At 37.6% G+C, this 72,089-nt stretch overlaps 1 pseudogene; it reads left to right on the top strand.

The window, feature by feature from the left end:
* The first annotated feature begins 27,172 nt into the window (after positions 1 to 27,172).
* On the top strand, positions 27,173 to 63,020 carry LOC131827821 (cytosolic 5'-nucleotidase 3A-like; annotated as a pseudogene).
* The last annotated feature ends 9,069 nt before the right edge of the window (positions 63,021 to 72,089 follow it).

The following is a 72,089-nucleotide window of genomic DNA, read 5'->3' as shown; positions in this document are numbered from 1 at the left end:
CTGCTGGTGTCATTTCTCTTTAGAGTGACATCTCTCATCATTCTTTCTCTTATTGCAAAGCTAGGTGGTAACTTTTTCTTAGCACTCTCTCACTTCCAAAGTCACCTAGACATCTCCTTTGGTCTTATTCATCCTCGTCCTTTCTCTCTCTTTCTCACACATAGACACAACACATAGCATAATATACACATACCTATATCCACACACCCAAGGTAAGCAAAATTCTACAAAGGAATCTGTTGTCCTATGATACCATACCCCCAAGAGAAAACTCTAGAAGTTGCTTTTCTTCTTTATCTCAGTGTATAAAAATTCTAGACTGTCCTATGAGAACAAGTGACTACTCAGTTGAAAGTTGGGTTACCCTTACCATATGAAAAGTACAAGATTTTTCATGGGAACTGGTTGGCCAGAATATTTGAAATCCAAACTCTTTAGGTCATAAGTTTTCCAAATCTCTCTCCTAAATGAATGAATTGGGATGGTCCAACTCTATTGGCCCTTAAAATTGGTCTTGTCTTTACTGCCTTCCTTAGGAAGAACTCAGTAACATTTCTATATAAAAGAGGCTGTGTACATAAGGCCTGTACTCTTGTCGAACTGGGAAGACCATTTCTAAAACAACAGTAATGGGGTGGGATGATGAGGGACTATGGGCCCACACACTCCTCTGTTTAAGAACTCAAGACGGTAGCCTTCAAGCTTGTGTGTATACCTGGGAGTATATGTTGATGTTCCGAAGGGTATATGTGTGCAGATAGTTTTAAGGAACTCAGTTTTCAACCCTTACAATGCTTACATTTTTTTTTAAAGCTCCTTGAGAACTAACCTGCACTCATATTTATCCCTTAGTAGAATCTTATTGTGCTGGATTATGCCAGGGTGTTAAACTCCTTGTGGCCAAAGTAATATTAGGAAAATTTAATTTTGGAAAAGACTCCTTTAAAGATTAATAGAGGTCTCTCAACTTGGTGGGGCTTTTTGTCTTTCCCCATTTTGTTCATGTTTCTGTTTAGGGTAGAGCTGGATCTGTCCTGGGATGTTCTGAATTCAGAGCACTAAAAATGCTGTAGTTTAGTCATTCTGAATCTTCTAAATGTATATTTAATCTCTTAAATGGAGTATTTTATGGTACTGTTCAGTTTTTCAAGATACATTTGTTAACACCCACAGATAAAAGTTATACATGATTTCTTTTGGATTTAGCATGTTATTGCATAAGGTAGTAAAAGTCTATTTTGTCACATAGTGCAATAAATTATTTACTCTGAGATCAAACATTCAATCTTCACTATATTTTAGCTTATAACATTTTAAAGGGTTTTTTCCTATTTACCATAAATATATTTTGATATGGATGATGAAAATTTTAGATTTCAATTTAAAAGATGTGAGGGGATACATAGTTTTTTGAAGTTACTTTAAGAGATAGGTGAACTAGACAGCTCGAAGACTGCTGACATGAGAGACTGTGCTAGAGAATGACTAGTACTGCCCGACCTCAGGGAGAGGTCTTTGGTGGAAGTGACTCACATGACCATCTGCCATGCATTTGTATATGTACAGGACAATCATCTGATGATATGCTATGCACTTGTATACAGACTGGTCCAAATGCAACAGAAAAAATGTATAGTTTTTATCTGTGTGTGTTATCCAATGTATCTTGAAAAATTGGGTAGTCTCAGAAGACATTCCATTTAAACAAAGATACACTTAAAAGAGTCAGTATCACTAATTAAAAAAATTTTGGATGTTTTGAATTTAGAACATCTCAACAGAGATCTGGCTATGTCCTAAACACAAGTGTGATAATTGGTCACTAGGAATGACTTTAAAACATCCATAAATAATTCTTTCATGTATTTATTTATCTATCTATCTATTTATTTATTTATTTATTAAGGATTTTATTTATTTATTTGACAGAGAGAGATCACAAACAGGCAGAGAGGCAGGCAGAGAGAGAGGAGGAAGCAGGCTCCCTGCTGAGCAGAGAGCCCGATTCGGGGCCCGATCCCAGGACCCTGGGATCATGACCTGAGCCGAAGGCAGCGGCTTAACCCACTGAGCCACCCAGACGCCCCTCATGTATTTATTTTTTAATAAGCTTAATTTATTCTTTATGTTAATGGCAATAAAAAGGTTTGGTATCTTTTTCAAATTTCTTTGGAAGTTTTTGTTATGGTATAACTTGTTTTTATTTCTCATGAGACTATTAATTCTGACATAAAATCTTCAATTGCTATAGTTGAGGAGCCTAATGATAATGTAAATTGAAGTGTTGAACATGGCTTAAAGTCACATAACTCTCTTAGTCCATTCAGGCAGCTATAGCAAAATACTATGTAGATGGGATAGCTTAAGCCACAAACATTTATTTCTCACAGTTCTGGAGGCTGGGAAGTTCAAGATCAGGCACAAATAGATTCACTGATGAGAGCCCACTTCCTAATTCATAAACAGCCATCTTCTTGCTGTCTTCTCACATGGCAGAAGGGGCAAAGGAACTCTCTAGGGTCTCTTTTATAAGAGTACTAATACCATTCATGAGGGTTCCACCTCCATGATCTAATCATCTCCCTAAGGCCTCGTCTCTAAACTCTAACACAGTGGGGGCTAGGTTGTGACAGATGAATTGTGGGAGAGACACAGACATTCAGTATGTACTCTCATAAATGTAATTTTTCTATGAAGTTGCATTTATCCTCAGAGGAAGAAAATTACTAGAAACAGACAATATAGTGACTTAATTTTTAAAAAAGGATAAATATAAGATGGAAAACAGAGGGTACAACAAAAAACGAAAGTGTAAGTGGCCTGTGCTTATAGTAATTTTAGAAAGACTAATGACTGAATAAACTTTGGCATTTAGGATATTCTAGCAACCATGAAAAAGAAGTTCAAGTTTTGGGGAGAGAAGAACAAGCCAGGCAGGCCTTCTCCTTGTAGTAAGTGGCATATATAGACAGATGAATGAGAAAAAAAGGACAGCTTAAGTGTTTGTCTTTTCTGTTTAATGGAATGATCCCTGGATAGAAAAAAATACTAAGAGGAAACTGAAGTCCAAGTAGAGGAAGGTAGGACTTGTATGTTCTAAGTTAGTTCAGGAATTTTGGCCCACATGTCTCAGAATCCTACAAAAACTAGGGAATGATATTGCTGAGAAAATTGCTGTTAGAACTATTTAAAGAGTAGATGTAAGTGAGCAGAATTCTGATTTTTGAAAATCAGATTTTTAGCCTGAGGGAATGGAAGGATGGAATTTTTGTTTCTTGAAGAATGAGTTGTCATGTCTTAATGTAGGAAGGCTGTGGAAAGAGTGAGTTTGTGGTGATGGTGGAGGTAGGGCAGTTATCAGAACCTTTGTATTTGACACATTAAGTCTGGAAATCTTATTACAGATTCAGATGGAGATGTCAAGTAGACAGATATTCAGACCTGATGTTTATGGGAGATTTGGGCTGCAGGCAGTAGCATGCCGAGGCTAGCTAAGCAATGAGTCTAGATGAGACAATCTAGGAGTAGGTGTGGCTAGAAGAAAGAAGAGATCCAAAGATGGAGTTCTAGCATGCTTCAAAATTCAGATGTCAAGGAAATGAAGAGGGGAAAGAAGCAGCCAGAAATGTAAGAGGAAAACCAAGTTGGGTATGGTTTCCTGGAAACCAAATGAAGAAAGTGTTTAAAGAAGAAGTCTCAGAAATCAGAAAGAGGCAATAGACTACCTGGACTTGAGTGAAACGTGGTAAATTCTCTAATGAAATCCCATCAACAAGAAAAAAGTTATAAACTGGAATTTTATTTAGCTGCCCAGTTATATCCAAGGATCCTAATAGAAGATTATTAACTCAGGCAAGATGTCTTAAATTTTCAAAATCTTCGGTCCTAATCAATAAACTTGGAAATTCCTGAAGTTACTGAAGTTTATAATGGGAGGCCCATTATTTTTTCCAACCTAAAATTATGAAATGTAAAATGCTTTTTTAGCCTTATACATTCCCCAACTTCCCATGTGTGGATTCTGATATACCTACTAGGGAGTCCTGCCCTATTCTTGCATTCTAGAATAAACATATAATGTACTATTAGCCCCAGGGGTATAGGTCTTGAATCACCAGTTTTACATACTTCACAGCACTCACCATAGCACATACCCACTCCAGTGTCCATAACACCACCACCCTCTCCCTTGCCCCTTGCTCTCAGCCCCCCTCAGTTTGTTTTGTGACATTAAGAGTCTGTTATGGTTTGCCTCCCTCCCGATCCCATATTGTTTCCTTTATTCTTTTCCTACCTCTCAAACCCCCCACATTGCATCTCCATTTCCTCATACCAGGGAGATCATATGATTGTTATCTTTCTCCAATTGACTTATTTCGCTAAGTGTAATACCCTCTAGTTCTATCCACATCATCACAAATGGCAAGATTTCATTTCTTTTGATGGCTGCATAGTATTCCATTATATATATATATACACCACATCTTCTTTATCCATTCATCTGTTGATGGGCATCTAGGTTCTTTCCATAGTTTGGCTGTTGTGGACATTGCTGCTATAAACATTCGGGTGCATGTGTCCCTTCGGATCACTACGTTTGTATCTTTAGGGTAAATATCCAGTAGTGCAATTGCTGGGTCATAAGATAGCTCTATTTTCAACTTTTTGAGGAACCTCCATGATGTTTTCCAAAGTGGTTGCACCAGCTTGCATTCCCACCAACAGTGTAGGAGGGTTCCCCTTTTTCCGCATCCTTGCCAGCATCTGTCATTTCCTGACTTGTTAATTTTAGCCATTCTGACTGGTGTGAGGTGGTATTTCATTGTGGTTTTGATTTATATTTCCCTGATGCCGAGTGATGTGGAGCACTTTTTCATGTATCTCTTGGCCATCTGGATGTCTTCTTTGCAGAAATGTCTGTTTATGTCCTCTGCCCATTACTTGATTGGATTATTTGTTCTTTGGGTGTTGAGTTTGCTAAACTCTTTATAGATTTTGGATACTAGCCCTTTATCTGATATGTCATTTGCAAATATCTTCTCCCATTCTGTCAGTTGTCTTTTGGTTTGGTTAACTGTTTCCTTTGCTGTGTAAAAGCTTTTGATCTGGATGAAGTCCCAATAGTTCATTTTTGCCCTTGCTTCCCTTGCCTTTAGTGATGTTCCTAGGAAAACGTTGCTGTGGCTGAGGTCGAAGAGGTTGTTGCGTGTGTTCTCCTCAAGGATTTTTTTTTTTTTTTATTTTTTTTTATTTTTTATAAACATATATTTTTTATATACATATATTTTTATCCCCAGGTCTGTGAATCACCAGGTTTACACACTTCACAGCACTCACCAAATCACATACCCTCACCAATGTCCATAATCCCACCCCCTTCTCCCCAACCCCCTCCCCCCGGCAACCCTCAGTTTGTTTTGTGAGATTAAGAGTCACTTATGGTTTGTCTCCCTCCCAATCCCATCTTGTTTCATTTATTCTTCTACCCATTTAAGCCTCCATGTTGCATCACCACTTCCTCATATCAGGGAGATCATATGATAGTTGTCTTTCTCTGCTTGACTTATTTCGCTAAGCATGATACGCTCTAGTTCCATCCACGTTGTTGCAAATGGCAAGATTTCATTTCTTTTGATGGCTGCATAGTATTCCATTGTGTATATATACCACATCTTCTTGATCCATTCATCTGTTGATGGACATCTAGGTTCTTTCCATAGTTTGGCTATTGTGGACATTGCTGCTATAAACATTCGGGTGCATGTGTCCCTTTGGATCACTACATTTGTATCTTTAGGGTAAATACCCAATAGTGCAATTGCTGGGTCATAGGGCAGTTCTATTTTCAACATTTTGAGGAACCTCCATGCTGTTTTCCAGAGTGGCTGCACCAGCTTGCATTCCCACCAACAGTGTAGGAGGGTTCCCCTTTCTCCGCATCCTCGCCAGCATCTGTCATTTCCTGACTTGTTGATTTTAGCCATTCTGACTGGTGTGAGGTGATATCTCATTGTGGTTTTGATTTGTATTTCCCTGATGCCGAGTGATATGGAGCACTTTTTCATGTGTCTGTTCGCCATCTGGATGTCTTCTTTGCAGAAATGTCTGTTCATGTCTTCTGCCCATTTCTTGATCGGATTATTTGTTCTTTGGGTGTTGAGTTTGCTAAGTTCTTTATAGATTCTGGACACTAGTCCTTTATCTGATATGTCGTTTGCAAATATCTTCTCCCATTCTGTCAGTTGTCTTTTGATTTTGTTAACTGTTTCCTTTGCTGTGCAAAAGCTTTTGATCTTGATGAAATCCCAGTAGTTCATTTTTTCCCTTGCTTCCCTTGCCTTTTGCGTTGTTCCTAGGAAGATGTTGCTGCGGCAGAGGTCGAAGAGGTTGCTGCCCGTGTTCTCCTCAAGGATTTTGATGGATTCCTTTCTCACATTGAGGTCCTTCATCCATTTTGAGTCTATTTTCATGTGTGGTGTAAGGAAATGGTCCAATTTTATTTTTCTGCATGTGGTTGTCCAATTTTCCCAACACCATTTGTTATTTCTTTTTTCCATTGGACATTTTTTCCTGCTTTGTTGAAGATTAGTTGACCATAGAGTTGAGGTTCTATTTCTGGGCTCTCTATTCTGTTCCATTGATCTATGTGTCTGTTTTTGTGCCAGTACTGTACTGTCTTGATGATGACAGCTATGTCATAGAGCTTGAAGTCCAGAATTGTGATGCCACCAACGTTGGCTTTCTTTTTCAATATTCCTTTGGCTCTTCGAGGTCTTTTCTGGTTCCATATAAATTTTAGGATTATTTGTTCCATTTCTTTGAAAAAAATGGATGGATTTTGATAGGGATTGCATTAAATATATAGATTGCTTTAGGTAGCATAGACATTTTCACAATATTTGTTCTTCCAATCCATTAGCATGGAACATTTTTCCATTTCTTTGTGTCTTCCTCAATTTCTTTCATGAGTACTTTATGGTTTTCTGAGTATAGATTCTTAGCCTCTTTGGTTAGGTTTATTCCTAGGTATCTTATAGTTTTGGGTGCAATTGTAAATGGGTTTGACTCCTTAATTTCTTTCTTTTTTTTTTTTTTTTAAAGACTTTATTTATTTATTTGACAGAGAGAAATCACAAGTAGGTAGAGAGGCAGGCAGAGAGAGAGGAGGAAGCAGGCTCCCTGCTGAGCAGAGAGCCCGATGCGGGACTCGATCCCAGGACCCTGAGATCATGACCTGAGCCGAAGGCAGCGGCTTAACCACTGAGCCACCCAGGCGCCCAGACTCCTTAATTTCTCTTTCTTCTTTCTTATTGTTGGTGTAAAGAAATGCAACTGATTTCTGTGCATTGATTTTATATCCTGACACTTTACTGAATTCCTGTATGAGTTATAGCAGATTTGGAGTGAAGTCTTTTGGGTTTTCCACATATCATATCATCTACAAAGAGTGATCGTTTGACTTCTTCTTTGCTGATTTGGATGCCTTTAATTTCTTTTTGTTGTCTTATTGCTGAGGCTAAGGACTTCTAGTACTATGTTGAATAGCAATGGTGATAATGGACATCCCTGCAATGTTCCTGACCTTAGCAGAAAAGCTCTCAGTTTTTCTCCATTGAGGATGATGTTTGTGGTGGGTTTTTCATAGATGGCTTTGATAATATTGAGGTATGTGCCCTCTATCCCTATACTTTGAAGAGTTTTGATAAGGAAGGGATGCTGTATTTTGTCGAGTGCTTTTTCAGCATCTATTGAGAGTATCATATGGTTCTTGTTCTTTCTTTTATTGATGTGTTGTATCACATTGATTGATTTGCGGAGTTGAACCAACCTTGCAACCCTGGAATAAATCCCATTTGGTTGTGATGAATAATCCTTTTAATGTACTGTTGGATCCTATTGGCTGGTATTTTGGTGAGAATTTTTGCATCTGTGTTCATCAAAGATATTGGTCTGTAATTCTCTTTTTTTGATGGGATCCTTGTCTGGTTTTGGGATCAAGGTGATGCTGGCCTCATAAAATGAGTTTGGAAGTTTTCCTTCCATTCCTATTTTTTGGAACAGTTTCAGGAGAATAGGAATTAATTCTTCTTTAAATGTTTAGTAGCATTCCCCTGGCAAGCTGTCTGGCCCTGGGCTTTTGTTTGTTGGGAGATTTTTGATGAGTGTTTCAATCCCCTTACTGGTTATAGGTCTGTTCAGGTTTTCTATTTCTTCCTGGTTCAGTTGTGGTAGTTTATATGGCTCTAGGAATGCATCCATTTCTTCCAGATTGTCAAATTTGTTGGCGTAGAGTTGCTCATAATATGTTCTTATAATTGTTTGTATTTCTTTGGTGTCAGTTGTGATCTCTCCTCTTTCATTCATGATTTTATTTATTTGAGTCCTTTCTCTTTTCTTTTTGATAAGTCTGGCCAGGGGATTTATCAATCTTATGAACTCTTTCAAAGAACCACCTCCTAGTTTCATTGATTTGTTCTATTGTTTTTTGGGTTTCTATTTCATTGATTTCTGCTCTGATCTTTATGATTTCTCTTCTCCTGCTGGGTTTAGGCAGATAAAAGCAATTTCTAAAGCATAAAGTACTAATTAAATATCAGTTATTATAGACAGGAAAAATGTTCAAATGATAGTACAGTAGCTCCTCCTTACCCATGATTTTATTTTCTACAATTTCAGTTCCGCATCGTCAACTGTGGTCTAGAAGCAGGTGGTTCTCTTCCTCACAAATTGTTGGAAGGTCCATAGTAGCTTAACACTGCATAACAGTTCCTACATTTTTCATATCACTTCATCTCATCACACAGGCATTTTACCTTTTCACATCATTATAAGAAGAAGGGTAAATACAGTAAAGTAAGATATTTTGAAAAAGAGACCACATCCGTGTATCTTTTATTACTGTACTGTTATAATTGTATTTTGCTATTGCTGTTAATCTCTTATTGTACCTATATATAGATACCTATTATTGTATCTATTTAGGCATCTGCTGGGGGTTCTTGGAATGTGTACCCCATGGATAAAGGGGGACTACTGTGCTACCAATAGTGCCAGTGAGATCTTGGTTGAATTGAAGGAAGAAGAGCATGTAGAACAAGACAGGTGAGAGTCAACTTTGTCTCTGGAATTCTGTATTCATGTCTATATTTTTAGAGGGGCATAGGCAAATTGGCTTACAATTAGAGCGCCTTATCAGAATATTGAGAGTATTGGACAAATATTCCATGAAGAATATTTGAAGGGGTTGAGAAGGCTTGGAGGTGATAATGTTGGAATGAGATAACCATTTTTCAGATAGATGAGGAATATTAGGTTGAAGAAAGATTTTGTTTCTTCTGCTTGGTCTTTAAAGGTAGCAATAGGACAGGATGGATGAAGCTAGACTTCTGCTCATGGAGAGAAAGGACTTTCTGTTAGAGCTATGGCTGACTCCAGTAGGACTGGAGAGGTCCCTGTCAACGGAGATTTTCTAACTCTGGGCTGGAGGATGACCTGGTAGGGAAGAAGACTTCTGAAGCAGAGGGGTAGTCAGGGACAATGATCACATAAGACCTTCTGACCTCACAAGTCCATCATTCTCTGACATAGTCTTACTTATCTGTATATCACTGTACCATATCATGTTCATGGGTATATTGTGTCATAATTTGTTATAACTGCATTCCCACATTATTTAATGCTGGATTGCAAAAAGGTCATTTAAATTGAGATGTGCCTGAATTTTTTCCCCCATTTTGCCTTGGCTCCCTGATACTTGTTCTGACCATTCATGTGCCTTAGAAACGAAAGACCCCAGAGAGATGTCATATTATTTAAAAGGATTTTCCAAGACCAAACTAACTGTATTTAGTCTTTATCCCAAATGAAGGAACAACTTTGATCTGTCAGCTGTGCAAAGGAAACTGGGCATGACCTTCACTCATCACCAATCATCTCACTGAATGACATTTGTTAACTTTATTCTGATATTAGATCATGGTCTTTGTTCTGTCATGGTTGTTTTAATTCAGAGTCTCATTATTTCCATATATATATATGTATATATATGTGTGTGTGTGTGTGTATGAATGTGTGTATATGCATATATATGTATGTGTGTGTGTATATATATATGTATACACACATACATTCATACGCATGTGCGCGCGTACACACACACACACAGTTTGAAAGTCTGATGTGTTGAATGTGAAGTTTATCTCTGTGTGGCTCAAATTTGAAGATACACTCTTGTATTTGCTGATATTTGCCCAACAAACAAGGGGAGAAAATATATTGGCTTTAAAGTCAAATATACTTTAAAGTACTCACTTCATTGCTCTGGAGACCTCAAGCATTTCTTTTGCTGTGTGGATTCTGTCTTCTAGCTTCTTTAGTTCTGTTGTGCCCTGTCACCCAGAAGGCCCCCAAATGACAGTTATTGCTTCTTAGAGGATGTAACTTCAGAGAAGCTGTCACCATGAATCAGGCTGCACCCAACATGAAGAAACCTTTTCTGGGTTCTGACATGTTGCAAGTGTTTTATGTGACTAAAACTCTTATTTGCTGAACAGATATTAGAGCACCACAGCAGTGAATATTTTCACAGCATACAGAAGATAGACTAATCATTTCTCATGAATATTTAAAAATAAGTTACATATAATTAGTGGTATATCACTTTATGATAATTCTCGATATTTCAGTACCTTTAGAACCCTTTCCTTTAATTCTATATTTAAACTTTATAATACAAATTGATTGTTTTAGTATTTAAACATGTTCAAACCACATACAAATAACTTAAATACATCTTGAAAATATTTGTTCAAAATTATTCTAGGGGTGCCTGGTGGCTCAGTTGGTTAAGCAATTGCCTTCGGCTCAGGTCATGATCCCAGAGTCGTGGGATCAAGTCCCTCATTGGGCTCCCTGCTCAGCAGGTAGTCTGCTTCTCCCTCTGACCTTCTCCCCTCTCATGCTCTCTCTCTGTCACTCTGTCAAAAAAATAAATAAAATCTTCAAAATCATTCTAGGTAAGAAAATTGTGTCTATCATAAAACTGGAATTCGCTCTTTACTTAACTGCTAGTTATTGCCCTTGAACTCTGAGCCATGTCAGTTGTCCTCTGTCCCTTCTCACATCAGAACACTAAAATAACCCAGATGGAGAACACATGTAAAATTGCCCTGCCCCCTTTTCTCCCAGGCTTCCATGAAAGGATTTTTTAAAAAGGGAAGGAAAGAAAGACACTATGTGTTAAATTAATTTTTAAAATTTATTTCTAATTTTTTTTTTGCCTCAGGTATCTAAGCAGTAGGTGATTATTTTCATGGCCACATTCCTTTATATTGAATGAATTGACAATAAAAATTAAACCAAGGTTTCTAATTTTATTCCAATAAAGTATAAAATTATAAAGTAATGTTGATCATATTTTTTGTTAGAATGTCCTTGGAAATAAGTCCATTTTATTGAATAAACATGAACTCAGATGAACTGCTAAGATTATTAGTAATATGCTAGAAATAATGATGTTCAAGTTTGGGGTTAATAACCTGTGGAAGTGACTGGTTTGATACCTTAGTTCTTGAATCTTCCCAGCATGTCACCAAGAATGACAACCATTTTAGACATTTTGACTTGAAATTAGGCTTGAAAATAGCTACTCTCTTGGGGTGAGTTAACATTTAATGTTGGGCAAGTAGAAATGACTGCTGATTTTCATTCTTTATATTAATTCCATGGGGAGGGTGAGCTAGTAAAACATTTGTGTGAGCTGGTCATTATTTGAAATTTATTTACCAAAGTGGCTTACGTAATAATCATCCCCGTGCTAAATCAGTCAGTCAACAAGTTTTTACTGAGTCCCCATTGGATTAGAGTAATGTACAGTAATGATGTATTCAGTAGTGTACAGATGTATGCAGCAAAGATTAGACATGAGCTCGACCCCCAAGGCCTTACAAACCATTAGAGGAGACAAACAGACACATATCATCAACTGAAATGTAACCAGATGACTTAACTCCCAGAATGTGGAGGAGGAATGGCTGGGCTGGGATTGTTCTGGTGGGTGATGGGATGGTTAAATGTGGGAAACTTTCATGATGTAGGTGCCTTGGTCTGAGTTAGGTCAAACAAAGCTAGCAGCTTTAAATGAGAATAGCATTTTGGCTTAGTGAATATAGTGTAACCCAGACAAAGATTAAAGAAGAGAATGGAGGGCACGCATTGCATGGAGCACTGGGTGTGGTGCAGAAACAATGAATTCTGTTACACTGAAAGAAATAAAAAAAAAAGAGAGAGAGAATGGAAATCTGTTAAATTTATCTGGAGATGTAGCAAGATGGACAAGCACAGAAGTAAAATAGGTAATGGAAAAAGTTATTTGAAACCAAAGCATGAGCAGGGATGACACTGGAAAGGTATGAGTCACATATCACAAGTTCCATTTTAACTTTATTAAATGCAAGCCATTTTATGAAAAGAAGTTAAATTGAGAGGCTTTTGTTTTAGGATTGCTCATATGGAATTTGTCCTGATACTTCATGTCTGGCTAATTTAAGACAGACTCACACTTGGTGGGATGGGCATCACATACTGAAAAATATGCATGCCATCTGCAGGTTTCTGAACAAATGCTCCCTGCTCAAGCAAACCCCTGGTTCTTGACTGACCACCATCATTGAACATCATGTGAACATCGTTGGTGGACTTTCTCTTTCATTATTAGCCTTTTCCCACACTTAAATACTGTTACCATATTGACATGGTCAGTTAGATTCTGCTTTTCTTGGCTTTCTACCTTCTTCAGTAATTTTAAGGAAATCGTTTTAGTTAAGACTTTCTAACTTGTTTGATTATGGAAGAAATGATGATGGTTGCTGCTTTGAACAGTTGAAATTCTCCATACACTTTATGATAAAGGCACCCAACCAAAAGATCAGGGTCAGCAACAAATACTAGTTGTAGGGAATGGTTATTTTGCACTGGTAATTGAGCCAGCCAACTAGTCTGAGCCTCATGTGCTATAAAGATTCAGTAATTCATAAATCCTTTTCTCCTCATTAGGTACAAAATGGATATCAGTTTGGCCCATGACAATCCTCATAAATCCTTCTCCTATTCATTAATTTTCAATTTAGAGATCCTCCTCTGACTCTTCATTAGCTCTATGATTTATGGGTCACTAAATATTAAAAGCTTTCCTGGGCTTTACTTTTATTATCTCATTTAAAACTACAAAACAGACCTGTGAGGTAGGTACTATGACTTCTTTCTTCAGATGAGAAATTTGAGGCTCACAAGTGATATGTTTATCGGTCACAAGGCTGGCCTTCGAACCAGGTTGGTCTGAATCCAGAGCCTATGATATTCCCATTGTGCCATGGGCAGTGTCCAGATGTTTATAAATGGTAGTCCTCAGCCAACGTCCAATTGACCATTCCAGCCCTGTTCTTTTAATCTAAGTATGAAGATGAGAGAACATCATGATCCTTTTTGCTTATATTTATTCTAGTCAAATAAGCAGTTGTTTATTGGCAGTCCATTATGTATTAAGTTGCATCACGGGAGTGCAAATATTAAGGGAATAAGATCCTTACTTGGTGAAGTTCCTAATTGGAATTGGTATTCTCTAGCCATTTAGGACACATTCTCTTGGATCCTTAGTTGTCCCTTGTGCTTGGAGCATTCTTTCTTCTTTACCTAGTTTCTAAACTTTCTTTAGATACAGCTCACGGAAGGAAAGGTAAACTTCAGCTTCCTGGGAAGTTTTCTCTGATTCCTCAGATTTATTTGGATATCTATCTTTTGCAAACCAGCAATATTCAGTGCATACTTGCATTGTACCAGTTAGGTTGTCAACTTTGATTTACTTCTCTGTGTCCCTCAAGAATGTACCCTGAGGATGATAGACTAGTCTTATTCGTCTTTATATTTCTAGCACTTATCAGAGCACTGAGTGAAAAAGAGAAGGAGCCCAGACAGTGCTGTCATTTAGGGGGGATTGTGAAGTAGGATAGAAAGAAGGAGCCACTAAAGGAAAGGAAGCTTCTCTGAGTTGTTGAAACAGTTCTGGACTTTGAAAGATGCTCTGGATTGGGAGGTATTAAGGAAGCAGGAGGTCAAAACCACTGGAAGAGATGGAAAGTGTCTGTTTTAACTTTGAATCCAAATTTGCCTGGCTATGGCTTCCACTGGTTGTTCCTAGCTCAGTACCTTTTTGATTATGTATAACAAGACTAATCCCTTTTCCTGGATAGCCCTGCAGCATTTGAAAAACAGGTTTCCCTGAGTCATCTTTTCTTATGGCAGGACTTCTCTGATCCTCCCAATTTTACCCACATTCTTTTCTGAGCTTCTTCCCATCCAGGTGCCCATGGCACTGGGCCGCAAAGGAGGTCAGGACTTATACCGCCATGCCTGCTTTAGAGGCTTCTGCAAATACAGGCTGTACTGCCCCACAGTTGTTGGTGGTCACATCAGTTCACTTATTCAGGTTGATCTTACCATCAGTGAGGACCACTGGCTCTTTTTCATATACCTGAAACCAAGTCTGCCCTACCTATTAGTGTCACTTACCACTCATTCACTTTCTCCATCAGTCATTCTAAAAACATTTATTAAGCCTTCACTATGTGTCAGGCACTATATTGAGTGCCGGGAAGATAAGGTCTAGCAGAGTGCCTGACCTCAATGTAGGGGCCTTGCATTCATCTCTGTTGAATATCATCTGTTGCACTAGGTCTGGATCTTCAGTCTTTTTCTCTGTTTTTCTGTTTGCCCCAACTCCCATAGATAAGGGATGTATAATGTGTGTGTGTTTATATATTGTGTATTGATGAAGATTATGGTTTCTTCTTTAAGAAATTTATCATGGATGTAAATTGTGGATTATAATCTTAGATAACAAAAAACTGTAACTGATCCAAGATGCTGAGATAGAGGAAAACCATGTGTGAGATGGGGGAGGGGCCTGGGTAACAAGTATATGGAAAGCATGGGCTTTGAATCAGTTTATCTGAGATCAAATGTGTATTTAGTCATTTACCAACTGTGTGACTGAGGGCAAAATGTTTAATTTCCCCATATTCTACTTACTTCTGAATATATCCCTATATACTCTGGGATAATAATACTTTCTGTACAGAGAGTTATGATAATTAAATAGGATGATGTACATGAAGTAGTCATGTCTGAGGCATATCAGATTCAATAGATGATAAGAAAAATTGCATAAGAAAACAGTCCTTTATAGTGCCTGAAAAAAAACAACTCTCACGGATAGAAAAATGGGACACAATGATGCCAAAGTCCATTATAATCAACTTTAGACATATTTGAAGTCAAATTCTATTGGAATTTTATATTGAATTTTGCTGGGCTTTAGCTAGTACTAAGAAATATTTTTGCCAGAGTGAAATGTTTTTTGTAACAGTGCTTGCTGGTATAGAATTTAACTTGGATTAGTATGTAGTTGTAATAGTGAAAAAATTAAGAATCTCTGCGTCTTATATATGGCTTCTCTACTTAGGATTTTACACCTTCTACTTTCCACAACAATTCAAAATAGAAGGCATGATTTTTCTACATCCAAGTGGCTTACTTCCATCATATTAATTAATTGGCTTTGCATAATTTGTAGTTTAAATAGATTTAGAGATTAGTGTCTATTATTAAAAATGATTTTGTTCTTATGTGCCTACTTGAAGGACTTTTAAAAAAGGCCATGGGAACAACAATTACTGGAAAATAACTGGCCGCCTCATCTTTGGCTTAGGTAGTTTCAGTATTGTCGAATTTTAGTCTGTTTCAGAGCAAACCAAGGAGACTTCCATTGATGCAATATTTGAGGATATTGCCAAACTTGGTTTTGAAGGTACTTGGGATATTACTTATAATTTCTTAATGAATTCCAGCAGCTCTTTTTCAATAATTAGGGAATAAGCAGAGCCCTCAGCAGCATGCCAGTACAGTGGAGTAATGGCCGTTAAAGACATGAGCTTTGGGACTATTTGGAAACAAATGGTCATTTCACCAGAAAAGTAAAACACACTGAGAGGTTTTACTCAACTTTTCTTCTTTGTATCTGTGCCATATTTATAGGTCAACTCCAACTAGTCAGTCCTGGTGACTTTTTTTTTTTTTTTAAATTTTTCAGCTGTATGTATTTTACTGTGGCTGTGCTTAACTGTGTCTCTCTTCTGCTCTGATAGCAGGTACACGTTTTATTTTCTGTAATAAAAAAGAGCTCTATTATTTTTTTTCATATCCAATACCATTATAAAACAATTATTCAGAACCGAACCCAGTAAGCTCCAGTTCATCCTGGATGACAACTGCAAATAAATGCATGCGGATTATATCTTCCTATTTTGCCTTTTATTTTATTTTGCATTTTGATTTAACATGCTCATTTTATATTAGTGGAAGCATTGCAAGTAATTTTAAGTGATGGGTATTAGTTCCTCTACTTCATTCAGGGTATAGCTTTCTATTTTGTAAAATTAGCGGTCTTAGGATTTCTTAAGAAAAAAGGCTCACATTCTACCCCTTATAATGACCTACAGGGCATTAAAATGTGATGAAAGTAAAACAAGAAGGAAAAAAATATCTCCGTAAAAAAGTCCCTTTTTCAGTTGTACAATTGGAGCGGATCATTTTGCCTTTGTTGAAAGTGTGCCGAGTAATGAAATAATAAAGCTCTAACGAAAGAATTGGTGTGTGAGGAGGCAGGGGAAATAGAAAGCAGGCAGGTCATGTCTGTGTTAGGTTTATACACCATGCTTGGTGGATTTAGTTTTCTTTTTTGTGGGCTGTCTTAAATTGTTATTGCAATTTTTGGTTAAGTATTGCTGTTCTCAGTTACATAACTGCTCCCTTTGGCCTCTAAAAGAAGGTACATTCTAAGGTCAAAAAGAAATGGTAAAAAGAACAGAGCATGAATGTAGTTGGGTCAAAAAATTCAGATTCTTGGATGGCAGCAGTACAGGTACTGGTGTTAAGCCTAGGTCAGGAAAAGTCTAGAAAAGGTGGCTAAGAAGAAGTCTAGAACTTGGATTACGCACGGTTTCTTCAGCAAATTTTCGCAGAGACTCAGGCCCATGAAGCAGTCAAGAGTAAGGACATTAGAGGTAATTACCTCTTCATTTTGGAAATGAAGAAATTGAAGCTGCACATGAAAAAGCAGGAAGCCAGAGGGATGACATGAAGGGCCCCTGCAATTCAGGGAGAAAACATATTGCAGTGTAGACCAAGGGGCTTTTTTGCCGTTATGGCATCATAGCTGGTGTTGTAATTCCTACTGCAATAGGAGCAGGAACACCTAGAGTTGTAGATGGTCAAAGAGAAAACGGATCACTGCACTGGGCAACAGAAGACCTATGTCAAAGTTGTTTGCCTGAATCCTTGGTTAAGCAACCAATGCTCTAAGCATCAGTTTTTTCATGTGTAGACTGGGTACCTTTTACCTCCATAGATGCAAATGGAATATTGTTTGCAAAAGTGCTGTGACAACTAAGGGAGTTCATGTGTAAAGCATTACAGAATACCACTGGCTATTCTTTCTCTAAGGACTTCTCCACAGCTATCCAGGGCTACTGGAACATGCCAACTGACTACCACCCAGAGGACAAAAAATTCTCTGGTATCTCAAATGAACCTGCAGCCCACCCAGAGTGAAATCCTCAAGAAGCCTGCTTTTAACTCGGCAAGTTTTGAACATTCATTTCATTTATTTATTCATGAACTCATTCACTGAATAAATGAGGCATAAAAATATTAGACATAGTTTTTGCCCTTCTCTAAAGGGGGTAATAGATAAATAAATGTGATTCAATATGGAAAATGTTGTATATTAAGGACTGGGGAGACTAAAAGAGGAAGTAAAAGGTTGTGAGGAGGTTTTAAGAAGGGGTCTACTAGGTTGACTAATACTGGGACCTGTTGAGAATGCGAGAACATGCTGAGATTTCTGCTGAGGAAAGAACCTCAGTGAAGTCATGAGAATGTGACAGAAGAGGCATGTATGGGAAGTGTTGGGTTGTGCAGTGAGCCATAAGGTAGGGGATATGGGGGAGACTACTGAGAAATGGGTCTAGACATGATTAAAATAGATCATGAAAATCCTTGAATAGCATGCTAAGGAGATTGGTCTTTGTACAAAAGACACGGAAGACACTAACCTACCTGTATTCTATCACTACTTTTTTTCAGTTGAAAATGAGACTAGGTTGTTACTGAAATATTTAAACAACTTACGCCTATTCAAAGAAACTTGGAAAAAAAAAACCTCCATGAATCCAAACCTCTGGAAATAAGTAATTACCACTAGGTGAACATTGTAAACTTTTTTCTGTGCACTCATATAGATGAAAAGAAGTACTTTTTATGAAAATATAACGTGTTCTGGTTCTGGCAACAAAGTCAGCTGAACTGATATGAAATACATAGACCTTTCAATTCTACAGTTATAAAACCATAGACATGCTACATACAATGTGTAAAAATAAAATCAAAATATATAAATTAAATTGAAGAAAGATCATTTTTGGCATGATAACATGCTAGAAATAAAAGCAGCTTTAGTTTGAGCAATAAACTTAGGAGCAGATGCTGTGATGGTTTGGGAAGATATTAGAGTGGATAAGGGGATTAGAGGCTAAGATTTTAATGCCCATATAAATATGGAAAATACAGCATCAAGGCTGAGTGAGGCATGGAGCTGGAACAGACTTTTTTCCTTAAAGTTCCTTTGTATCCTGGAAAGAAAAGCCTGCTCCTGTGGTAAAAGGAGACTAGTAAAAACATACTCACTGATTCAGGTAATAAGACTAGAAAATGTGTTACTTTTGAAACTCTGGGTGGGAAAATATGAGAGGAATTAAAACCTTTGGCTACCAAAAATCGTGTGAAATTGGAATTTACCAGTTTAATGTTGGGAATGTCCAAGTTGGAAAACTAATGTCAAAAGTAATTACAGACCAAATGCAAAAGTAAAATGATCCTGTGGTTAGACTTTTACACCTAGGGTGCCACAGGTTGTCTGGGGTAGAGGGAAGGAAGAGAGGAAATAATGAAAACTTAGAAATTCCATGAGGAAATAATCTATCATATGAGAGAGTCAGAAAACACTATAAGTAGGGAAACTATTCCCATGAATTTGAGGTTACAGAGCAGTCTGAAAAAATACTATAAAATAGTTACGTTTCAAATGGATAAAATGATAAAAACAACTGGAAATCATACGAAGAGAATAATACACTGAAGAGGTAAGTTTGAAGAACAAATAGAGCTTCTAGAAACATAAACATGTCATTGATATACCCATGGATGAGTTAAATACCAGATTATATTCAGCTGAAGAACGAATTAATGAGTTGGAAGAAAGAACTGAGAAAATTACCTAAAATGCAACAGAGGAGATATAGAGATGGAAGAAATGAAAAAGAGTTTTAGAGATACAGAATAGAGAATAAGAAGAGAGAATAGAGAAGGGGAAATGCTTGAGGAGCATTGGCCAATGCTTGGCTTAGAATTTTCCAAAATTGATTAAAATCCCCAACAGGTCTTAATTTGATGAATCACGTGCTAGTGTACTGGTAAATGTTAAACAACCAGCTTGCCGAATAAAAAGCTAACCCTGACTTGTAGTGTTTGCTGACTGCTGTGCTGTAAATACTGTTGTCATGACTGATGTCCGCTTATTTCACTGAATATAAAGTTAGGAAGAGACGTGTGTAACTGGCTCTTGTGTGCTAGAATGAGCAGACACCAGCACACAACCACTTCGGCTGAATCCTTTTTTTTTTTTGGAACCACGAAGAATCCCAAATAGCCAGAGCAATCTTGAAAAAGAAGAACAAAACTGAAAGTATCACAATCCCAGATTTCAAGTTATCATACAAAACTGTAAAATCAATATAGTATGGTAGTGGCACAAAATTAGACACATAGGTCAATGGAACAGAATAGGGAGCCCAGAAATAACCCCCCCAGTTATATTGTCAATTAATCTTTTAAAAAAGGAAACAAGAATATGCAATGGGGAAAAGGACAATCTCTTCAACATGGTTCTGGGAAAACTGGTCTATCTTATACAACCACAAAAATAAACTCAAGATGTATTAAAGTCTTAAATGTGAGATGAAACCATAAAAATCCTAGATCAAAGCACAGGCAGTAATTTTTCTAATATCAGTTATAGCAACATATTTCTAGATATGTCTCTTTTGGCAAGGGAAACAAAAGTAAAACTTAACTATTGGGACTACACAAAATATAAAGCATAGCAAAGGAAACCATCAACAAAACAAAAAATGGAGGGAGATATTTGCATATGATATATCTGAGGAGGGGTTAGTATCCAAACTATTTAAAAAGAACTTTCACAAAAAATACACCAACACCAAAATAGTAATAATAATAATAATAATAATAATAATAATGTTCCAGTTAAAAAATGGGCAGAAGATATGAACAAACATTTTTCTAAAATAGACATACAGGGCACCTGGGTGGCTCAGTGGTTTAAGCCTCTGCCTTCAGCTCAGGTCATGGTCTCAGGGTCCTGGGATTGAGCCCCCCCACATCAGGCTCTCTGCTTAGCAGGGAGACTGCTTCCCCCTATCTCTGTCTGCTTGCCTACTTGTGATCTCTCTGTCTCTTTCTCTGTCAAATAAATAAATAAATAAATAAATAAAATCTTTAAAAAAATAAAATAGCACAGATAGCAACAGACACATGATAATATGTTTAATATTACTAACCATCAAGGGAAATGCAAATCAAAACCATAATGAGCTATAACCTTATACCTGTTATAATGGCTACAATAAAAAACACAAGAACCAAGAGTTGGTGAGAATGTGGAGAAAAAGGAACACTTGTATACTGTTGGTGGGAATTCAAAGTAGTGTAGCCACCATGGAAAACTGGAAGTTCCTCAAAAAATTAAAAATAGAATTGCCGTGTGATCCAATAATTCTACTGGATTGGTAGTTACTTAAAGAGAATATGAAAACACTAATCTGAAAAGATATATGCACTTGTTTTTTGCAGCATTATTTACAGTAGCCAAGTTACAGAAGCAGCTCATGTGTCCATTGATAGTTGAATGGATAAAGAAGATGTAAAATGAATATATATACATATGTGTGTGTGTGTGTATATATACACATATATATACATATACACACATATGTATATATATATGTAAATAAAATGGAATATTAATTACTCCACCATAAAAAGAATGAAATCTTGCCATTTGCCACAACATGGATGGATTTAGAAGGTATAATGCTAAGTGAAATAAGTCAGAGAAGGACAAGTACTATATGATTTCATTCATGTGAAATTAAGAAACAAAATGAACAAATTAACATGACAAAACAACAGACCCTTAAATGTGGTGAAGAAACTGGTGGTTGCTAAAGGGGAGGTTGGTGGGGGGCATGGGTGACATAGGTGAGTGGGATTAAGAATACAGTTATTGTGATTAGCAGTGAGTAATGTGTTGAATTGTTGAATCACTGTATTGTACACCTGAAACTAATAAAGTACTATATAGTAATTATACTGGAAAAATTAAAAAAATATTTTTCTCTTGAGCAATAATTAGTCTGAAAGCAGACTTAGGGCGTGATCACTGGAACACCAAAGACTACTGTCTTCAAAGTACTGAGTGAAAAAAAATTAATCTACAATTCTTTACTTAGTTTTATCATTTTTAAAGAGTAAGATAAAGAATTTTTTCACACAAATGGTGGGAAAATTTACCAAGCACTGACTCTTGCTAAAAAAACTTATTAAGGGATATTTTTCAGAAAGAAAAGAACCACCTGAGAAGGACAGTTTCAGATGCAAGAGCAATAATAAATTCATAATCATGGATAAATATAAGCATTTAAAAATTATTTATAAATTATAGTAGTGACTAATCTGGAAGGATTTAATAAGTCAGAACTTAAATATTATACTACAATTAAATGAAAAGTGAGATTATTGTAAAGCATTGTAATGTTTGGCAGGAGCAGAATCTAACAGAAAAAGATACCAATTAGATGCAAAATAGGAAAGGAAACATAAAATACAAAATAGGATGGTACAAATAAATTCAAATGCATCAGTAATCTCAATAAATGAAAACATTGAGTTCACCTTAAAGGCAGAGATCCTCACATTGTTTTTAAACTTTGTATCTATATGCAGTTAAAGAAAACAAATACATGGCATAGATTTGCAAGCAAAAGGTTGATTATCAGTTTATTGTCTCTCAGCTCCAAATTTGTTCTTTTAGATGCTCTGTGAAAATTTATCTTGGCTCTTTAAATGTTGTTCCTTTACCAGCTTTGTTAATAGAGGGTTCTGGCAGTCATTGGAGGAGGAAAAGGGTTTTGCTTCCTGGTTTTGGCGTCTCCTTTGGTGGGCTTTCTCTAGCCTGGTTGTTGTAGTCCTGCAGCTTCTCCAGGTCCCTAGTCCTGAAGTACAGGTAGCAGCAGCAAATAGCTCCCAGCAGCCACTCCTCCTACTCCTACCCTGCACACCTACCCTGGGAAGACTTGCAGTCGGACTGCCTCCAGCGTGATATTGCCCTATGGATAGCTTCCTCCAGTTTCCTAGAGGTTGGATTTCCGACAAGTTCCAGAAAAATTTTGAAACATAAAGATTTAATAGTTCCTAAATTTATCAGAAAAGATAGTGAAATGAAATGGAAGAATTGCTGTACTGTATTGTACACACACATATATGGCAGAACTCACTCTACGAAATATTTGTGAATGTTCTCGCTAGAGTTTATATTCCCTAGAATACAGAGTCATTTTTCTTCAGTGTTTTAAGCAAGAAACCTAAAATTTACCTTATTTGACTCATTGGATTCACATGCTCAGCCTAAATCAGTATCTGTGGCCAGGGAAGCTGAATTTGCCAGATTGGTTTAAAACAATCTGAACCTGCTCTTTGTTTTGGACATGGGGTGGGTCAGCCTTCCCAAAATGCAGGAGTCCTATGGAGGAGGGGTGAATATCTAAGAGTACTTTTTGTTCTCAGGAAGAAGAAGAGAAATGGATATTAGATGTACAAGCCAGGTATATCCACAGCATGGTATATATTTTTAAAAACTCCCAACTGTTCTTCATTTTAAGGTTCTTCTAGTAATCTTTGAATGATTTTTTTTTCTTCCATGTTTTGAAGAAAACATTGTTATGTAAGGGAAATAAAAAATTTGTTCTTATTCTGAGTTATCTTTGTCATTCTTGGAGATTTTCCTCTTGTTTTAATGTCTGCCTTTTGTCTCTGCATTTCTTGGGATCTCTTTCATCTCACTCATTTTGTCTTATTGAATTAACACACCTATGAAATTATTATGTAGATTGAAGTGCTCTTGGGGAACTCTTCTCCTCCTTGTCTTTTGGGCAAACTGGATTCTATCTTGCTTGCTGTGTTGCTTCCTTTCATTCCTTTCCTCTATGTAATATGTCTGTAAGGTCACCACACTGAATGGCTTCATCTCACTTAAGTTCAACAAGGGAACTTGATTCAGATTTTTTTGTGCTGACATATCATAAATGACTTATTCTGACTCATTCTCCTTTCATCTTCACAGATATAGTTGAAGGTATTTCCTCTTTCATTGGGTAGACACTCTTGGGCTTTGGAATATTTTCCCCAAGCTATGTAGAGTTCTAGAGTCTTCAGTCCATCAGAGAGAGCCAGCCCTGTTTATTCATTTTACCTTATTATTATTTCCCCAGAAACCATTTTCTCTCAAAAGAAGGAAAAGAGAGAACTCCACTTAAGTTCCTTCCTCCCCTTGTTGGGAGTACTCATGGAAATTTTCAGGATTTATTAGGTCACCAGTACTACTTCTGGGAGACATAGGGACATTTTGTGTCCTCAGCTCCCAGTTTTTAATGAGTTGTGACAGTAGGTTTTACCCCTTTGTTTGATTTGGTGATCCTGATGTTTATCTTTCACCCAACCCTCAGTTTGTTAATTTTTGTTTAGAGTAACCAGAGAGCATCAGGGGAGACTCATGTTTTAAATCATGATGGCAGGAATATGGAGACACTCAGAAGTATTTGTAGAATGAATGAATGAATAGTAGAGGTACCTAAATGAAAGTGTGGGTGGAATGGGAAGGGGATGCGTAATGGGCAGTATGGAGGAGCAGACTGATAACATGACTTGGAATTCTTTTGTTTATTTGTTCATTTTGTTCATTCTTTTGTTCAAAATGATGTTCATTTAATCTGGTCTCTACCTTTGTATAGAAGTTAATGATTTGCAGAAGCATGAGTCTTAATCCATGGAGCCAGTTGTTGAAGGGAACTGACTGCAATATAAATGAAAGTTCGGGGACCTAGCAGCACTTTCCTTTCATTAGCTGTATGACAAAGTTCTGGGTTTGAGGAGGGTTTTTGGATATGCCCTGCCTCCTCTCTCTACATGGCTTATACTCGCCTGTCCAAATGCCAGCACATACACCATGATTGATGGATACACTCCACACAGAAAAGAACATTAGGTTCTAAATGAGTTGCTTTCACGAAGTTATGTGTGACTCTGACAGACTTTAAAGAAATTAATTGACTGGAGGTAGGCTTCCTTGAGTATGAGAATATGGCTCCATCTCACCCTCTTGGTTATGATTTGAACTTGCTTGATGTCAGTCAGGCTGTAAACACGTAGCCTATAGCATAGAGAGTGAACTGGTCAGAACGCCTTTCCTTGACAGTGTCAGAGAGCCAATCTTGACTAGCATAAACAAAGTAATACATAAAAAGAGATGGTGTAGCTTATTCACTAAAATGATGGCGCAGAGGAGGGTCTGGCCTTTGGGTGATTAGGTCCAGGAACAGGCACACCAGGGCTCCCTTGTCATTTCTCATTTCTCCGGTTCTCCATTTGTAGCCCTGTTCTCTTCAGTTCTCTGACTCCATGAGACCCTAGGAATCCAAGATCTCATATTCTTATAGCCTAGAGAGGAAAGAAAACGCTTTCCCTCCAAATCTTGTGAGAAACCCTAAGGAAGATTCTGATTGGCACATACTGGTCATGTGTCCAACTGTGGGGTGAGATTGTGGGATAATAAATTGGCAGCTCTCACCAGAAATAGATGTTCTCTAAAAAGGCAGTGGAGGAGGTAATAGTCTGAGCACATAAAATAACACATTTTCACTGAGAGGGGAAATAAAAGTCTCCATATGCTTTGCAGGAACTGAATTCGCCCATGCCAAGCTGTCAGGGGATATGAGCCTTCATTCATGTACGAATTGAGTGCCATTTGATACCTTTACCTTGCTCACTTTTACCCAGCTCAGAAAAATGGCACTTGTTGATTTTGTAACCTCAAATAAAAATGAACCCCAGGATGTTTCCAGGTTCGGCTTAATTCCAACCAGTTGTTACTTCCTCAGCCCAGAAGCTGGTATGGAAATAGATATTAGGCATCTGCTGCTTTGTGTTATGGCTAATGAATAAGGGGGATGCTTTTCCAGACCGAAGAGCCATAGTTACAGTACTGAGGATGAAGAAAGACTGCAGGGGACCAACTGGTTTTTGTTTGGACCACGATTAAGAGAAAGCTCATTTGTTCTGATGCTTTTAAAATCAGCTCCGCTCCAAAGCACTTGGGTTATGTATTTGCCATCTTGCAGAAAGACTTAGCAATTGAGATTCAAGCCAAATCCTTTTTACCTACTTATAAAAGACACTGCTGCCCTAGGTCCTGCTGGCTGCAGGGGCTGACTGGGCTGGGAGCCAGCTCTGAGACTGACCATGATAGTGCATGCCATTTATAGGAAAGGAAGAATGGTGACATGGTTTAGATTAGGAGCAATGCTAACTATTCACTGGATTCCTTTCACACAGTTCAGGCACTTTTTTTTTTTTTTTTTTTTTTTTTTTTTTTTTTGTTTGTTTGTTTGTTTGTTTGTTTTCAGCCAACTTTCATTATTAAATAGTAAAAGCTGATGTTTTACAAGGTACATTTCTATTATTTTGCTATTGAAAAAGCTGGTATGTATCTTATTGTTTCTCTAGATTCATAGATTAGAAATTAATACCCTGGGAGAAAATATCACAAAATTATAAAGACTATAAATGAGAAAATTAGGTGTGATTGATTTGATGACCTTAAGTTTCTTGTGGAAGGAGACTGTTTTCTTGTTTTATTTTTATTCGGCCTTGTTTTATATTGTCTATCTAGTGTTGCGCAAAATGCCTGGCATATATTTGGTACTTGTCAGACGTTGAATGAATGAATAAATTAATATATAAAACTTTTTAGGAGGAAGAATCAAAGAATAAAATGAAAATTTAGAGAAAACCAAGTTTAAATATGTGCTCCCATACGAAGACAATTGATCACCTGAGAGGAAAGTCTATCTAGTTTTCTCTTTACCCTATTTTACTAGAGCAGGAAGTGGAAGTTCCAAACTCTGAAACAGATGAATTATTCTTGCAACATGCCTATCTTACAAGAGGTTCCTAGGTACTATATGAGTCCAACTTGCTGGTTTTCCAGCTTTAGTTTATTAACTAAAGTGTTTGAAGGTAAATTTGATCAGATTTTTGTCAAATGCATGACACAAGTGACTATATGTAAAGAGTAACTCAGAATCCTCATGTCAGTTTTGGTATTTATAATTAGTACCAGGTACATAATTCATGGGGCCCACTACAGAATTAAAATATGGGGTCCTTGTTAAATTGTGAAGAATGGCAATATAGTGACAGCATTAAACCAACTTTAGGCCCTTCTAATCTATGCACCTAAATGCATAAGTGGCATGTCCATGAAGCCAACCCTGTATAGATCGCTTATCTTTGGGAACTTAGGAAGCATTTGTGAGTTCATATTTACAGTAAAACCTTATTGAAATTGCTGGGTTATTTAATTATTTCAAAGATGGATATGGACAGTAGGGAAACTGCATTGGTGTAGATAGGACTAGTACCTAAGGTCATTGGATTCTAGTCTGAGGTATCCTTCAGCAGAGAGATTATAACTAAAAATACCATGTATATAAATTGCTTCTTCTGTTCACTGTTAAGTAATGTTCTTGGGTCTTATGTTACATTTTTATCATTTTGCTTCTGAGTGATCTGAGAGTTATAATGTCTGGACCATTAAAAATGTCTTTGAATGTTTCTTTTCTGGCTGGGAGGTACAGGACACCCTTTCATGGGCCAGGTGGCTGTGGCAAGGATAGATGTGGTGGCAAGCACTAGTGTGTGCGTGGGGGGTCCTGGCCCAGTACATATGTACCTTAAAGAGAAAGACAATATGGAAGACCAAGATCATCAAGATGTCTGTATCCAAGCTCTGCATCTCTGGATATTGCTTACCACCTATGCTGTTATCCTAAGACAAATTCAAGTACAAAAGAACTCAAGTGCCCTAAGGAAGATTGGATAACCAAAAAATGTCTAATCTCACTATACATGTGAGAATGATGCAATAATTCCAGAGAGGTCCAGTTTGAAACAAAAACCCTGTTAAGAGTAGAAGAGATTATCTGTGGTCTTATTAAGGGAGAAGCTGTCAAACTTCAGGTAGTAACAAACTTTGATGACACTGAGTAGATTTTCCTGTGAATGGAAAAGATGCCCAACATGTTGTTCCATCAGTGACAACAGTAAGCTAGTTACAGATGAATGCTGAAAAAAGATACTGCAACTAAAGGAATAATACGCTATTAAAATTGATCCTGTTCTTACTGTAGAAGAGAAGTAGCCCTATATGGTAGAATGGTATACTAGATCACATGGTTTGCTTGTTGAATGGTATATTAAATCACATGATGGCAGAATCTGATGTTATGCTCAAGGAAGAGTATGAGAATTTCTTTGATAAACTCCAGCGATACAGTATTTCTGTGTTCATATTTTTAGCTGGTATTGGTGTTATGCTGGAGGAGGTAGTCCATCAGGCTAGCGTTTATCACCCAAACATCACAGTAGTGTCCGGCTTCATGGATTTTGATGGTAATGGGGGTGCTCAAAGGATTTAAAAGCAAACTAATTTCTTTATTTAACAAACATGATGGTGCCTTGAAGAATACAGAATATTTCAATTGATGAAAAGACAATAGCAACTAACTCTGCTGGGAGATTCTCAAGGGGATATAAGAATGGCAGATGAAGTAGCTAATGTTGAACACATTCTGAAAATTGGATATCTAAATGATAGGGTGGAAGAGCTTTTTAAAAAGTACATGGACTCTTATGACATTGTTTTAGTAAAAGATGAATCTTTGGATGTAGCCAACTCTGTCTTACAGAAGATTCTATCAACTAGCTTTCTTGAGACCTTTCTCCTGTGGGTACAATTGATGCAAGAACTGCTCACCTGTCCATCTTGCTGTAAGTCTTCTATTTATAAAAATTCTTGCTCTTGAAGTTTTTTCTCTACATTATTGAAGTGTTTTCAGACATATTGAATCCATCAACCAGAAGCTCTTTTTTTCTCCACTTTTTTTTTTAAAAGATTTTATTTATTTATTTGACAGAGATCACAAGTAGGCAGAGAGGCAGGCAAAGAGAGAGAGGAGGAAACAGGCTCCCTGCTGAGCAGAGAGCCTGATGCGGGACTTGATCCCCGGACCCTGAGATCATGACCTGAGCCGAAGGCAGCGGCTTAACCCACTGAGCCACCCAGGCACCCTCTCCACCTTTCTCAACACACTCCTCACTATATATTTTCATAGACTTAAAAAAAACCTTAAGGCAAAAATTTGAAAAATAACTCCCTGCATTTCCAGAATTTTGTAGTTTAATGTTATAATGAGGTTTTGAGGAATCTTTTTACTCTGGGAAAGTTCGTAGAGGTTTAAAGAGAAGTTTTATGAAATGGTGAAATAATGTGCATGATTTTAAGTGTTGCCATTTTTATAATTTGGGTGAATTATGCTGATATTATCATCTCCCGAAATTGTGTTATGTTTAGTTAATTTGTTGTGTGAAAATTGGCATTTACCAGAAAATACTGGTACTTGGTGTTTGAAAAACACCATTGGTATTCACATGTCACTGATCTTGACAATATGTTCTATATTGAAGCCCTGATAACACACATGAAAATGAAAAGCCTTTTTTAAAAATTTTTTTTAATTAATTTTTTATTTTTTATAAACATATATTTTTATCCCCAGGGGTACAGGTCTGTGAATCACCAGGTTTACACACTTCACAGCACTCACCAAAGCACATACCCTCCCCAATGTCCATAATCCCACCCCCTTCTCCCAACCCCCCTCCCCCCAGCAACCCTCAGTTTGTTTTGTGAGATTAAGAGTCACTTATGGTTTGTCTCCCTCCCAATCCCATCTTGTTTCATTTATTCTTCTCCTACCCACTTAAGCCCCCATGTTGCATCACCACTTCCTCATATCAGGGAGATCATATGATAGTTGTCTTTCTCTGCTTGACTTATTTTGCTAAGCATGATACGCTCTAGATGGCCTACAGACACATGAAAAAGTGCTCCATATCACTTGGCATCAGGGAAATACAAATCAAAACCACAATGAGATATCACCTCACACCAGTCAGAATGGCTAAAATCAACAAGTCAGGAAATGACAGATGCTGGCGAGGATGCGGAGAAAGGGGAACCCTCCTACACTGTTGGTAGGAATGCAAGCTGGTGCAACCTCTCTGGAAAACAGCATGGAGGTTCCTCAAAATGTTGAAAATAGAACTGCCCTATGACCCAGCAATTGCACTATTGGGTATTAACCCTAAAGATACAAACGTAGTGATCCAAAGGGGCACATGCACCCGAATGTTTATAGCAGCAATGTCCACAATAGCCAAACTATGGAAAGAACCTAGATGTCCATCAACAGATGAATGGATCAAGAAGATGTGGTATATATACACAATGGAATACTATGCAGCCATCAAAAGAAATTAAATCTTGCCATTTGCGACAACATGGATGAAAAGCCTTTTTAAATTGTACTATCAGGACAATTATTATTCATTTATTCAACAACAAAAAATTTCTTTTGTAGGTTTCACTTGTTCTAGGTGTATTAATTACCATCTTTGTAATGTTGCTATACTGTATGATACTATTTTCTAATATTAAACAACCTTACTGTTATGGACCATTTGAAGCTAAGTTTGAGGTTATTTTTCTAAGATTTGATCTTGTCTGATCATACCTTATGAAAATTTATTGAAGAAGTCTGAAGCATATCCTACTGGTCCAGAACTGGGGAGAAGTGAGTACTTTTAAGCTATAGTCTAGTTACACTCAGGAAATGTTTCTTGAATATTTGCATCAATGAATATTCAATTATGCCATGGATAATTACCATATATGCTAATTGGTGATAGTAATATGAAATGAAGTCTCACTTTTTTTAGAATCTTTTTTTAAAAAAGATTTTTATTTATTTATTTGACAGACAGATATCACAAGTAGGCAGGGGAGTGGGGGAAGTAGGCTCCTTGCCAAGCAGAGAGCCAGATTTGGAGCTCAATCCCAGGACCTTGGATCATGACCTGAGCTGAAGACAGAGGCTTTAACTCACTGAGCCACCCAGGCGCCCCTGAAGTCTCACTTTTGAACAACTTTTATTTGCAGTAAACACTTTAGGAAAATGTATTCTATTCATCTGAAAAATCCATCACAAAAAAATTTCAGTAATTCAAATAATGCTCTGAATTCTGCCCTGATTTGAGTAAATGTCATTAAAATCATGATTCACAGAGTGATTTACATGCATTTAATTTTGGATTTATTGTAATGCCTTCTTTGGTTTACTAAGGTAGAGTTTACATATTGTAAAATTTACCCTTTTTCCATATGGTTTGATGAATTTGGAAAAATTTACACAGTCATGCAGTTGCCTCCATGGCCAAGATACAGAACATTCCCATCATCCTGTAAGTTTCCTTCAAGTTCCTTTGTAGATAATTCCTTCTCCCGTCCTAACCCCTGATGACCACTGATATGATTTCTTTTTTTTTTAAATTTAATTTCTTTTCAGTGTAACAATTCATTGTCTATGCAACACACCCAGTGCTCCATGCAATATGTGCCCTCCATAATACCCACCACCTGGCTCCCCCAACCTCCCACCCCCCACCCCTTCAAAACCCTCAGATTGTTTTTCAGAGTCCATAGTCTCTCATGGTTCATCTCCCCCTCCAATTTCTCTCAATTCCCTTCTCCTCTCTTGATATGATTTCTGTCCTTGTTTTGTCTTTTCTGCAATGTCATATATTATATAATAGCTTTTTGAGTTTTTTTTTTTTTTTTTTTTTTTTTTTTTTTTTTTTTTTTTACTTATCATAATGTTTTTCTTCACATCCTCAACAGCAGTATTTGGTAAATATCTTTTTTTAAAAAGCCTATCTAATACGTATGCAAGCAATAGTATCTCAAGGTGGCTTTAATATTTATTTCCCTTATAAATAATGTTAAGCATCATTCTTTTCATGTGCTATTTGCTCCAAACTAGTACTGTATTGCTATTTATGTCTTCTCTTAGTTCTGTTAGTATTTGCCTTATAAATTTAGGTGCTCCTATATTGAATGCTTAAATATTTACAATTATCATATCTTATTAGGATGGATTGACCCCCTTTATCATTATGTAATGATCTTCTTTTTTTTTTTTAAAGATTTTATTTATTTATTTGACAGAGAGAGTTCACAGTAGACAGAGAGGCAGGCAGAGAGAGAGAGAGGGAAACAGGCTCCCCGCTGAGCAGAGATCCCGATGCGGGACTCGATCCCAGGATCCTGAGATCATGACCTGAGCTGAAGGCAGCGGCTTAACCCACTGAGCCACCCAGGCGCCCTGTAATGATCTTCTTTGTCTCTTATGACTATTAAAGTCTGTTTTGCCTATTATAAATATAAACACCTTAGCTTTCTCTTGGTTCTCATTTGCTTGAAATATGTTTTCCCATCCCTTCATTCTCAGTCTATGTGTGTCTTAAAGCTAAACTCTGTCTCTTGTAGGGAGCATATTTTTGGATCTAGTTTGCTTTTTATCTTTTAAATCCATTCATCTGTTTGACGTCTTTCAATTAGAGAATTTACTCCATTTACATTTAAAGTAATTATTGATATCAAGGACTTATTACTATTTTGTTAATTGTTAATTGTTTTATGAGTGTTTTGTAGATTCTTTGTTCCTTGCTCCTTATTTTCTGTCTTGTGATTTGATAACTTTTTGTAGTAGTATGTTTTGATTCATTTACATAATTTTTCACATAACTACTATACATTGTTTATGGTTTCCATGGAGTCACTTAACTTATATTTATAACATTTTAAGCTGATGACAACTTTAAAGCATTTCTTAACTTCATGCTTTTGCTTTTCTCTCCCCTTCTCACATTGTAGGTTATTGATTGATACCCAGTTTACTTAATTTTTAAGAAGATTTTATTTATTTATTTGAGAGAGAGAGAGAAAGAGCAAGTGTGTGCACAGAGGGAGAACAGAGGGAGAGGGAGAAACAGACTCTTTACTGAGCAGGAAGCTCCAAGCAGGTCTTGATCCCCAAACCCTGGGATTATGACCTGAGTGGTAGGCAGACACTTAACTGACTCAGCCACCCAGTGCCCCCAGCTTACCTATTTTTTATTTTGTGTATGCAATAAAAATTATTTTAGTTATGGTCATTTTTACTGTGTTTTTAAATTTTTAAACTAGAGTTGTAAGCGAATTATTCACTGCCTTTGCAATATTAGAGAATCTAACTTTGAACATATATTTACTATTATCAGTGTTTTTTACACTTACTTTCATATGTTTTGATGATATTAACACTCTTTATGCTTGAAGAACTCTCTTTAGCATATCTTGTGAGGCAGATCTAGTGGTGATAAACTCCATATTTTGTTTGGGAAAGTATCTTTCCGTCATTTCTGAAGGACAGCTTTGCTGGGTATAGTTTTCTTGGTTTATAGGGTTTTTTTTTTTTTTTTTTGAGTATTTTGAATATATCATCTCATTCTCTCCTGACCTGCAAAGTTTCTGTTGAGAAATCTAAACAAAGTCTTATGGGGGTTACCTTGTATATGAAATTTCTCTTGTTAGAAATTTATCTCTTTGTCTTTTATTTCAAATTTATCTTTTTGTCTTTTATTTTTGATAATTTAATGATAATGTGTCTCAGTTTGGCCCTTTCCAGGTTCAGCTTATTTGGGGTCTTCTAGACCTCATGAATCTGGGTGTCTATTTTTTGTTCCAGGGTTGGGAAATTTTCAATCATTACTGCTTTAAATATACTTTAATTTTGGCCCTTTCTTTCCTCCTCTTAGAATTCCCATCATGTGTAGATGGTTTCCCATAATGTGTACATTGTTTTCTTGATGATGTCCCATAAGTTATATAGGTGTTCTTCACTCTTACTCATTCTTTTTTCTTTTTGTTCCTCTGGCTGGATAATTCCAAATGACGTATCTTCTGGTACACTGATTCTTCTCTCTGTTTGATCAAGTCTGTTGTTGAAGCTTTCTATTCAAATGTTCAACTCAGTCATTGTCTTATTCAGCTCTTAAGTTCACTAAACTTCTTGAGAGAATTTTCTGTATTGTCCATTTATAGATCTCCATTTCTTTAGGCTCTGTTATTGGAGATGTATTTATTTCCTTTCTTGGTGTCATGTTTACCTGATTCTTTGTGATACTTGAATTCTTGCATTGGTATCTGGGCATATGAGGAAGTGGGTTCCTCCTCCAGACTTTATAGGTTTACTTTGGCAGAGATAGTCCTTCATCAGTCATCTCAGTTTAGGATTCTGGACTGGTCAACTTGTAGTGTTTTTGGGCAGGTAGGTTTCTCTATCAGGTTCTCTATTTGGTGAGGCTATTGTCCAAGCACTGAGGTTTAAAGGAGTGACACTGGCTGAGAATATTAGGGTAAGACTTCTTTCTTAGTTCTCTGATCAAGCAAGACCATATGATGGTTTTGCAGTTGACTGGATTCTCTGATTAGTCTTTTCAATCATGTGGGACTGGATATTATAATCAGCCCTTGATGAGGCTGTGAACTTGCTTCCCTGCCTGTGTGGGGTGGTGGGATGGACTCCATAGCCATTAAACCTTGGTGGTGGGGGACCATCTTCCTGGCAATATGGGACTGTTATCTTGGTTCTGCAGATAGGCAGAGCCAGTAGCTGGGCTGGGCTCTCTGGGTGCTGTTGTTGGTGGGGCCGTCAGATGGGCTATGCAGCTTCCTAGGTATTCTTGGTAAGAGTTCCTGGTCAGGCAGAGCTGGAGGCTATATTCAGCCCCAGACAGGGCTTCAGATTTGCTTCTCTGCCTGGTTGGGGCTATATAACAGACTTCAGGGCCAGTAGAACTAATTGGCTGGGGACCAAAATTAGGCAGAAGTGTTCACAGACTTCCAAACAGGGCCAGTATCTCAGCTCTGCAGATGGGTAGAGCTGCTGTGTCTGCACTCTTTCCTTCGGTAACTCTGCAAGTGGGCTCCTGGGTGGTTTGGTGAAGTTTCCTGGTTGGATAAAACTAAGGTGTATACTCAGTAATGGGCAGGATCATCTTACCTGCCTAGACAGGGAACAGAGCAAGCTCCAAGACTGGCACATTTCACTGGCCAGCAAACCAAATTATGCAGACCTGTGCACTGAGTTACCCAGCCAGACAGGGCCACCAGCTGAGTTCTGTACATACACAGAATTGCTAGCTGGGCTTTCTGTTCAAGTGCTGCTGGGCTGCCTAGCTTTCCAGGTGCTCTTGCAAGGTTTCATGGTCAGGCAGGGAAGCAACTGTACCTAGCAGTAGGTGGGGCTGTGAATTAACTTCCTTGTCTGGGTGAGGTGGCAGAATAAGCTTCAAGGCTGGCACGGCTTGTTGTTCAGGGTCCTGAACCAGGCAGAACTGCACACCAAGTTTCCTAACTGGATGGGGCCACTGGCTTGTCTCTATAGATGGGCAGTGCAGCTGGCGGGATCTCTAACTGGTACCACTGTGAGGAGGAATTTGGTCTGCTAAGATCTGAACCCTGGGTGCTGTAAGGCCTGTCCCCCTTCTCCATCACAACCTAATCTCCAGTGGTGAAGCCTTGCAAATTCCCTCCATGATTACTGGTGAGGTGACACCCAAGTGGGCCTTCTGGGAAATGATCCACAAGACTTGTGGAGCTGGCTGTTCATCTTGGGCTCTCAGGAAGCCACCAGAAACTCTGGCGGCAGTGAGAGATAGAGATGTACAGGAGTGAGACCAATTTTGTATTGTTTTCTTTAGCTTTGAGTAGATTGGAGCTTGGTTTGTGCTATACTCCTTAGAGGAAAGGCATGACTAAAATATGAGAAGCAGTTCTAGCTTTCTTTGATTACTTTATTCTCCTCTCTTTGTTTGCTGCTATTTTGGAAATCTCACTCATTTCATTTGTCTCTCATTCTATCCCCTTTATCTTTTCCTTCCATTACTCCAAATTCTTCATCAAATTCCTGATGCTTATTAAAATTAAAAAGATGATTCTCTGAATATGAGGAATGTGAAGTAAATATATTTTGGTAGAAATTTTGAGATTAAAAACATATTAAGCATTAAATTAATCAAAATTATTGGAATGTGCTGCTTATGATTAATTGTTGGATAAAATGTTCTGACAACCTAAGAATGTTCCCCCTGGTTTGACTCCACTTTTAATCCACAACTCCATCTCCAAATAGCAGTGTCTTTGTAGTGCATCATTTACAGCTTAGTGGAATCACTCAGTTTCAGATTTTCTTTCTTCTTCATGTCTGGCAGCCATGGACCAATTAATCTGAAAATATGAACATTTCAGGAGGATATTCTTCAGTAACTCAGCAGGGCAACAGATGGCAAAATGTTTTATGTTTTTTCCAAATCCATTTCCATTTTGAATTCATGTCCCTGAGTGCTTAAAAACATTTTTGTTTGGATAGAAATTGTTCACTATCAAACAACAACAGTCTCTGTTTGAAGACGCTATCATTTGAATTACATCATCTTTGATAGTTGTGGGGCAGTCATTACAATCTTAGGTACTGTGAATCTGTCCTTCCTTACCTCACATTCTATTTTATTTACCAAGGATATATTTTCAAATGTTGGATTTTCATAGCATTTGTTAATTCATGTATTCATTCATTCATTCATCGCAAAACTTGTGTTGAGCACTTTTACAGGTATACCATACAAGATAAAAAGACAGGTATATCATACAGATAAAAAGACAATAAAATGACTTGTAGTCAAGGACTCTAGAGTCTACTGGATTCAGTAGCTTTATCAATAAGATTTAATCCTAGTAAAGCATTTTTAAGATAACCCTGCTTTCAATTTTTGTTGGTTATACCTTTCATTCTAAAGTAACTTGAAGATTGTTTAGGGAAGCTGGCTGGTGCCTAACTACCAGAGGCAGATTTACCAGGAAGGGAATAAAATTTATATTTCAAACCTTGAGAGGAACCCAATAATGTGTTTATGTAGTCCTAGTTTTTGTAAAAATTTTAAAGGTAGACCACTTTAACTGTAATTGGTTAAGACCAGTGCCTCTCTCCATTCTGAATTTCCCCTTTTGTTCTTTTCCTCACACTAGATGGTAATGGAAGAACTATGGACATTTTTGGGATCCATCTAAGTGGAAGTTGTGTTAGGGTTCACTTAGTTTAGGTCTTGTAAGATAAATTTATGATTTTCAGTCTACTCCATGACTAGTTTTCTAGATGTAGCATGTGGAAATAATATAAGTATATGCCCATTGCTCACTGAAATGAATTCCCTTGTGTTTAATCCGAAGTTGCAGGAAGAGAAGCCTTAGTCCACAGCTCTGCCCAGCGTGAGAAGCATGTGATATGGAGAAGGAACAGTTTAAATTGTGGGGAGCTACAAGCTGTGGGAAAGTCAAACTGTAGATCTGTAAAATTGCAAGCAATAGATTTAATTCTTATCAGCACTTAAACAAAATGGAAGTTCTTTCTCTTGATGAAATTATGTTCCTTGACATACTGCATGCAATTATAAAGGCACTATAAAGTCTTTTTATTTATGAGAACTGCACAGAATAGTATTTGTCAGAATTTCTGTGTTTGTAGGACACAAACAATAGCTGTAGTATCAAGTGACATTTTATATTTTAAGCATTCTAATGTATAGCATCTTAGGATAGTATTATCATTAATAGCTATGAAGCCAAAATAAACTACTAAGTATACAAAATTAATTTTGAACAATTACTCTAGAGGAAAAAAATCAGAAAATTTTTCTATATAGAGGGGTGACTGGGTGGCTCAGTTAGTTAAGCATCCAACTTTTGATTTTGGCTCAGGTCATGATCTCAGGGTCCTGAGATTGAGCCCTGCATCAGGCTCTATGGGAAGTCTGCTTTTCTCCCTCTTCCTCTCCTTCTGTCCCCCACCCCCACTCATACTCTCTCTGTCTCTTTCTAAAATAAATAAATCTTTAAAAACAATTTCTATATTGAAAATATCACAATGTTCTTATCAAAAGAAGAGGTAGTGAGTAACAGCCAAAAGATGTAGAAAAAAACCACAGATGTGTCAGTCAGTTAAAAATATTTTGGTGACTTTCTGGATATTGTGATTTTTGTTAGCTTTTAAAATTTGTAGTTCTAATTTCTTTTCTAATTCTAAATAAATAACTATATGTCTGCCTAGTTTTATATTAGTAATTTTGGATTATTTCTCTTAAAGGTATCTCTCAAAATGTATATGTTTCACAGTTCCCAAAACTTGGATCTGCTATCTGCCCCAGATTTCATTTTGTTTGTCCAGTGATTTCTCAAGGCATGATAGATCTTTGGGACTATATTAACCCTAGGGAAGGAAATGCAGGCTTTGGGGAATTGTACGGTGAAGGGTGAGGATAAAAATGGAGGAAAAGGGAAGTTAAGGGGTTGAATACTTACATTGTTGATTTAAAATTTGTAGTGAATGAAACATGGGAAGGAGAATGGAAATGGAAAAAAGGAAGATGAATGGGACAGAAAAACTATTTAGTTTAGCAGAAAGAATACAGAATTTGGAATCAGAAAGCAAGTTCCTTAAACTGTCTAGCAGTAGGTCATACTTTACATGATCAATTCACTTATGGCCTCTGGCCTTCTTGCCTCTTCCCGTAGGTTGTCAGGACTAAATCACCTATATCAAACCCCCAGCCCACTTATGGATCTTATTGTCATCATTGATCCCATTAGGATTGTGAAGGAGGTCAGGGAGCTGCAGCAATATGCAGAATCCCAGATCTGGACAAAAAACCACAAGAGACCAATATAAAGTGAAAATGAGGCCAGGAATTGCATACTTAATGAAGGGAAAAGAGGAGGCAGAAGAATGATTTGGGATCTATGAGGTAAAAGAGGAGGGGAAAATATTCTTCATAATCTAACTGCTATGTGATGGACAGAGAAGAAGAAAATTGCCTAAGATCGAAGTGGCAGGAAAGGAACAGAAAGATGGTCAAAACCTCCTAGGGCTCTTGGGTTAAAAAGCTTGAAAGCGGTAGTGCCAAAAAGTATATGGTCATTTGGCTAAAAGGTTGATCGTCAGTATATCTGCATCTGTCAGTCTGATGATTGGCTAGTTCCAGGGCTCTTGGACACATACTGGGTCTATCTGTGAAATTGGTCTAAAAGAAACTCAGAGGCTCCAATCAGATAATGAGGAGTCTGGGTTACAATGGAATTGTGATGACATACAAGGGTCAGCAAATAAAAGTTTCTGTTTGTTTCTGGTCAGTTGTCATTTTTGCTGAAGTTTGTGGGGTTAGGGGACAGATTATACTTTAGTAAAAGGGAAAAAATTATTACAGAAAAGGCATCATTTATTTGGGTGAAAAAAAATACTTCGAGTGGCTTTTCTTTTTTTTTTTTTTTGATATAGTGTTCACTGATTCATTAGTTATATAAAACACCCAGTGCTCATCATATCACAAGCCCTCCTTATTGCCCATCACCGAATTACCCCACCCCCCACCCACCTCCCTTTCCATAACCCTCAGTTTGTTTCCCCGAGTCAAGAGTCCTATATGGTTTTTCTCCCTCTCTTATTTGCGGAGGGCTATAGGGGAAGGGAGGGAAAACTGAAAGAGAAGAAATAAGAGACGTGGCTTCTCCTTTAAAGAAAGTTAACTTTGGAATGTTCTCAGTCTATAAATCAGAACCTACATATTTACATTTATTTCAATCCGTGGCTTGCTTTCTTATCTGTATCTGATGCCTAAACTAGTGCCCAGGAAGCAGATACATATATATTTTAAAAAAGGAGAATGGTGACAAGTGGCACAAGTATAGTCAAAAGCAGACATGTGAGGAAAACCACAGGCTAAAACGGAGTATTACTCAGTAATGTGACAAAACTTTGTTGTTGACCAAACTTCAGTTAAGCTTCCCTCAACCCTCTTCTCCATTAGGCGTTGACATAGGCCCTGTCCCTACTTCCACCCTGTAGTCCTTGTGTGACCTACACAGCCCAAGTCAGCAAGAATCTTGCTAATTCAGTCTAGAGAGAATCCCCCATCTTTTATATGGGTCTGCCTTCAGCAAGAATTCCCATTAGGTCAGATAAACAAGAACTCCCCCTACCCTTGGTATCTTCTCTTAGTAATTTTCCATTCACCAGCCCCCGCCTTGGCTATAAATCCCCACTTATTCCTCTTGTATTCGGAATTCAGCCCAGTTCTCTACTGAGGTCTCTTTGCCCCTATTGCAATAGTTTCTGAATGAAATCTATTTTTGCTGCTTTACTGTCTGGCTCTAGTTTTCTTTAACAAATGTGAGATTGTTAGTGGAAACCATCATTCCGGGCTGGCAACCACCAAGTTGGCAAGCAGTCCACCATATTAGGCACTGGGAACACCCTTACCTGAATAATTTTAGTAACGCACATAGTTGCCACTTGTATACAATTAAGAATATCACAGACATTTGCATGCATTATTTTATTTATTCCTTACAATGACCCTTGTGAGGTAGTCAGGGATCTTATGGATGAGGAAATAGGCCCAGACCAGTTGTGTGCCCTGGTGAGGGTCACTCAGCAAATGATGGCCAGACTAGAATTGAGGCTTACAGAATCCTCACTCTGTGCTTTGAGTTACCATTAGAATGGTTTTTTTAGATGAAATAGATTTTATTATAGTAAAACTTCCTCCCTTGCCCCTAACACTAATCACTTCTGCTTTACATTAATTTGATTATGATTTCCAGTTCATTCAAAACATAGAACAAGTCCACTGGAGTAAAATAAAAAGATGTTACAGTTCTACATTTTCATGATGTTACTTTTTCATTTCTTCTTCTTTTTTTTTTTCAATAAGCTTTTTCATATAATCCCACTACAATAGAATTTAATACTTAAAAGAGACATAGGGTACATTAGGAATGTCCTAGCAGAAAGTGAATTGTTATGAAGATGAATTTGCTGGGTTTTAAGAAGAACAATAAGACAATGAGGTGGTGAATCAGTAACTTATCTCAGGCATTAAAAAGAATAATTATTTTGTGGATATCCTTGAACAATTTACTTCTTTCATATAGAAAATCAGAGTTTCAGTATCTTTCAATTATGACAGAGGATGCTTAGACACATCATAAGCGGATCTTGGCTGTAAAGCTGATTACAGGTCCAACATACAGCATCTGCGTCATTCACCAAACTCACTGAAGTACCCACAATTCTCAGCCATCAGCTAAGATGCTCAAGGGAAAATGATGAACAAGACGCAGTTCTTGCCATCTGAAGCTCTTGGCTAGTTTGTGCAGCAGAGACACGGTCAGACACCTAGTTCCAGAGCAGTGAGGAGGGGTGTGTGTGCTCTGCGTGTGAGTGGAGTGTGCTGATCGAAAACAGTCCTTGGACTGCCTCGCTATGTACCTGTCTATGGCAGGAGGCTGTTCCAGCTGTTCTCTGAAGTTCTTTTCAGTCCTTTTCTTTCACTGAATCGCAAATCCTGTTTTCACAGGGGGTGCTGTTTCCATTGCTATGGAAATGATGGTGATGTATATCACAAACTCAAATATTATGACATGAGTATGGGACTCAAGAGGAGGAAAAGATGAGCTGTAAAGGGGTACGGTTTTCCTCCAAGCCAAATACCTTTGCTAATGAGCAAGCATATTAACAACAACAAAAAAAAAAGATATGAAAAACATATGAGAAGGTGATCGGCTGGGAGAAGTGGATATGTGAGTGAGGTTCTTCAACAGATGTGCCTGGGGCGAACTCAGTAGATAAATCTTAGCACCTTCCATCGGAACATTTCTCAAGCCAAAATGCTACTCCCTGGACAATCCAACAGCTGCAGTCTCCTGTTTTGATGGGGGAGGAGGTTGATAGGTCTCTGCCTGGGTAAAGAGGGAAATGAGCTACCCTTTGCCCCTGGGCCATCTCCCCTCTAGGTGGGAGGTGATGCCTAATTTTAGGACCTGCTCAGTTGGCATCAAGACAGAGGCTGACCTGACGAGAAAGACCACCTTCTCTCTGAACCGTTTTCAGTATATGTGCTGCCGAAGCGAGCACTTTGAACCGTTTTCAGATACACTCTTCTTGGTCTGGGTCTTGGGAGAATTGTTCAAGTGCCACTCTGACCTGCTCTGTTCTTCTTGTTCCTCTGAGAGTGTTTCAGTCATATTTTTGGAACTTCCCCCTCCCTCTCCTGCCTTAGCAGAGAAATTCCTGTGTGGCTTAACTTTCTGTCTGAGATAGAGTTTTGGTGGGGGCGCCCTGGGCATGAAGCTCCAAGGTCTGCCACAGAGCTTTCACAGTGAAGCCGCAGTCTCTCCTTTGAGCAGAGTTGGCTGTGTGAGTTAGTTTTCCCCACCTTCTGGCTTGGTCTTCAAGGATGTCATGGTGAAAGTAAAGGAAAATTTGTTTAGTCTGCACCACAGCCTTGAATAGGCCATAAAAACTCCCCAGGCTGTGACTGACCAGACTTGGAACAGCAGACCTCCGCTTGTCACTTGTGCACCTTCTTTGTCACTTAGTATTTTGCATGTTGTCTCCTCTCCATCCTGGTGGCCTTTAAACACACATACTGGCCATCTGGAAGTTGCTGTGCTGAGGCTGTGTTCTCCAAAGCCCTGTGCATATGTTGATGAAATAACGGGATATATGCCATTGCTGTTACCTTTAGGGGACGGAATTAAATGTAGACATTTGGAATTCAAGAAACAAGGTGAAACATTTCTAAGATAAAATCCTCTCTCCTGAAAACCTTCCCCGACTTGAATGTTAATGGCTTACACATCTTCATTATGGTTTGAAGAACTCCAACACAGGCCTTGATTAGAAACATCTTGATTCCTAACAGTTTCTGGAAAAAAAAAATCTCAATACCTGAACATTAAAAAAGATTTCCTTAAATATGAAATGGTTGGAAGACTTCCCTATGCACAAGTCATCCTCTAACTTAGTTAATTTAGAGCAACAATTAAAAAAAATTTTTTTTTGTCATGGAAAAGGGGAAGAGGGGGACAGAGGAGTGGATGGGAATGGAGAAGATGAAGGAGAAAAAAGAAAAGAAAAGAGCTTGCCGCTGAGCTGAGAATTCAACTAGAAAGCCAAGGCTCAGCTTGGAGCAGAGTTTTATGGCTGAGTTATAAACTCTGAAAATAGGGCTTTCTAATGGAAATGTTGACAGACTCTCTACTATAACCGGGCTAGCGGATGCCCGCTGTAATGTACTGTGTAATTTATAGGAGTCACCTGTTAAGCCATCTGGGAAAGAAAATTTCCCTTCTTTTAAAATGTTAATAACTTGATTAACCTTTTGAACTTCATCATTATTCCAAATGGAGTCCTTGCAAGTCCTTTGGTGCTAAATGGCCAATTTGTATTTGCAGATAGAATTTGAGATTAAAAAAAAAAATTCATGCTGAATAGCTTTCTTACTTTTAACCCTGTAGGAAAATGAGTTGTTAAGGGAGAAGCTGCACCTTGATGGCTTTTCTGCAAACTAAAGCTGCTCACAAGTCAGAGCAAGTTCGTATTTCCTTGCACATGAATCCCTACGTGTGTTTATCTTCTCTTCCTACTTCCTCCCCACATTGGTTTTTCAGGCAAGAAACCAGGAACTGAGATCCTTCCTCCCCTTAGGGAAAATAGATATTGTTCACTCTGGGAACCTTGACTTTATAACTGTTTAATGGATTTCTAAATGGCTGTTATATATGGTTTTATGACTTTTACACCTATAGAGTTGAAGGTCCCCATATATGAACTCCCTTATTTTCCTAGGTTCCTTCTTCTTTCATTTTTAGTATTGCTCTCATTCCTTATCAGAACATTCTTATAGAAACCCTCTAATTTTAACATCATTCCCTAAGCAACCAGCTCCCGGGCTGAACTGCACTAGCTTGCTTCTGTGATTCTCAGGATCTATCCGTGGGGCTCTTTTACCTTATGGAACAAAGTGTTTCTGAACAAATCTAGGATTATAATTCCCTCAAACAGCAGTGGGGGTACTTTAATGGATTCTAGTTCTTCTATTATAGGAAGATTTAGTACTTTTTGAAGATGGAATTGCACAGTTGGAGTTTTCTAACTTGAGAACGCCATTTCTCAAGTTGAATGCCATTTCAAAGACACACTAAGGCCCTCTTATCTATTTTTTTCCTGTTTGAATTCTCCAGGTTGACTATTTTACTGTTAATCTGGATTACAATTGTTTTTATGTGAGGACACATCATTGTCTATAGTATAGAATAGTATGATATTCTTATGTGATCTTCATTGACTAAATCAGGGTATCCTTTATTGTAGTCCCTCTAGACCACTAAAGCAGTTTTACCCAAGGAAGGTTGTATAGAAATGACTTAAGAAATGTAATCCTGGAAGAGCCAGTTATGTTAAGACACAGCCCCACAATTTCCTTCAATCCTCTAACCTGAGAGAGAATACTTAGCTAAAAGGCATACTGTCGAAGAAGATAGTTGTCTGATGGGAGAGTAAATATATGGAATCCTCTTGAACCTTCTGGTAATTTCATCTCTATTTTCTTTTCTTTCTTTTTTTTTAAAATTTTATTTTACATTATTTCTTTTCAGTGTTCTAGAATTCATTGTTTATGCACCACACCTAGTGCTCCATGCAATACATGCCCTCCTTAATACCCACCACTGGGCTCACCCAACCCCTCCCCCCAAACCCTCAGTTTGTTTCTCAGAGTCCACAGTCTCTCATGGTTTGTCTCCCCCTCTAATTTCCCCCAGCTCACTTCTCCTCTTCATCTCCCAGTGTCCTCCGTATTATTCCTTATGCTCCACAGGTAATTGAAACCATATGATAATCATCTCTATTTTCCTAATTAAGGCAACTGATCATTCTAGTTTTGGTACCAAAAAGTCCTTCATCCTGGGAAATTCACATAGAATTTGAATGACTACCTGCAAGAAGATGGTGGGTGAAGATTTGTATTTCGGCAGAAAGACAGAATCAATGACAGCTACAGGTGGACACTGAGAATCTTAAATTCTGGTGTCCTTTGGTGCTTTGTGTTTTTATGTTAACCTGGTTTCATATCTTGCCTGGAGCTCTCCTATATGAATGAATGAATAGTGCTATCCTCTTTTGTAAAACACTATATGCTACTTGGATTCTAATGATCTCTCCTGTCATTTTCAAACACTCACTCCTTCATCTGAATATGATGTTCATTAATGCCTTGACCATTTCTCCACTGGAACCGTGGCTCCCATTTGCAGTTTGATGTCATTCACCCCTTACACACTCTGACACATACATTTCACAGATGTGTTAAGAGAGGCCTCAAAATGGTAAGAGGAAAAGTTTGCCAGGGCTACAGTGAGATTGTGTGGCTAAGCCAAGAATGAAAATGTAAAAAATCTGGCTCTGAGTCCTTTTTTCTAATGACTAGAAACCACTCCCTCATTGGAACATATTTGATTTTAATGCCTTAAAGGGACACAGGGAGCTGGCTGGTTTACAAAACTGAGAAATTCTCTTTCTACTGGAGCAGCATGGCCTTCCCTGCCAACAGTTCTTGAAGGAACTTTTGATCTTCTTTACTAGATAAAGTCCCTCTCCTTCCCTGTCCCTGTCTCTACATACCTCTTCTACCTTAACTCCCTCCTGAATGTTCTGGATAGAATTTTATTCTGATACTAGTTGTTTAAGAGCAACAGAAATTTCTAAAGCATATAAAAATGTTTACAAGTATATTAGAATGATACAGAATCTAGACAAAGAGGTGAGTTCATGTCTCTCTTGAGATCTTAGAGAGTGGGATCTGGAAACAAAGTACTTTTATTCTTTCTATGTCTAAATTGAGCTTACCCTCCTTGAATTGTCAGAGAAATCTCTAGCTTTATTGAATGCAAAACTTCCTGAACTCAAATATTTTCTTTTCTCTTCATTATTCTTCATCCTGTCACCCCAGACAGTTGGATTCTCTTGGATGTCATTGTAAGTTCTTTCTTTTATTCATTAAGCATTTACTGAGCACCTCCTGAATTCTATGTATTCTGCTGGCTTGAGAGAGTACAATACATAATGTCCATACTATATCCTTGAGGAGCTTACTCTTTGTGATGGTGGTAAAAGAGAGGGAAAGATAGAAAAACCTGTCGAAACAATTATCAGTAATATAATTTGATACATGTTGAAAGCTCTAAATGAAAAGGCATAAGACTTTTCTAGAACAGGCAGAGAGGCAGCCATTGTTTGCCCATTAATATGATTTGCTGGTCACTTAACATGTTTTCCCTGATGGTATGATCTTAACTACATTGTAGATCAGCATATTCAAGCGATATGCCCTTGAATAAATCAGATCACTTGAAAAGTTGTACTGGATGCATCAGTACTGGCTTTCTTTAGACTTGACTTCTTTTTTTTTTTTTTAAACCTTATTTATATATTTGAGAGAGAGAGAGAGAGAGAGACCATGAGCAGGTGGAGAGGCAGATGGAGAGGGAGAGGCAAAGTTCCCTGCTGAGCAGGGAGCCCTATGTGAGGCTCTATCCCATCACTGAGCTGATAGCAGATGCTTAACCCACTGAGCCACCCAGGTGCCCCTAGACCTGATTTCTGACCATTGCTTTGGTATGATGCCATGAATTCATATTTTGGGGCATCATTAAAAAAGTCCTATGAAAATTGTCATTGTGTTTATTATTATAACATATTAAAAAATACCTTATCTAGTATTTTCTCCCTGAAGACTCAGGGTGGGAGGATTTTCTTTCCAGGCTTGGGATTAGAACAGTTACATATTTTTAGAGAACTTATTTCTTTTTAACTTATTGAGATTGAGACCCTTTTAACTGGTTGTGCTTTCCTTTTTGAACTAGGTCTTAATAGTCACATAGTCCAATCACTCCTGTCCAATACTTACATCCCTTCAGCTAGATGTCTAATCCAGTCTTTTTTCAACATTTTAGACTATAGTGCACACTAAAAACACATTTTATGTTGTGACCCAGTACAAATGTCTATATGTGTGTACACACACAAAAGTAATTAGAAATAAAGTTTCACAAAGCAATACTAATTTCTATTGTAGTGCTCTATATATTTCTTATTCTCTTCTGTTCCATCCAATCCTATTTCATTCCAGTGCTTTCCAATTTCTTAAAAATGCTGGTCATAACTCATAAATTGATTTCATAACTCTTTAGTCAGTTGTGACCCACAGTTTGAGAAACACTGATTCAATCCTTTCCTTGAACATTTCCAGCTACAAACAACTTAATACTTCCCAAGAAAGCCCATTTTATCATTGGAAAATTTGGAGCTCCTTTCAACTGAACTTAAACCTGCCTCCTTGGTAGATCTTGCCCACTATCATCCTAATTCTGTCTTTCAGTTTCATTCAGAACAGTCAAATCCTTCTTATTCCTGAACACTCTTCCAATATTTGGAGAGAATGCACCCCCCTAAAAACTCCTCATCCATTTATATTTGGTTGTGGCTCCAGCAAGAGGCTTGGTGGCCAGATGTCAATAGCTGAAGAAAAGTGTTAGTCCAGGGCAATTAGAAATGTTCCCTGAAGCATTTGAGTAATTTGAAGTAAAGTGTTGCTTTTTAAAAATGTGCTCAATTTAACTGAACAATTGCCCCAATTCCCTACTTTACTTCAGCTGTGGAAAACCTGGCCCAACTTCTGCTACATATTGATTTTGCTCAAAGGTGGCAAGTGACAACACAGCCATTACATAAATGACATGAGAAAACAGCCTTCTTCCCCTAAGGTATTTAGCACACTCCACAGATGGCCACGACCTAATTCGGTCCAAAGAAGAAACAAGTGAAATCATTCACTCAATTACTTTCATTGGGTAGAGGTGGTGTGGCTCTCCCGGCTTTCCCAGAAGAAAAAAACCCTCCCTGAAACTGCCATGCACGGGCAATTTCATTACAACAGAGTTTCAGTCACCTCTTATTTTCTTAAACTTGTATTATTGAAAGATTAGTCTTCTGTTTATGGTTACATTGCCAAGTATCCAAAGCAGAACTCTCTCCTTCATTCGGAGTTAATCGAACTGAAATGGACATGGCATTTCCAAGACCCATGGCCCTATGAGATCAGAAGAATTACTCAGTCTGTACCACTTAGGATAGAAGTTTTTTTAAAAAGTTAGGATAAATTGACAAAGATTGCTTGCCTCAGAATAGAGAGTTCAAAATGCAGTTCAGAAAGACTTTATTATAATTACATGCTGTAATGGGAAAGATTAAAATGTTGAATGGCTGGATGGTAGGACTCACTTAAGTAATGGCAAAACCTGATGTTGAGAGGTGACGAAGGGTATTCACTCTGTTCTTGATTCTTATAGATGAAAGTAAACACCAAATCTGTGTCCTTAAAGGGAAGTCTTAGCTGAGAGAATGACTCTCTCACTTGATTATAAATTCTCTAAATATGTTAGTTTTGAGAAGAAACTCCTTGTCTTATACAACCCTTTACCTGGAGTTCATAGAACTTTAACTGAAGTTCAAGAATAATACATAGACTAAGTTAAGAATTAGCATATATTTTCTGTTTTCATAGGATTTCAGTTTTGAGATAGGTCTTTGGTATTTTCAGATGGTTTTACTTTAAGGTGGATTCATTCAGAAAACATACTGAGAAAAAGATCAATTATCCCATAAACAATCTTTTCTTAGTCCTCTGTTTCTCTTCCCCATTTCTAGTTTGTATCATATTTTAGTCTTTCTCAGCTTAGTCTATTCTTGGCTAAGATTCCTTATATTTAATTTCCTTATTAATTTGAATTTATGCATTTCAATTTGGAGACCTTGTGAGGAGTGACCATTAAGAGCCTTACTAAAGTCTTGGCCAAGGTCTAAGTCCTTTGACAACAAAAGGCCAAGAATGGTGTGTGTGTGGGGGGGGGGAGAACTAAGAGGGAGAAGAATAAAAACCTGTTATTTCCATGATACCATTTATCAGATGGGAAGGGTGTCCTTGGGATTAGCATGAGATGACTGTTTTAGAAGGGAGATGCTGAGGATGCCTGGATGACTCAGATGGTTAAGCATCTGACTCTTGATTTCAGCTAAGGTTGTGATCTCAGGGTGGTGGGATCTAGCCCTGCGTTGGGCTCCATGCTGAGTTCGGAGCTTGCTTATGATTCTCTCTCTCTCCCTCTCCCCCGCTAATGTGTACCCACATACACTTTCTCTGAAATTAATTAATTAATTAAAAATAATAGAAAGAAAGGGAAGATGCTTCTGTTTGAACATAGGAGATAGTCTCAGCTAGGTGGAACTTTAAATAAACATGGACAAAACCACAATAATTTAAGAAGGTTAATGAAGATTATTAGCCTATTGTGTATTTGCTATCTGTTTTCATTTTATTTTTCCCTCTTACTTTGAAGTGTTTGGGAAAAATCAAGATCTGGAAAAACTCATTGTAGAGATTGCAAGATGCTGGCATAAAGGCTGAAAATATCCTGCAGATGGATTTTGTTCGGCACATGTGATGTTAAAAAATAAAAACATTCATGATAAAAATGTCCAGAAAAATAGAATAGCGGGGAACTTCTTCAACTTGATAAAGAACATTTACAAAAACCTATAGCTAACATTATACTTAATGGTGAAAAACTGAATACTTTGCACAACAGATCAGGAACAAGACAAGGATGATTGCTCTTCCCACTTTTATTCAAGAGAGCACCGGAAGTCCTAGTTAGTGCAATAAGGCAAGACAAGGAACTAAAAAAGCACACTGATTGGAAAAGAAGAAATATCATTGCCCCAATTTGCAGATGATATGATTATCTATGTAGAGAGTTCAAAAGAATCTGCAAAAAAACTCCTAGAACTTACTAAGTTTAGTAAAGTCATAGGAAACAAGATACACACACACACACACACACACACACACAAATCACATTTCAGTGCAGTAGCAATGAACATACAGACCCTGGAATTAAAAGTACAATATCTTTTACAGTTGCTGAAAAAATACTTGGCGGTAAACCTAACAGAATATATATAGGACTTACAGACTGACAGGTACAAAACATTGATGAAAAAAGTAAAAGAAGGTCTAAATAAATGGAGATGTTGTATGTTCATGGATTGGAAGAGCTAACTTACTAAAGATGTCAGACATTGAATTTTAATGCAATTCAAAATCCCAACATAATTTTTGAAGATGTAGAAAAGATTAGTCAAAAATTGTGTGGAAAGGCAGAGGGACTAAAATAGCTTATATATTTGAAAAGAAGAATACCGTGGGAGGAATCAGTCTACCCATTTTCAAGACTAATTGTATAATACAGTAATCAAGGCTGTGTGATATGAGTGGGATAAACACATCAAGAAACATGATAAAATAGAGAACCCCAAAGTAGATGCACATAAATATTCCCAACTAGTTTTTGACAAAGGTGCAAAAGCAAATTGTATCAGAGCAGGTAGATATCCAGACACAAAAAAATGAACCCCACCCTGGGCCTTATATTTTATATAAAAATTAACTCAAAAATATAAATATAAATCTATAATAATCTTGGAAACAAAAAAGGAAAAAAACCTCTGAAAACTAGAGCTAGGCAAAAGGTCCTTAGGTTTGACACCAAAAGCATGATCTATAAATAGAAAATTGGATAAATTAGGCTACATAAAAAAAGCCTGATGTTCTGTGGAAGACTAAGAGAATGAAAGACAAGCTACAAACTGGCTGAAAATACTTTCAAACTACATTTCTTACAAAAGAGTAGTAACTAGAATATATGAAGGAGAACTCAGCAGTTAAAAAACAAAAAACCAAAACATCAAACAAAAATAAAATCCAGTTGGAGAATGAGCAAAAGACATAAAGAAACATTTATCAAAGAGGATACACAGATGGCAAAGAAACACACTGAAATATGGTTAAAATGCAAATTAAAACGACAATGAGATGTTACTACAAACATGTTAAAAGGGTAAAATAAAAAACAGTAACATCAAATGCTGACAAAAGTACAGAGAAATTGGCACACCCATACATTGCTTTCAGGAATGTAAAATGGTATAGCCATTCTGGAAAGCAGGTTGGCTGTTTCTCAAAAATCAAAACATGTAACTAGCATAGAACCCAGTAATTGCACTCCTGGGCATTTATCCCAGAGAAATGAAATATTTTGGTTATACAAAAACATATACATGAGTGTTTATAGCAGCTCTATTCATAACAGCCAAAATTTTGAAACAATGCAGATATGTTTAAATGGGTGAATGGTTAAACCAACTGTGGTAAATTCCTACCGTGGAATATTACTCAGCAGGAAAAAAGAACAAAATATTGATAACTGTAACAATATTGATAACTCTCCAGGAAACAATCCAGAGTGAGGGGGAGAAAAACAATCTGGAAAGTTTATATACCGTGATTCTATTCTATTTTATTTTATTTATTTGTTTGAGAGAGAGAGAGAGAGAGAGAGAGAGCGTGCATGGGCATGCACAAGCAGGGGGGCAGAGGAAGAGGGAGAAGGACAAGTTGACTCCCCATGGAGCATGGAGCCCAACACAAGGCTCAATCTCATGACCCTGAAACCAAGAGTTGGATGCTCAACTGGCTGAGTCACCCAGGCACCCCTACTGTGATTCTGTTTCTATAACATTTGTGAAATGACAAAATTTTGGAAATGGAGAACAGACTAGGGATTGCCAGAGATTCAGGAGAAGGTGAGAGCAGGAAGTAGTTGAAATTATAAAAAAGTTACTTGAGGGGCCCTTGTGGTGATGGAAATGTTCTGTATCCTGACTCTATCAATGTCAACACTCTGGTTGTTATGTTATAATGTTCTAAAATAGTCTCTCAAGATGCCACCTTTGTGGAAAACCCAATAAAGTGTACATAGGATAATTGTACCATTTCTAACAACTGTGTAGGAATCTATAATTATCTCAAGTTAAAGCTTAATTTTACCAGAACCCCTACTATTTTCAATCTAATTCATTAAATTAGTTCCCACTAATTTCAGTTTAATTTCAACTGTTTTCAATTTAATTTCAAACCTAATTAGTTTGCTTTTTTTTTTTTTACATTTTTAAAAATCTGTCTGGCACGTATAGGCATGAGAGAGAAAGTAAAAAAGAATGGGATCTTGCGAATGAAATACACAGAATATTCTTCTCCTACCCACTTAAGCCCCCATGTTGCATCACCACTTCCTCATATCAGGGAGATCATATGATAGTTGTCTTTCTCTGCTTGACTTATTTCGCTAAGCATGATACGCTCTAGTTCCATCCATGTTGTCGCAAATGGCAAGATTTCATTTCTTTTGATGGCTGCATAGTATTCACAGACCTGTACCCCTGGGGATAAAAATATATGTTTATAAAAAAAAAAAAAAGAAATACACAGAATAAATGTCATGCAGTATTCCTCTATTAGGGACAGATGCATTCTTTTTAGAAACTTGGGTAAGTTTTAGCATTTAGAAACATTATATTTTCATATCATTTCAGAGATCCATACTGGAGGATGGGGCCATAGCTGTTGTAACACATTATGCTTTAAAGATCTCTGCATGTATCTCCCCTTTATTAAATTCCCTGAGGGGTAGGACCATGACTTGTTTATTCTTTGTTTTCTTTTTTGTCTACTTTCTTTCCTCCACCTAGCATAGAGGCCTAATCTAGCAGGTAATAGGGGAGAAAAGAAATTTCTAAGTTGTTTAGTAACCCAGCATGATCATAATACTAACCACAAATACCCAGGACCTTGTAACTACTTTTCTAACCATAATTTGCATGACTTCCTTTTGGGGGCCTAATGATTTAGCCAACCTGAATTGCTCCAGGCTGTACACATGTTAGGGTATTTTCTCAACTCCTTGCCTTTGCCCACACCTGTTCCCTTTGTCTGGGTTCCCTTCTCCATCACAACATGTCTGAATTCTATTGATCTTTCACTCTTCAGTTTAAAAGATCCCTCTTCCAAGAAGTCTTCCATGTTGCAAATACCATTTCACAATTTGTATCTCTCATTAGTTTTAACCTTGTAGGAGCATTAGATTTGCCCTGTGCCACTTGGGGGCTGATCTTTCCTGATCCTTCTAGATCTTACAGAAATGGGCTCAGTGTGCTGCCCATAGCAGACACCATAAATGTGTTTTGAAAGAAAAAAGGGAGAAGAGAGAATGCTCAGTCTGGCATAATGGAGGCTCTTATGGTAGTCATATAAAAATGATAGGAAGCTAGAAAGGAGAGTGGGTCAGAGGTAAGAGCAGGCGAAGTTAAAATGTTTGCAAGGCTGATTTTGCCTGGCATTGGTAGAGATTAAACTCCTCACCACAGCCAGTTTCATTGTAAATCATGTAACAGACTTTGTAGAAATGCCAAGATAGTAGAAGTCTGCTTAAAACACTGAGCTCCAAGACATGCTTGACTTGAAACATTGTTTATTTTCTTCATTAGGACCTAAAGAGAAGGGCAAGGCAGTGGATAGCAATTACCTAATATCTTTGCAGAAAGAGAGATTTTTCAAAATGTGCTTTTCTCACTAATCCTTGAGGGGAAATGAGGTTTATTTATGGTGTCAGAAGAGAACAAGGCATTAATAGTAAAAGATTTTATATGACTTCATGTTTTTAGGAAAGTCATTTGTTTACAAATCCGACTCAATCAAACCCAAAGGTATTTAATATAGTCCAGATCTGAATGTCACCTGATTTTGCACCCAAATTTCAGACTAGAGGAAGTAGTTATGATAAAGTGTATACGTTGATGTAAGAAGAGATAGATTATAAGTATTTCCTTACCACAGATGAAAATCTTAGAGTTAGGCCATCCTATAATCCAGGAAAAAATGGAATAATAAAACACATTTCTTCTCTGTAGCTTTGACTAAAGTTGTGTGGGGGCAATGGAGCTGTCTAAAGTTACTTAACTATTTTATTTGATAATCCAGAAAAACAGTTTTTGACCAAGAAACAATTTTGTAAGTAAAACAAATAGGCTAAAATTCAGTTATATGAAAATAACTATGGTTATTTTTATTTGCTTGTCAATCCTTAAAGAGAGGACCCCTAGTCATTAAAAACAACAACAACAGTATCTTAATTTGGTCAAAACTTTGTAATTTTCAAAATATGTTTGCATGGTTTATTTTATTTGTTCCTTCTTTCAATAATCTCATGGTTTAAGCAGGGATTATTATTTTTGTTTTGGTCAAGAGCACACTAAGACCCAAACAAAATAAACCCCCCAAATAGGATATTAGATTTTAAAACTGGAAGGAATCTCATGAGATTCTACATGTGGAAACATTATCATATGTAATATAATGTAGTCTTCTGGTCAAGATGCTGTGCTTTAAGATTATTTGGAGTTACTCTCCTGATTTGAAGACAAGACATCTGATATTTGACCAGTTTGTGTCTTGGCCAACATCACATGGTTGGACATTGTAGCAGCACCATACACACCGGGCAGTGGGCAAGGGGGCTGCTTCCAGATTTTCTCTGCATCAGTTAAGGTCTGGTTCTAGGATATCTAGACTCACTTGTGTATCACGACGTCCTACCTGAATCTGTGAGGAGATGCAACATGAAAGAAAGCACCTTGAATGTGAAGGGAAATAGTAATAACCTTGGCTGTCAAAATAGTGGAAAAAAGTACAGTGTGCATAATGGCAGGTAGCAAGGCCTTGCAGGGGATCCCAAGGCAGGTGGGACACTGGATAGCTCATTCATCCATTAGGGGACTCTTCTGTTGAAAATGCCAGCACCCTGACTGAGAATTCTTGGAGTACTGACAAGTTAACATGGCTCACAGACAGCAGAGACTGTTAGGGTCTGTGATCAAAGGAGCGAGACTGATACAAAGCGAAGCTCAAGCAAAGCTTTATTTCATGCCAAGTATCGAGAATCAAACCGACCAGTCAGGACCACCTCTTACAGAGAGAGCAACCCCTTCCAGCCTCACAGACTAACTTTTTTAGAGCAAAGGCCATGTGGTTGAGCCTGGCCACATACAGGTGACCAATGAGATTGCAACACACAGAGAAAGTTGCATAGTCATGCTAGGTCACACACGGGTGGCCAATTGAATTACAATTCACCCTATAGAAGCTATTTGAACTAGCCTATAGCCTTGGTCAGAATTGGCACCCAAAAGGCGGGGCCCACATTTTTTTAGGGAGATAGTGATTGGATGTCTCCACCTGGCCTGACCTGCCCTTGTATTTGGGCTCTGTTATCTGGGACTGGTCGACCATATTTTACTAGTTTCCCAGACTTGCTTTTAAGTAAGTCCCCTTGTGCGGGGGCAGGGTCAGTTTAAGTTTTACTGCATAAACAACAAAATGGCTGTTCAACCAAGATGGAGCCGCTCTGGCTAAATAGGCCCTTACAGAGACCTATCACACAATCTCTTAGAGAACAGCTGGTCCAACAAGCTTAAGAATAAAGGATGGGTAAAGTCTCCTGGAAACTTCTAAAGCAGAGTTCCTTCCTTGGAAAATAGAGCACACAAGACAACAGATTTCTTCAGTGAATTTCAACTTTATTTTAAGAACAGAACTATCTAGTAAGACTTGCACGTAGTGTTTTCTTTCTACCATAACAATGGTGTTAAGAATATTGGAAGGAGTTACCTTATGCTTTGGATTGGGTGAGCCCTCTCAAGGGCCCTTTTCAAATTCATAAGCTGTAGTTTTGGGAGTCATTTAGTGGAAAGCTTTTATAGGAACTGCTGTCAATTACATGCCAGTAGATTGCTATCATTCTTCTATGCTGATTATTGTTTTGGTAACAATAAAGTGACAGACTAATTTCAAGGGCTATTTGTACTTTGTCTTTATCTTGGTTCCAAGAAAGTAGCTAGCCCTTTGTGTTCCTTCATCTCAGGTGTCTTAGAAGTTGCTTGGAGACCCCTCTGTGAAGGGATTATACTACAGTTGTTCAGAGAGAAAGGAAAGCATGCTGGCAAGGTGGAGATGGTGGGTGATTTGGGAAAGGGAAAACTATTACCAAAGCTGGAGACGAGTGTGGGCTCTTGGGCTATGAACAGCATCCTGGCTCCTCACAATGTTGCCAGGACTCTGGCAGGGAAAACTTCATGGATTACCTGGGCAGCTCTGTCTCCAGATGCCAGAGCCCCTAGCTGGGGCAAAACCACATGTCCCAGCTTGGCCCAAAGTGCAGAGTTGTCTGTTTTTATGAAGCTTGGAACTTAAACACAATTGCAGAGTGGTATGGACCAAAGATGAGAGGGCTCTCTCCAAATTCGAGGACCAGGGGAAGTCCCTTGGTACCTCTGAATGATTCTAGGAGAAATGGAAGGGAACACCAGTAACAACAGAAATTGAATTTCTTACCATTCAGTGGCACTTGGTACAGATTACATTCGATTTTGAGAAATAAATGTGATATCTAGTCAATCTGTTAATAAAACAGTATTTGTAAAGTTCTTAAAAGTTTACAGTATACCTACTTGCTATATCATTGTGTCCTAATAACTCTGTAAAGGGGTTAATGCGGTTATGTTCATTTTATAAGTGATTTTCCCAAGGTCCCAGAGCTTGTAACTGGCAGCCCAGCCCACTCTCAAAAGGGGATCCCCTACTTCTAGTCTAAGCTGTGTTGTTGTCCCCCCTCCCTCATCTGCATTTGTGGCAGTCATTAGCTACAACCCGTTGGCCACTATATAAGGCATGAGGGTCCAGAAGCCAATAAGACATGGTCCCTGCCCTCAAGGAATCTTAGCCTTGAAGAACTCTTGGGGAAGAATGGGGGAGGAGGGGCACAGTGTGGGGAGCTGGGAGATGAAGCTGCCTAGGAAGCCAGGAACCAGATGATGAATGTATTCTGAGCTTTTATTCCTGAAACTGAAATGCCATTATAGAGTTTGACTTTTTAATTTCTTTTTAAATTACAAAAGTCACTGAATGGTTAATAAACCAAATTAATAATTATTCTAAAGTGCCAGGTCCTGTGTGGTGCTGAGGACAAGATGGGTATGGGTCTAGGCCTCAAGGAAATTTATACCCTGTCAGAATGAGATAGATCAAACTCATTTTAGAAGTAAACATAAGAAATTAATTATGGACTGTGATGATGGCATGCCATGAAGATAATAAACAGCATCCTTGGATAAGGAGAAATGAGTAATCTGAGGTGTATTTTAAAGAAAGAAAATCTCTTCCTCTAGGCCCCACCTCCATTTACCCCACAGTACATATCCTTTAATGTCTTTCTTCTAAAATAGCTGTATGTGAATATATATGACTACTTAGTTTTTATAAATATAGAATAATGTTATGCATATTACTTTATAGCCTGCTTTTCTTTTTAAGAATACATTATGGTGGGGCTCCTGGGTGACTCAGTGGGTTAAGCCACTGCCTTCTGCTCAGGTCATGATCTCAGGGTCCTGGGATCGAGCCCCGCATTGGGCTCTCTGCTCAGCAGGGAGCCTGCTTCCTCTTCCTCTCTCTCTGCCTGCCTCTGCCTACTTGTGATCTTTGTCTGTTGGATAAATAAATAAAATCTTTAAAAAAAAGAAGAAGAATACATTATGGACACTTTTCACAATAATGTATTTAGATCTGTTTCATTCTTTTAAATTAGTGCATAATATTGTTCCATAATATGAATGCACTTTGACTCCTCTATTGATGGTCATTCAGATCGTTTCCAGTTTTTCTGCTGTTACAAAAAGTGTGTAGTAAACATTTAAAAATTTTTAAATTTTAACTGAAATATAGATGGCATCCAATATTAATTTCAAGTGTGTAACATAGTGATTTGACGATTATGTACATTATGAAATGATCACCATCATGAGTCTAGGTATCATCTATCACCATATAAAATTATTGTAGTATTATTGACTATATTCCCTATGCTGTGCTTTTCATCCCTATGACTTATTTATTTTATGACTAGTTTATACTTCTTAGGCCCCTTCACCTATGTCCCACATCTCCCAACCCTTCCCCTCTGGCAGCCACCAGGTCTCTGTATTTAGGAGTATGTTTCTGTTTCTGTTTGTTTGTTTTGTTTTTGTTTTCATACTGATATCCTTACATAACGATGCTTCTCTTTTTATTGCAAAGAGACCTAGTTGGGATACCTGGTCCCAAGGTTCTATCCCTTTTAAAATTTATATACTGTCAAACTATTCTTCATAAAGCTTGTGGCAATATATATGAGTCTGTAAGTCCGCATGCCCTCTAAGTCCTAGATGTTCTCAATCCTCTTCACTTTTGCCACTCTTAATAGGTGAAAAAATAGAATCTCACTCTTCTTTTGATTTATGTTTGTTTGGCAACTATAGCTCATGAAGATTTAAAAAGTTTATTGATCATTTCCTAGTGAATGGAAGGTCTGCTCATAGTCTCTGCCCATCCTTCTGTTGCACTGTTTCTTCTCACCAATATATGGGCACTCCATGTATGTGAGGGGTTTTAACTCTTTACCACACATGCTGTACATATTTCCTCCCATTTTGTCATTTGCCTTTTGACTTTGTTCTGGCATCATTGAAGGGTTTTAAGCAGGGTAGTAACCAGATTGTATTTACAATTTTGGAAGCTCATTCTGTGAAGACATGGAGGGTAACTGGAAGGAACAAGACTAGGCAGTATTGGGAGTTTGCAGGCAAATGTGAGGAACTCTATTCAGCGACAGTGGGAAAGGAAATGGAAAAATAGATTTGAGACTACAAGGAAATGAGCCCTATATGATGCTGAAACTAATTGGTTGGGGTTGTGAATGAAATTGAGGTTGACTTTCAGGTTTCTGAAGCAGGTGAGTGGGAGTGTTTGGATGCCATTTTCTGAGAGGACAACAGGGCACGTGTGAAAGTAGAGGTATGTAGTTTGGATTCAGATAGGATTTGGGGATGTCTAAGGAATGTTTGGTAGGAGAGTTGGTCTCCTATTCTCCACAGGAGAATGATCTGGGCTGAGGAGTGGTGCCAGGATTTGGTAATACACAGGTGGTGCCTAACTTAGACATGGGAGTGAGGAAACTGCTGTGAGTAATGGGGACTCTGAGATGCATAAAAGTCTAACAAGGAACCCCATGGAATGGCCATGTTCAAAGGGTTCACTGGGAAAAGGAGCTGAAAATAGAGACTGTTTCTTGCCTTTAGGCCCCAGAATCCAGCCTGCGCTCACCAGGGACAGAGGTACCTTCAGCAGGCTCTTTCTTGACCTTAACTGGGGGTGTCTCCACTTGGAGAAGAGGGCAGTGATGGTAGTCATGTCTCCTCCTCCGGAAGACAGTCCTCTCACTTCTCTTCTTTCCTCTACTGCAGCCTGGGTGAGATCCAGAGATTCTCACCAGTTCTTCTTCCACTGAAGGATGTAGGCCTGCAGTCTCACTGTGGCCACTCTGATTCTCCTGGCTTCCAGCCAGGAAACCAACACACCCCACTGGGTTCCACTTCTTTCACATTCTCCAGAGGACCTAGGTCTTTCTCTGACCTCCCCTGCAGAGCTCAATTTACCATCTCAGTGAAAGGTGGTGGAATCTTTCACTAGCTCACTACAGCTTAATTTATGCCAAGGAAGTGAAATGAATTCTCCTTAACGAAGTTCCAGTGAATGAGCTCATCCCACATTTGGTTTTTGATTTCAAAGACCACTCCGAGATTTGGCCCGTCCTCCAAATACCAGAAAACTGACTCCTGCCCATATGGAAATATTTGTTGTGTAAACTAGATTGATATGCAGCAATTTTAAAAGTTACTTATACCAAATTTTGTCCATTGGGATGAAAGGAGTTCCAGGTGACACAGAAAGAGAAAGAGAAAAAACTTTAGTGTTGGTTGCAAGTTGATAGTGACACAGTTTACAGAAGGACTTGTGAATGTAGACATGATCTAAGAAGCCAACGTTTATGGAAGAACAACACACACTATGTGAAACACCTGGTCTCTTAAACAGGAACCTGATACTTTCTCAGTTGTCCAAATGTGACTTGGCCATTAACTCATAGTCTCTGGCTCAGTGGCTGTTTGTCTCTTCACTTTGATGCATTGTAAGTTTGGCACAAATCTAGGGCCATCCATAGTTTAAAACTACCATGGCAAATGAGTCATAACCATTGAATGTTATGGTTGGCAGGGGCTTTAGAGACCATCTAGGCCAACCCCCTCATTTTTCAGATGAGGAGACTGAGAGTGAAAACTTGTCTGTGACCCCAAGACTAGCTTACATAACTGGATTTTGCACAGGTTCCCCAATCTCCAGTCCCGTGCAGTTAGTCAGTTAGGACACCTCCATGCTGTTACTCAGTGGCAATTAGGAAGGGCTAGCTTATGACTCCTGTTCTCCACCTGTTCCTTCTAACTTCCAGTGCCTCCAAATAAACATGCAAGTAAAACAACTGCCCTTGTTAAGAAAATTCAGCCTTAGACAAGGCTTCTGACTTCCTGTCCAAACAGATGGCCGCTTCTAAGAAAGTGCCTTCTATGTAGAAATTTTGGAGCCACCACTGACTTTGACCATGAGCGTTTGGGTAATGATCTGAATCGGAGCACACGGCTATCCACAGTTCTGTTCTACTTTCTTCAACTCTCTTTTTATACCTGGCTCCAGTGATGGTGTATATACTATATGTCTTATAGGAGATCACTTATAGCTATGAGATCATTTTTAAACAATCACTTATAGGAGTGATCACTTACAGGAGATCAATTTTTTAAAAATCTCTTTCTTTTCTATATGAAACGAATTATCCAGCTGAATAATAATCGAAAAAAGACACAGTAAAAATTTTATTTCTTTTTGTATGTGTATATAATCATGCTAGCCAATTAAATAAGAAACCAAATATTATAGCACCAAAAGGAAAAAGTAATAGATTAATACTTTTAATTACTTTTTAAAGATCTGTTTATTTATTTGAGAGAGAGAGAGAGAGAGAGCAGGGGGTGGGTAGGTAGTGGAGAGGGGAGGAGGAGCATGAGAGATAGAATTCCATGCAGACTCCCTGCTGAGTGTGGCTTTATCTCAGGACCCTGAGATAATGACCTGAGCCAAAACCAATATTCTAACATGAGCCACACAAGCACCCCAATACTTTTAATTATACTAATATATTTTCATAGTGAAAAGAAAAATCCTTATACCTACATTGTTTTAAAACTGTAATGAATAATATTCATTATTATAATATAGTATATGTATATAATATAGCATAAGTATATATGTATTTAATATAGTATGTTATACTATATTATACTATATAATATAGTCTAAAATGTACAATATAGTATAGTATATAATATAGCTCTTCCTAATTACCACTGAGTAACAGCACTGAGTAACAGTTTCTATTTTTCAGCCTTCTACAAATTTGTCAATGACAAATGTATCTTCTTTGCATATTCATGCTCAATGGACAGTATAGACACAATTTGTCAACTTATATTCACTTATAATTGATGGAAAAATACTTTTTATTACACTTAATTTTGTTTTTTTTTTTTTATCCAAAGATATGCAAATAGCTAGGAAAAGTCACAGATAGGAGTTCTGTGGAAATTCATGAAAATTTCTGTCAGAATATTCCAGGAAAGGCAGTACTGTTTATATCTGTTTTCTTCTTCAAGCACATTTCTGGTAGCTTTCATACCTTTCTCAGTAGAAACATTTCCACTGAAATATTTAAATTTGAAAATTTACCAGAAATCTCTATTATTTCCAGTACAAACTTACAAAGTTTGGATTTTTCTGTGAAAATTATATTAAAATGGCTGAATAACAGAGGACATTGACTTTTTTGACCCATGATTTTAGAATAAAGTCCAGTTCTTGGTGAAAATGATTGAGAGATTCATATATCTCTGTTTAATTGCTTTTGGCAATGTAAGACCCCCATCTTTTGTGGTTTCTCTTGGTGTTCTTCAAAATGTGATCCTTTAAAAAATATCCATTTCCTTATACTTTTATATTTGCATGTTTAATGGCCTTAAATGGTATGTTTAAGCTGATCTAAAAGAATCAGTTATAAAGTTTAATATCTCACTGTATATGATTGAAGCCTGATTCTGGTTGTTGGCAAATAGTTTTGTTTCTGGCTGATTTCGCCTAAAGCTTTACACCAGAAAAAAAGGTAACAAGAAATTCATGGAAGAAAGAATAAAATTTGAGTAGATCCTTTTGTACCATATTTTCTTTTGTGTCTTTACTGTGGGCATAGCTTCAAATGCCCTAGGAAAGACTTTTCATTATTATACCCATGTTCTGCAGTATTTTCCAACAGGTAAGTGGTTCTGGAGTGAATGAATTGTTTTTTCCAAAAGTTCCAAAAAAGCAAAGACTTACACAGATTGCCAGATTAGAGTATTTCAAATTCTATTTCTTTGCCTTTACAATTCTCTTGCTATCATTGTTTGTTTTGAATCTACTACATAAATATAGGAATATTTAATACCATGAGATTGGAGAGTTGAATTGTGCCCAAAGTGAGCTTGAAAACTGAGCTATTACCAACTTAGTCTCAAAATAAATGTGTGTAGCTGAGTCTGTGTCTGTTGAGGGCTGACTATATACCTAGGGGTTTTCTAAATTAGCTTTCATGAATAGTACAATATGTATTAAGAGAAATTAATAAAAATATACTCAGATGAGTCTTGAATATTAATGTCAAAACTTATCAGAAACTGTAATATTTTTTAGAATTTAGACCAAGTAGTGATTTTTTTAGAAAATAGCTTCTCACTGATATGGTTTAGAATGGTCAGCACATGGTGATAATAAAAAGCAGATTAACTCGTTAGTCAGTTTTATTGTTGTTTTCAAATTCTCTACAGAAAATGTACCCACAAGGTAAACTGAGCTCACTTCTTTGCCCTTCACCTGCCACCTCTGGGTTTCCTTCTAATTTTAACTATGGAAGTCACCTACGTGCCTGTCCACTTTTGCCTTGCCCTTCAGAGTTCATGCTTATCCCCATTTCTTTGACTTCCATGAGGGAATGGTGGGAAAGGAGAAGGAAGTACAAGTTGTCATGGTAGATAAGGCAATCACTCCAACCACCTGCCCTTTTGCTCTTCTCTGTAACAAATAAAGATGTGAAGATTAAGATAATACAAATCAAGTATTTAGAGCTACATATAACACGTAGAAAGTGCTCAGGAAATGCTTGCCATTACTTGGAAGTAGAATGAGAAGCAGGCCATCTGGTTATGGCAAGTCCTTGAATGTGGTAACACTGTTAGAGTTAGATCCTTATTTATACCTTCTCACGAGACTGTGTTGAGTGTTAGAAGGCTGGGTTTTCAGCAGAAGTTTCTTCTTCTACCATGTATAAGACATCGTAACATTTTATATGTGAACATGAAGTATTTTGGAGGGAAGAAGTGATAAAGCTTTACGTTGGACATTTTCATCTCAGATGTGTTGTCATCTCTGGATTTGGATCCCGTGTGAGTCATAAGATTGTTCTTCAGGAACCTTCATCACCAACACAAATTAACAGAGCCCACCCTGAAAATGGGGTCTGTGCTTCTTTCAGCTTTGCCCTGGGAGATGGATGTTCCATTGAAGAAAATAAAATCATGCCTGCCAAAGAGAATTTTTTAGTGGATGTAGAGGCTATTTGCCCATTTAAGGATATAATGTAAAGGCAAAGAAAGCATAGATATTACTTATTTCAATGAGTCTGGAAAGTTATATACACCCTTCTATCTATTGGTCAAACCAAGATATTGCTCAAACCAAGATATCAAATATTTTCATTATGGGAGAAAGTTCCCTTATGATTTATTTATTTTAAAATTTGAGCACAGAGTTGCCTGATAGCTCAGGTGGTTAAGAATCTCTCTTGATTTCAGCTGAGGTCAAGATCTCAGGGTCTGGGATCCAGCCCTGCATCAGGCTTAGCCCAGAGTATTCTTGTCCCTCTCCCTCTTCTCCTCCCCCAACTCATTCTCTCTCAACTCTCTCTCAAATACATACATACATACATGCACACAATCTTTAAAAAATAATAAGATAAAATTTGGATGCAGGTTTCCAGACATTGGCTACTGCATTAGAGAGGAGAAGGGAATTGGAAGAAATTGGAAGGGGAGGTGAACCATGAGAGACTATGGATTCTGAAAAACAATCTGAGGGGTTTGAAGCAGCGGGGGGTGGGAGGTTGGGGGAACCAGGTAGTGGGTATTAGAGAGGGCACGGATTGCATGGAGCACTGGGTATGGTGCAAAAACAAGGAATACTGTTATGCTGGAAAAAAAAAAAAAAAAGAGTGTAGGACAGAAGGGAGATGGCAGAACTGGAGCTGGCAGGAGGAGCCGTGGAATGATGAAGAGTCTTACCCCACAGAAGAATGCTGAAGACTCCCTGACAGGTGAATTCATGAATGGCCCTTAGAATCAGGAGGCAAAATTTATTCAAAAAGAAAACTCAGCCAAACTGAAAAGATTAAGAAATCAAGAATGTTAATTAGTTAAGATGCAGTATTTTCAGTGGTGTTGAAGAAATATTTTCATATTCTTTTGCTAGAATAGGTAGTGTGAGCTTTCATTCTTCCAGATTTTGTGAAGAAAGATTATGCAAATATCACTACTTTTTATCCTTGACTTGTATATAAAACTTTGGACCAAAGCTCTAGGAGGCAAATGTTCATGTTTAGTGTCTACCAGTGGACTTAAAGGAGCAGATGGAGCTTTTGAGCAGAACTGGGACTCCTTCAGTGATATTTTTGACTCAATGAAAGGCTGACAATCTTGAAACATTTGTAATCCACACTGATTATGACCAATCCCTACTGCCAAATGAATTACTGAGATATGGATTCAAAAGAAAATCTTTGAAAACCCTGCTGCATGCTGTGTATCAATGGACTTCTCAACACATTTTCATGCCTTTAAAAAATGTTGCTGTGAAATTATGTAGCTGTAAAGTTATGTAATCTGCATTTGTGTAATCTTTGTTATTTGAATCTGAACTAAGAGAATGTTCTATTTTGCCAAAACCTCCCAGCTAGCTTAAATGCACTAAAATAATACCATATGATTAACACTATATGTGCTATGAGAAACTTAATGTTCAGCAGCCCAAAGCCTAAGCCTACGATTTTGTTGGAGTCTTGTGTACTTATGTGTACAGCAACATCCCATTTATTTATTATTTTTAAAATTTTAATTCCAGTAGAACTAATACACAGTGTTATATTTGTTTCAGGTGTATAATATAGCGATTCAACACTTCTATACATTCTATATATTACTCAGTCGCTCATCATAACTGTACTCTTAATCCCCTTCATCTGTTTCACCCATTCTCACCCTTTGGGAACCACCAGTTTGTTCTCTATATTTAAGAGTCTGTATTTTTTGTTTCTTTGTTTTGTTTGAATTCCACATATGAGTGAAAAACCTGTGGTATGTCTCTTTCTCTGACTCAATTAACTTAGCATTATGCCCTCTAGATCTGTCCATTTTGTTGTAAATGGCAAGATTTCATTCTTTTTTTATGGCTGAGTAATATTCCCATATATCATATCTTTATCCATTCATCTATCGATGAACACTTTAGTTGTTCCCATAATTTGGCTATTGTAAATAATGATGCAATAAACATAAGGCTGCATATATCTTTTGGAATTAGTGTTTTCATATTCTTTGGATAAAACTCAGTGGTGAAATTACTGGATGATATGGTAATTCTATTTTTAATTTTTTTTGTGGAACCTCCATACTATTTTCCACATTGGCTATCCCAGTTTGCATTCTCACTAGTAGTGCTCAAGGGTTCCATCTTCTTCTGTTTGCCAGCACTTGTTTCTTGTATTTTTTATTGTAACCATTCTGAGGGGTGTGAGGTGATATCTTACTGTGATTTTGATTTGTGTTTCTATGATAATGAATGATGTTGAGCATCTTTTCATGTGTCTGTTGGCCATCTGCATGTCTTCTTTGAAGTGTCTGTTCATGTCTTCTGCCCATTTTTTAATTGGATTATTTGTTTTTTGGTGGGGAGTTGTATAAATTCTTTATTTATTTTGGTTACTAACCCCTTATTAGATATATCATTTGCAAGTATATCCTCCAATTCAGTAGTTTGTCTTTTATATTTGTTGATTGATTTCTTTGCTGTGTAGAAGCTTTTTATTTTGACGCAGTCCCAATCATTTATGTTTGTTTTTGTTTCCCATGCCATAGGAGACACATATCTATAAAAATGTAGCTATGGCTGATGTCAGAAAAATTACTGCCTGTGCTCTCCTCTAGGATTTTTATGGTTTCAGGTATCACATTTAGGTCTTTATGCCATTTTGAGTTTATTTTTGTATATATTGTGAGAAAGTGGTCCCGTTTCATTCTTTTGCATGTAGCTTTCCAGTTTTCCCAACCATTTGTTGGAAAGAATACTTTTTTCCCATTGCATATTCTTTCCTCAATTAATCAAAGATTAATTGATCATATAATCATGGGTTTATTTCTGGGCTCTCTATTCAGTTTCATTGACCTATGTGTCTATTTTTGTGCCATTACCATACTGTTTTGATTACTATAGCTTTGTAGTATATTTTAAAATCTGGGATTGTGCTGTCTCCAGTTTAGTTCCTTTTTTTCAAGATTGCTTGGCTTTTGGGGTCTTCTGTGTACCATACAAATTTTAGAATTATTTGTTTAGTTCTATGAAAAATGCTATTGGTATTTTGGTAGGGGTTGGGTTAAATCTATAGATTACTTTGAATAATATGGACATTTTAATATTTTTTCTTCTAATCCATAAACATAAAAATATCTTTCCATTTGTTTATATCATCTCCAGTTTCTTTCATCAGTGTTTTATAGTTTTATCTCCTTAAGTTTATTCCTAGGTATTTTATTCCTAGGTATTTTATTTTTCATGCAATTATAAATGGGATTATACTCTTAATTTCTCTTTTTGTTACTTCATTAGTGTTTAGAAATGCACTGGATTTCTGTATACTGTTTTTTACCCTGTGACCCAACTGAATTAATTTATCAGTTATAGTCATTTTTTGGTGGGTCTTCAGGGTTTTCTATATACAGTATCATGTTATTTGCGAATAGTGAAAGTTTTACTTCTTCCTTACCAATTTGGATACCTTTTATTTCTTTTTCTTATCTAATTGCTGTGACTAGGACTTCTAGTATCAGAAGTAGTGAGAGTGGAATAAAAGTAGTGAGAGTGGACATCCTTGTCTTCTTAAGTGAAAAGGTTTTATTTTTTCACCATTGTGTATGATGTTATCTGTGGATATTTTATATAAGGCCTTTATTATGTTGAGGTATGTTCCGTATAAACCCACTTTGTTGAGGATTTTTGCATCTGTGTTTATCAGAGATATTAGCCTGTAGGTTTTTTGTTTGTTTGTTTGTTTGTTTTTGTGGTGTTTTTTGTGGTGTTTTTATCTGGTTGTGGTATCAGGGTAATGCTAGTCCCATAGATTTGGAAGCTCTCCTTCCTCTTCTGTTTTTTTGGAATAGTTTTAGAAGTATAGGTATTGACTCTTTAATGTTTGGTATAATTCAGCTGTGAAGCCATCTGGTCCTGGACTTTGTTGGGAGTTTTTTGATTGCTGATTCGATTTCATTGCTGTTGGTTGTTCTGTTCAAGTGTTCTATTTCTTCCTGATACAGTTTTGTTCTATTTCTTCCTGATACAGTTCTGTTCAAGTGTTCTATTTCTTCCTGATACAGATGTTTCTAGGAATTTATCCATTTTTGTTCTAGGTTGTCCAATTTGTTGACATATGATATTTCATGATATTCTCTTATAATCCTTTGTATTCTGTGGCATCAATTGTTATTTATCCTCTTTTGCTTTTGATTTTGTGTCCTCTCTCTCCTTTCTCTCTCTCTTTCTTTTTGGATGAGTCTGGCTAAAGGTTTATCAGTTTTGTTGATCTTTTCAAAGAACCAGCTCTTGGTTTCATTGATCTGTTCTATTTTTTCATTGATCTGATCTGTTTTTTTCAATTCTTATTTCATTTACTTCTTCTTTGATCTTTATTTCCTTCCTTCTACTGGTTTTGGGTTTTGTTTGTTCTTTTTCTAGCATCTTCAGGTATAAAGTTAAATTGGGATTGTTTTGTTTCTTGCGGTCAGACTGTATTGCCTTAAATTCCCCTTTTAGAACAGTTTTGGCTGTATCCCAAAGATTTGGGGCCATTTTGTTTTTATTTTCATTTGTTTCCATGTATTTTTGATTTCCTCTTTGAATTTGTCATTGAATCATTCATCATTTGGTAGCATGTTATTTAATTTCCATGTATTTGTATTCTTTCCATATGGTTGATTTCTTTCACATGATGTTCTTTCTATGGTTGATTTCTAGTTTCATAGCATTGTGGTTGGAAAAGGTGCATGGTATCACTTCGATACTTTTCATTTGTTCAGATTTGTTTTGTGGCCTAACGTGATCTCTTTTGGGGAATGTTCCACTTGCTCTTGAAAAGAATGTGTATTCTGCTGTTTTAGGATGGAATGTTTTGAATAAATCTGTTAGATCAATCTAGACCAATATGTCATTCAAAAAGCCATTGTTTCCTTGTAGTTTTTCTGTCCATTAGTGTAAGTGGGGTGTTAAAGTCTCCTGCTATTATTGTATTACTATTGACTACTTCTTGTATATTTATTATTAGCTGATTTATGTATTTGGGTGCTCCCATGTTGGGTGCATAAATATGTACAATTGTTATACTTTTTTGTTTGATTCCATTATGGTTATGTAGTGTCCTTCTTTGACTCCTGTTATAGTCTTTGTTTTAAAGTCTATTTTGTTCAATATAAGTATTGCTACTCCAGATTTCTTTTAATTTCCTTTAAATGCTCTCCATCCTTTCACTTTCAATCTGAATGTATCTTTCAGTCTGAAATGGTTCTCTTGTAGGCAGTATTTAGATGTGCCTTCCTTTTTTTTTCATTCATTCCACTACCCCATGTCTTTTAATTGGGAAGTTTAGTCCATTTACATCAAAGTGATTATTGATAGTTATGTACTTATTGCTGTTCTGTTACTTGTTTTATGGTTGTTTTTGTAGTTCTTCTTTTTTCCTTCTCTTGCTCTCTTCTCTCATGGTTTGTTGGCTTTTGTTTAGTGATATACTTGGATTCCTTTCTCTTTATTGTTTGCTTTTCTATCACCAGTTTTTGATTTGTGCTTACCACTAGGTTTATATATAACATAGTATGCATGTGGCATTCTATATTAATTTGATTGTCACTTAAGTTTGAACCCATTTGAAAAGCACTCCATTTTTACTCCACATTTTAGGTATATGGTGTCATACCTTACATCCTTTTATTTTGTGAAACCCTTGCTTGATTTTTATAGATATACTTAATTTTACTGCTTTGGTACTGCTTACCTTTTTTTTTTTTTTTTTTTTTTTTTTTTTTGAAACTCCTTCTTGTCTTTCCTTTCTACTCAGAGTCCCCTTGGAGATTTGTTCCAAGGCTGGTTTAGTGGTGATGAATCCTTTAACTTTTGTCTGCTGGGAAACTCTTTATTTCTCCTTCTATTTCGAGTACTAGCCTTGCTGGATACAATATTCTTGGTCACAGATTTCTTTCATTTAGCACTTTGACTATATTAAGCCACTCTCTTCTGGCTGCAAAGTTTCTTTTGAAAAATCAGCTGATAGCCTAATGGTCTTTCCCCTGTATGTAACTCTTTCCTTTTTCTTGGTGCTTTAAAAATTCTCTTTATCACCACTTTTTGCCATTTTAATTACTATGTCTTGTGGACCTCCTTAGGTTAATTTTTTGGGGGGGCTCTTTGTGCCTTCTGGGTCTGGATTTCTGTTTCCTTCCCCAGACTTGGGAGATTTTTAGCTATTATTTCTTCAAATAAATTGTCTGCTTCCTTTTCTCTCTCTTCTCCTTTTGGGATCCCTATTATGCAAATGTTATGATGCTTGATCAAGTTGCAGAGTTCCCATAACTTATTCTCATTTTTTACTAGTCTTTTCTCTCTCCTGTTCAGTTTGATTGCTTCCCATTTCTCTGTTCTTCAGCTTGCTGACCTATTCTTCTGCTTCCTCTAGTCTACTATTCATTCCTTCTGTTTTTGTGTATTTTAAATTCTGGTATTGAGTTCTTCATCTCTCATTGGTTCTTTTTTAATGGTTTTTTTTATGTCTTTATTGAGGGTCTCACTGAGGTACTCTGCTGTTTCCTCAAGTCCAGTGATTATCTTTATTACCATTACTTTAAATTCTATATCAGGCATATTATGTATTTCTACTTCATTTAGCTATCTTGCTGGGATTTGTCCTCTTCTTTCCTTTGGGTCATATACCTCTGTTTCCTAATTTTGTGTAACTTGCTGTGTCTGTTTCTATGTGTTAGAAAAGTCAGTTATGTCTCCTTCTCTTGAAAGTAATGGCCTTATGGGGCACCTATGTGGCTTAGTCAGTTGAGCATCTGACTCTTGGTTTTAGCTCAGATCATGATCTCAGGGTCAGGAGATTAAGCCCTGCCTTGGGTTCCATGCTTGACAGGGAGTCAGCTTGAGATTTTCTCTCCCTCTGCCCCTCCACCAGCTTGCACATGCATTCTCACTCTAGAATAAATAATCTTAAGAAAGAAAGAAAGAGAAATGGCCATATGAAGAAGAGGTCATGTAATGCCCTGCAATGCACTGTCCCCTGTTTATCAGAATCTGGCACTTCAGGGGTGTCTCCTGTGTGTGTTTTATGTGTCCTATGTTTATGGCTGAGGCACGTTTGCCTTCAGTCCAGTTGTCTGCAATTGCTCTTTGCCTGTTGTGGGCAGTGTTGTTAGTGGGCCAGTCCGGGGCTGCCTTATGCTTGAGTTGGATCAGATCAGACATTTGCCAGAGCTGTAGTCTCACTATACTGTAGGGTGATCTCCCTGTGTCATCTCATGAGACATTTTTGTTCATGGGTTGGACCTGTAGTCAGACCTGATTATCTGCCCATAGCCCACTGCTGGGCTCACATCTATTGTATTTTTCCCTTATCCTTGGGGCAGGAGTCACTTTGGAGGTGGCGATGACCCCTGTTGGGACTGCTTGCACACTGCCATGCTTGTTGTGCTGCTTTGGATGGACTCCTGCTGAGGGTGTGCTGGGAATGGAATGGGTCCAAAGATGAATTTGGATTGGGATTGTTTTGCTAGGAAGGTTTATGCTCATATGCTATAGGTAGGGACCTGTAGCTGATTTTGAGAACTTTTGCTAAGGCCAAGTTGGGGGTGGGCGTGGTCAGCAGAGGAGCATGGGATGAGCTGGTTTGTAAACTAGCCAGGTAGAGAGTTTTGGTACCATTCTCACAGGTGTTTATGTGTCTAGGCTGGAGGCTTGGGGAGTGAAATGGTACCTGCCATCTCTTTTGTTCTTGGAGATTTCTGACAAAGATCCCTGCCCCTCCTGCATGTGTTCTGAGATTAGTAAACAAATCTCTTTCTTGTATATCCTCTGTGTTTTTTAAACTGATGCTTCTGTGCTTTATCTCAGTGGAGCTGTTTGTTAGCCTGTCTCTTTAAGGGAGGGGATTCAGTTTCTTTTTGCCCTTCAGATCTCCCAGAGCTGAGCCCACTGATTTTTAAAGTACCAGGTGTTAAGCCCCACTGATTGTAAGAACTTGCAAAGTTTACCTTCTTTGGGTTTAAACCAAATGTTATGAGGATTTGCCTTTCCAGTGTTGAGGGGCCCCTGTGCCTGTGGTACCTGGTATGGGGTCTCCTCTCCGTTCTTCACACCTGCAGTACTCTTACTTCCCAAGTGTAGTTCTATGGGCCATTTTGGCTCCTGGCTGTGTCTTTGTCCTTCCTATCCTCTTCAATGTGGTCTCTTCTCACATTTAGCTGTGGAGAGTCTGTTCTGCCAGTCTTTATGTCATTTTCTTTTTTGCTAACGCTGATGTGGATCTTATCTAGGCAAATCTATGAGGTGAGACTAGGATCTTCCTACTCTGCTATCTTCCCTGGAAGTCTTATTGTTTATTTTTAAGAGAGTACTCACATGACAGTGAGGCAGTCACTCTAGATTTATACAGAGCTTTTATGGAGACTAGTCAGTGTGAACAAATTAAGCTGCTCCTCCACTTTACCAGTAGGTTTATTAAATCATTATCTGGGGGAAATACTGACTGGGCAAGTTACAGTGGAGTGAAACACCTGGTCAGAAGGTCTGGGCTAGGAAATATTTCTCCTAGTGATCTTATTTCAATTCAAGGTTAGTTGTTAAAGTAGTTTTAGAAATCTAGAATTAATTATTCTGAAAGGAAAGCACAAACTCGGGGTTTGGTTTCTATCCAAGGTATCACCCTGGAGAGATTCCCCACATGGCGGACCAATTTCAATTCCCGAGTTTAACAAAGCAGCAAGAGAAATTAAACAGGGAGTCTGCCACACTGTACTCCCATGCTCTGGGCATGGTTTTCAAACATCGCAGTTTATCCATTAATTGGTTGATGAAGAAGAGTGGCATGTTGCATCTGAAGTCAGCTGCTTGGGATAAGCAGATGTATGCACAGGGCTGGCAGGGGGTGTGGGGACACTTGGTATATAATAGTATAGGACAGTTCATTTTTCCCCAAATGAAAAAAATGGATGAAATGATAAAAGATGAGAGACTGGATTCTGAGAAACACACTGAGGGTTATGGAGGGGAGTGAGGTGGGGGGAGGGGTGAGCTTGGTAGTGGGTATTAGGGAGGGTACATATTGCATGGAGGAGCACTAAGTG

Source organism: Mustela lutreola, chromosome 3 (genome assembly GCF_030435805.1).
Source record: "Mustela lutreola isolate mMusLut2 chromosome 3, mMusLut2.pri, whole genome shotgun sequence".
Classification (NCBI taxonomy): Eukaryota; Metazoa; Chordata; class Mammalia; order Carnivora; family Mustelidae; genus Mustela; species Mustela lutreola.
This window is presented reverse-complemented; position numbering and strand designations above follow the sequence as displayed.